Source organism: Molossus molossus, unplaced genomic scaffold (genome assembly GCF_014108415.1).
Source record: "Molossus molossus isolate mMolMol1 unplaced genomic scaffold, mMolMol1.p scaffold_m16_p_3, whole genome shotgun sequence".
Classification (NCBI taxonomy): Eukaryota; Metazoa; Chordata; class Mammalia; order Chiroptera; family Molossidae; genus Molossus; species Molossus molossus.
This window is the reverse complement of record NW_023425366.1, coordinates 7,624,221-7,695,052: the sequence shown is the minus strand read 5'-3', so window position 1 is coordinate 7,695,052 and position 70,832 is coordinate 7,624,221. Positions and strand designations below refer to the sequence as shown.

The 70,832-nt window shown below is 48.0% G+C and overlaps 2 protein-coding genes and 1 pseudogene across 3 annotated transcripts; 2 read left to right on the top strand and 1 right to left on the bottom strand.

The window, feature by feature from the left end:
* The first annotated feature begins 21,442 nt into the window (after nt 1-21,442).
* NIM1K (NIM1 serine/threonine protein kinase) lies at nt 21,443-35,435 on the top strand. The gene is made up of 3 exons (XM_036280181.1): nt 21,443-22,178; nt 32,656-32,924; nt 34,686-35,435. Exons 1-3 carry the CDS (start codon nt 21,890-21,892, stop codon nt 35,433-35,435), a joined length of 1,308 nt encoding a protein of 435 aa, XP_036136074.1. The 5' UTR covers nt 21,443-21,889.
* A 5,961-nt stretch (nt 35,436-41,396) lies between these two features.
* Nucleotides 41,397-59,551, bottom strand: HMGCS1 (3-hydroxy-3-methylglutaryl-CoA synthase 1). Of its 2 annotated transcripts, XM_036280461.1 has the most exons (12): nt 59,450-59,515; nt 58,634-58,773; nt 54,149-54,209; nt 50,861-51,318; nt 50,264-50,389; nt 49,596-49,760; nt 47,315-47,480; nt 45,865-46,035; nt 45,308-45,414; nt 44,390-44,515; nt 43,995-44,158; nt 41,397-43,050 (listed from the first exon to the last, which is right to left on the bottom strand). In XM_036280461.1, the coding sequence occupies exons 4-12, from the start codon at nt 51,306-51,308 to the stop codon at nt 42,961-42,963; spliced, it is 1,563 nt and encodes a 520-aa protein (XP_036136354.1). In that variant the 5' UTR covers nt 51,309-51,318; nt 54,149-54,209; nt 58,634-58,773; nt 59,450-59,515; the 3' UTR covers nt 41,397-42,960. The 2 variants fall into 2 exon arrangements, with proteins under 2 accessions (XP_036136354.1, XP_036136355.1); XM_036280462.1 differs by lacking the exon at nt 58,634-58,773 and having other exon boundaries at nt 59,450-59,551.
* A 249-nt stretch (nt 59,552-59,800) lies between these two features.
* On the top strand, nt 59,801-62,894 carry LOC118641537 (annotated as a pseudogene).
* The last annotated feature ends 7,938 nt before the right edge of the window (nt 62,895-70,832 follow it).

Below are 70,832 nucleotides of genomic sequence, written 5' to 3'. Positions count from 1 at the left end.
TGCCCAACAAGGTAGTGGTCATCTGTCGCCTTTGGGTCTCTGCAGCTCACCATTCCCACTAGTCCAGGCTTTAGAGGGTATTTTAAAGCACCCTCGTCTGGTGCCCCAAATAAATCCCTCACAGACTTGAAACTGCTCGGGACCAGATTCAGCCTCTGCCATCAGGACGGTGGGCACAGTGCACGCTGTCCTGAGGCCCCGGACACACTGTCTTCGGCTAGCGGGACTCAGTGCGGCTCCCAGTCTTCTCCCTCGTCCCTGGTCTTTCCCTGGCGCGTGGCTGCTCCATGCAGAGGTAACCTGGTCCCTTACTGACCCTGGGACATGGCTCGGTGACACGAGAGGAGACGCAGCCTGGTAAAGACACGGCTGTATCCCCACGTCTTGAGTGATTAACCCGCTGCAGCCCCAAATCTGTCTGGGAGCAAGGCTCCAGGCAGCAGCTGGATATATTTCTGGGATTGTTCCTGAATATTCTGGAGCATCAAGGACCCAGCTGGGAAGAGGGTTTTCTCCATGATCCTGGGCCTCGTTCATCACACCGTCTTCTCCAGGAGTCCCCAGGCCCTAGCTTCAAAATAAATGAACGCGGCTTCCGAGGGCTCAGCAGCTACTTTCTCAAATGCAGCTTCCGCGCCCTCTGCGTTCTCCCAGGCCCCACGGAGGACGCCACAGGCACGCAGCGTCGCATCGTTTCCATCACGGATGCTTGAGCCTCCACTCCTGCTTGGGAGCATGTTCCCGAGTCAGCGGTGACCGTGCCACCATTTCTGCCCCTTGACTTAAATGGTGCCGGTTTCATTTCTTTCTAAGTCACCTGTCTCTGGGTTCAAAGCTTTGGAGAATCTCGGCTTTGGGGGGCTGGACGAGACCATCGCAAACGGACGGGCCAGTCTATTGTATCAGGGATGAGTCCCTTTTACATACATGGTCATCAGAAACAGGCCACATCTCCCATGTGGGTAGATGAAAACAGTCTATTTTTAGCCCTCAAGCCAAAAAAAAAAAAAATCTCTGCTGCAATTACAAATAGTCGAAATAACAACAACCGAAGCACACAGGGTATCACATGAAAGAGCTCCTGGAGGTCTTCACCTTCCCCCCAATTTCATTTCCTCCTCCCTGCCAGTAGTTGGGCGCTCATGCACCCAGAACTTTCCTTACCTATGCATAGGTCTTCACTTAAATGAATGCTGACTGTTATCAGGAAACGCTCAGAAATGTGCCCATTTCATGGAGCTCACAACTGATTCCCCAACACCCTTTGTGTAGAATTTAAATAATTCATACATGCCAACTGAAGGAATACAGGGCGGGGGGGGGGGGGGGCGCGTGGGCTGAGACTCACAGCAGAACCTTCTGGACGCCTGCTCCGGAATCTGTGCATGTTCAGGCTGTGATCTTTTTCAGTTTTATACATTTAAATACTCTCTAGCCTCTAGAGCCCAAGCTTGGCTCATGGATGGCCCTGTGAGATGAGGGATCCTCATTACCTCCTTCACTCGCCTCCCGGGAACATCTTTTTCAGCCAGAAGTGCCGAGTCAATTGGCGAGACGAGGGACTAGTGGGTCGTTCTCAGAACTGGCTCCCCTCCCCGCGGCCGGCTGCGATCACTTCTTCAGTCGGCCCCGGAGGCTCTGCTCCAGGGAAGAAAGCGGCTCTGACATTTGCTTCCTCTTGGGTCACCAAGGCCCTCGGGAGGGCGCCTGTGCCCAGCATCTCCTGGCGCGGGGAGGGCACAGCCAGACTCGGGAAGGCTTGTTCAGAAGAGCAGTTCATTTTGTTTTTCCAAGGCAGGTAGGCCTGTGTGACTTCATGACTCACACTCTTTAATGGATTTACACACCATTTCTTAGGTTCCTCTGGACAGAAGGCCAGTGAGGTTTGGATGTATTTTCTCTTCGGCCTAGAATGACTGCTTGTAACTGCGTGGTTTGTGAATTGCTTGCCTTCCCAGAGGTTAATCATCAAGGTGAATATTTATCTGATATTTCAAAAGCTGGCCTGGCCGGTGTGGCTCAGTGAACTGAGCGTTGTCCCCTGGACTGAGAGGTCCTGGTTCGATTCCCGGTCAGGGCACATGCTGGGGTTGCTGGCTTGATCCCCAGTAAGGGGTGGGCAGGAGGCAGCCAATTCATGTTTCTCTCTCACATCGATGTTTCTATCTCTCCCTTCCCCTCTCTCTAAAAATTCAATAAGACACATTTAAAAAGAAAAAGCAACTTGCCCTGGCCGGTTTGGCTCAACAGTTAGAGCATCTGCGTGCAGACCAGAGAGTCTTGGGTTCGGTTCCTGCTAAGGGCATGTTCCTCAGTTGCAGTTTGTCCCCAGCTCCAGTTGGGGTTGTGTAAGTGTCAACCAGTTGATGTGTCTCTCTCACATCGATGTTTCTCTCTCTTTCTTCCCCCCTCTCTCCCTCACGCTCTATCTGAAGATAAAAAAAGAAAAAAAAAAAAGCAACTTACCCTTTGATCCTGGTACACCCATTGGTATAAACCATGAAGAAATGTAAACATCCTTTGTTACCATTTGCTTTCCTGAGAGTGTTTAAAAATGTAGAGACACTGTATTTTATATGAACTATGTTGCTTTCTCCTGAAGACCTGAGGAATGGTTTTCTGTGAGGTGAGGGGATGTCCTTGATGGAACCCGGGGAGTTTGTCCCTGTGTCTGTCCCTGTGACGGCCGAGACACAGTGGCCGTGGAGCTAAAAGGGCTGCTTCCCTCCCCTCTGGGATGCAAGAGCTGAGTGTAAATGTGAAGGGTGTCTTCAGATCAGCATTTGGTACGTTTAAGTGACACGATGAAGATACCAGAATCGGGCGGACAGAGAAGGGAATGCCGGCCCAAATGAAAGCAGGCTCCCTGGAGGAGGAGCAAAGGCTAAATGTCTGGGAACCACCGACTAGTAGTGCAGCCTCCTGGGCCTTGGTCTGCTGATCCACAGCGTGAAGACGGGGAGCAGAGAGGAGCTGAATGCTGTGTGATTTTGTTCTAGCCATTTGGACAGCGTGGTCAGACCAGCAGGCCAGATCTGAATACCAGTCCGAAAGGGGAGGTAGTTGTGAGGGGTGTGAGTTGGGTGGGAGGGGCCTCTGGAGGTGTGGCTGGCAGAAAGGGAAGACCAATGGTCTGGAATCAGAAGGCTGTATTTCATCCAAAGTCACGGTCCAGGCAGTAGGAAAATATCTGGAGGCAGCTGGCCAGGCAATTTGCATTAAGTGAGTATTTTCCAGTATAACATCTTAATTCTTTTAATTATTTTAAATGCACTGTAACAACTTTATTGAGACATAATTCAAATACCATACAACTTAAAGTATATTTGAAGTGTGCCGACCAATGGCTGTTAGTACATTCAGAGTCGTGAGTACATCGCCACAGTCCATTTCAGAATATTTTCACTACACCACAAAGAAATGCCATTCTGCTTAGCCAGCATTCCCAAATGCGCCCCCAAAGCCCAGTCAACCACTAGCCTATTTTCTGTTTATTCGGACAGTTCAAGTAAATGGAATTATACAATACACAGCCTTTGTGACTAGTTTCCTTCACTTAGTATATTTTCAAGTTTCGTCCATGCTGTAGCGTATATCAGTACTTCATTTTTTTATTGATGACTATTTTTCCATTGTATGAATATACCACATTTTATTTATCCATTCATCAGTTGATGGGTAGTTGGGTTGTTTCTACTCTTTAGCTATTATGAATTATGCTACTATGAACATTCATATATAAGTCTTTGAGTGGACATGTGTTTTCATTGCTCTTAGGTATACACCTAGGCGTGAAATTGCTGGATTATGTGATAATTATATTCCACTGTTTCAAAAACTGACAGATTGTTTGTCCAGATGCTGCCTGTTTCCATTCCCACCATCCGTGCATGAGAATTCCAGTTTCTGTGCATCCTGGCTATCACCTGTTACTATGTGTCTTTTCTATTCTAGCCATTCTAGTGGGTGTAAAGTGGTACATCACTGTGGTTTTGCATTCCCTAATGGTTAATGATGTGGACCATATCTTCACGTGCTTATTGGTCATTTGTATGTCTTCTTTGGAGAAATGTCTATTCAGAGTCTTTGCCCATTTTTAAATTGGGTTATCTTTTTATCTTGAGTTGTTTATTTAGAGATTCTAGATACAAGCCCTTTATCAGATACATGATTTGCAAAAATGTTTTTGCTTTCTGTAAATTGTCTTCTCACTTTCTTGATGGTGTCCTTTGGGGCATAAATATTTTAAATTGATGATGTTATTTTAATTTTTTTGGTTGCATGTACTTTTGGTATCACATCTAAGAAATCATTGCCTAATCCAAGGTCTTGAAGATTTATGCCTATGTTTTCTTCTAAGAGCTTATAGTTGTAACATGAACATTTGGGTCTCTGGTGCATTTTGAGGTGACCTTTGTGTATGGTGTGAGGTAGGGGTCTGACTTCATTCTTCTGCATGTGGATAGCCTTTTACTTATTCTTGAATTATATATTTCTACTTATTTTCTGAGTCATTGCTCTAAATTTTAAAATATACATTTTAACTTATCAGAACCTAGTTGAGATTTATACTAACTTAATTCCAATGAGGTCTAGAAAGTTTACTCTTACGGATCCATTCTCTTCTCCCCTTACTTGTGCTATTATTGTTATAATGACTACATCTCTATATGTTAAAAATACAATGTATTGTTATAACTATCACCCTCTATAATTTTATGTATTTTAAGGATGTTTAGAGGAGAGAAGATAGCAAGTGTAGAGAAACTTGGGTTATAAGCCCAGTGAGTGCAGAATGCTCTCTGCTCTGCTCTACATCAGATCCCCTGCACCTAGAACAGTGTTCGTCCCACAGTAGGGGCTTTCTTAGTATATAAATAAATGAATAATGAGCTCCATAGAGTTAGTAAAGGAACTCCCAGATAGGGAGTCCCAGTAAGATGTGCAGATGAATAATGAAGAGACGAGGAATAAGGGTACGTGAGCTGTGGTGATGTTGACGAAATAATCACAGTGAAAAGTAAGAGAGTGTCTTTCTCACTTAATGTCTCACGTATCTGATGCCTAGCCCAGTGATGCTGACAGCAGATACTCAGTAAATGTGGAACGAATAACTGAAGCATCCTGTAGCTGGTGAAGATCTTGGAGGATGAGGAAGAGAAGTTTGGTTTTAGAGGTCTCTGTGCTCCCCCAAGACACCACTTTGCCTCCTCTCAGCGTCCGTAGCACTACGCTGCTGCTGCTGCTGCTTTGGGGGTTCTCGCCAGGGGTCCCACACCCCCACGGATGGTCAGCTCCCTCTGTGCGATCTGAGCAGGACTTCCGACTGATGAAGGATGAGCAGTACAAGCCTGCTAGTTAGGACTGAGCAGACCGAAGACGGGACAAAGTTAACACTACCCGAGTCAGGAGGGGGGAGGGGGGACAGTGAGAAGAGGAAGGTGAACACTCCTGGTGACAGACCGAGGCAACCGAGAGAAAATCTGTGACATTCCACCTTTGCTGACTCATTCCCTCACCCACAACGTTCACTGCGTCCGACTAGGCTAGAGATGCATATAGCAACGCGTTCAACTTGCCTTATGCCAAATGTTATATCCTAGGCATGAAACGGTACTCCACTGTTGTAAAAATATTCTGGACATAATTGTGTAGCACAGTGTATTTGTTATGACGCTCAGACTGGAGGCTCCCTGCCGAGGCGTGAGTCCTAGCTCAGAGAGTCGCTTGACCTCCCTGTACTCATTAAAGCTCCCCTTTCTGTAAATTTGACTTACTACTACCTACCCCGCAGAATTCTTGTAAGGATTAAACACGCATAAAGCCCTGAGAATAGCGCCTACCTTATGATACGCACTATTATTATTGACATAATAATGATGTTAAAAGACCAGACGTTTTAGTTGAGATTATCCAGTAAACTTCACTAAATTTTATTTTTCCCATTTTCCATACTACCTGGCTACCTAAGCATCTTTGTAGTAGAAACCATTTGTGTATATATGTATTTATTTATTGTACAGCTTGGGCCATGAAGAAGCAACAACTCTCCTTTTATGTGCTTGTTTCTGTTTGTTAAATGATTCCCATGATCAAGAGCTGCTCTCTACCTTCGAAAAACCAGCCCCAACGCCCCCGCCAGAGGCTTCCAGGGCGGAGGAACCCCCTAGATGGATAATTCAGAGGGATGAACTCCTGCCTGAGATTTCAAAGCTGCAGCAGATCAATGGGCTCGGGAATCAAAGCACCAAAGGTGATGTTTCTGATGGAAGCATATGAGCCACTGGAGACACTAATTAGGACTGTTCCTAAGACAGCACCATGAAAGATTCTTTCTGGGGCATAAGAAAAAAAATCTTTAGAAAGATAGAGAGGTTGAATGTTTATTCCTGCCACGGAGTGCAGGAACAGCTCCCCCCCCACCCCCGTCAAAGTGCTCTGTCCCCACGTGCACTGGAGGGACCCCGTAGGCACAGTTTACCTGTAAGATTAATGTTTGTCTAACAGGTACAACCGCCTGTCCTTCCCAGTCAGTTTCTTAGTAAAAACATAGAACATACTTCAAACGCTGAACAGGGGTACCTGCTGTTTTTATTTTTTATTATTTATTTATTTATTTAATCCTCACCCAAGTATATTTTCCCATTGATTATTTTTGATAGAATGGGAGAGAGGGAGGAAGAGAGAATCATTGATGTGAGAGAGGCACATCGATTGGTTGCCTCCCTCACGACCCCAGTCGGGGCTGTGGGTGATCCTGCAACCAAGGTATGTGCCCTTGACCGGGTATCCAAGGACTCTGGTCCACGAGCCGTCACTCTAACCGCTGAGCCAAACAGCCAGGGATTGTCTCCTTTTTAAACACCCAATACTGCCCTGGCCGATTTGGCTCAGCATTTAGAGCATCAGCCTGCGGACCAAAGAGTCATGGGTTCGATTCCAGTCAAGGGCACATACCTCGGTTGTGGTTTGTCCCTGGCCTGGTGACGGTCCTCAGGTGTGCATTAAAAATAATGATATTAAAAAATAAACATCCAATATTATTTTATATTAGTGTAGTGGTTAGACTAATTACATACTTTTCAAAGTGGTACCCCTGCTACTTCAAGTACCCACCTGGCACTGTACATAGTTATTACAATATCATTGAGGCAATTTCCCTTGCTGCGCTTTGCATCCTCATGACTACTTTATCACTACCAGTTTGTCCTTCGTAATCCCTTCGCTTTTTCACCCTGCCCCGCAGGGTACCTGCTGCTCTTATCTCCGTAGCTCATCACCTACTTGAAGTCATTCACCCGCAGTGAGTGTCCAGGACATTGGGCCCTCGATGATAGGTGTTTAATAAATGTTTGTTAAGTCAATGAAGAGTGGGTGTGATGGTGAAGTGAAAATAAATTGATCATAAATAAGAGTGTTATGTAGATTTTTCACCCTGAATGACCCCAGACAAGTCATCTAACTGGATCATTTCATGCTTTTAAATGAGAGTACATGCCCTGGGCAGTGTGGGTCAGTGGTTAGAATGTTGGCCCAAGGACCAAAGGGTCTCAGGTTCGATTCTAGTCAAGGGTACATATCTAGGTTGTAGGTTCAGTCCTGGCCCTGGCTGGGGTCATGTGGGAGGCGACCAATCAATGTGTGTCTCTCACATTGATGTTTCGATCTCTCCCTTTCTCTCCCTCCCTTCCACTCTCTGTGAAAAAAAAAATATCAATGGAAAAATATCCTTGCCCTGGCCGGTTTGGCTCAGCGGTTAGAGCATCAGCCTGCGGTCTGGAGAGACCCGGGTTCGGTTCCCGCTAAGGGCATGTACCTCGGTTGCAGTTTGTCCCCAGCCCTGGTTGGTCGTGCGGGTGGCAGCCACTCCATGTGTCCCTTTCACGTCGATGTTTCTCTCTCTCTCTCTCTTCCTCTCTCTCCCTCCCACTCTATCTGTGCAAAAAATGGAAAAAAAAAATGTCCTCAGGTGAGAATAAAAAAAAAAAAAAAAGAAAAATATCCTTGGGTGAGGATTAACAACAACAAAAAAAGTGTACACATTGATTAAAATATAACTGGTGGTTTTGAGAGTAAAATAAAACTATGTTAATTCGAAATCATTACATAGGAGACTTCTACTGCCCAACTTACTGGTTCCAGGAAGGGTCAGGGCAGCCATCTGAACGCCAGGCCGTGCGGTTGGCCGCTCAGCCCAGCCTCATGCTGGTCACCAGGACAACAGCACTCACTCTTACCTGGCCTGAGGGTCTTCCCCGGCAGTGGCGTTAACAGATACACCACCACAGGTATGCGATCACACGATCGTTTATCCTCACTGACTGGCCAGAGCTGGAGGAAGAAATAACACATACAGGGTGGGGCAAAAGTAGGGTTACAGTTGTTCATATGGAAAATTATACAGCAATTAATAAATAATACAAGAATAAACACCGTGTTTCACGCACTCACAACTGTAAACCTATTCCCTCACCCCATAGGTAAAATGATGACATAATTTATCATCCAAACAAAGATGCTTTTGAGAGTAAAAATGGGAACCAATAATATTAATTACATTCTGAAATGCTTGGACAGTCTTAGGCAAATCAGATGTGTGGTCTGTGCCGGGCCCAAGCAGGCTTACGTGTCCAGGACGTTTAAGTCTAACCCTTTTTACCTAACTAAACATTTTCCCTTCCTGACCCCTCCTTCCTAACAACATTTCCCCCCTCCCTTTATGATCTAGGTAGAGCACTGGTAATTGCACCTTTATTTTCTAGTTACAGCCTCTGTATGTATATTTTCCTCGTTATAAAATCATTAGCATGACTGAGACCATGTAAATGAGGCACATGCCCTCTGCTCCTTTGGGCAAAATTCCACCCATGTTTTTAGCTGATTTGCTAAATAAATTCATGTGGACATGCAGGTTCTACAGTTACCCACTCCTATTTTGTCTGATTCTCTACAGGTTGTGGGGACCTGTACACATTCGCCTGAATTTGCTGTCTTACATTTCATTTCTAGTAATGAAATTTTATAGCTGGGGGATGGGGTTGAGGGGAAGTGGGGGAGGGTCTAGGGGAGATAAATGGTGATAGATGGAGATTTGACTTGGGGTGGTGGGCACACAGTCCAGTGTACAGATGATGTGTTGTGGAATTGTGCATCTGAAACCAGTATAATTTTGTTAACCAGTGTCACCCCAATACATTCAATAAAAAGGGGGAAGGTAGAAACTTTATACCTTTCCTTCCTCCAATACAATAGATTTGCCCTCTAATCAGCATTGCTCACTCAAAAGTCACAGGGTGTTGTGGTGGAATAAGCCAGGTCTTGTATGCATTTGTTCAACACATATTCAATCGAGCAGTCACTGTGTGCCATATGCTGTGTACTGCTATGGGTACACAGTCTAGTCTGTACTTTGTCTTTGGTTTTCTTCTTTTTTTTTAAATATGTTTTTATTGATTTTTTTTTTTTTTTTAGAGAGAGAAATGGAAATATCCATGTGAGAGAAAAACATCAATCTGCTGCCTCCTGCACGCCCCCTACTGGGGATCGAGCCCACAACCCAGGCATGTGCCCTGACCAGGAATTGAACCAGGACCTCTCAGTCCATGGGACGACGCTCAGTCCACTGAGCCACACTGGCCGGGCTCTACTGGTTTTCTTAATGGTATCTTTTGATATTCAGAACATTTTTATTCTGATGAAGTCAAATGTCACTTTCTCCCCCTTTATGGTGTGTGCTTTTTGTACCCAATCCAAAAATGTTGGCCTACTTCAAGATCCTGGAGATACTCTCCTACATGTGCTTCTAGAAGCGTTAAGGTTCTAGGTTTTAAGTTTAGTCAATGATCCAGCTCTAATTTTCGTGTTTGGTGTGAGATAAAGTTGAGGTTCAGTTTTTATTCACACATCACATATCCAGTTGATCCAGCATCATTTGTTAAAAAAAGACACCCCCTTGCTCATTGCATTCGTGCCTTAATGGAAAACCAATTGACCATCTCTGTGTGGATCAATTTCTGGACTCTTTATTTTGATCTGTTGATTGATTGGTCTATTCTTACCTACTGTCTGGTTACAGCAGCTCTTAGGAAAATAGTCTAAATAAGTTAAGTATGGTCACTAACCTTATGAAGGTTACAATCTGATGAGAGAAGTCATCATTGTACAGGCCAGCTAAAGAACCTGCAACTATAATCTAATGAAACCTGATGGTGGCTTGGGCTCAGTGGCAATGGGCAGATTCTGACTTGGGTAGTAATGGGATAGAGGGATTGTGTTCTGGGTATGTTTTGAAGGTATAGCCAATCGAATTTGTTGGCAGATTGAACATGAGACATAGGATAAAAGAGGAGTTCGGGGTTTTGGCTTCATCTGGAAGGACGTGTTACGATTGGCCAAGATGTGAAGGGCAAGTGTGGAGACGAAATGAGAAGCTTGGTTTTCCTACTTTAGAGTAGGCATGAGCGGTCACTACCCAAAGTACAAACAGTTTTCCCTGCAGAGGAACTGGGAAGGAGGATGGTAGAGACACAGTCACCTCGGGAGCTGTCGAGCCCTAGGTGGGCAGCACTGGGCGAGATGGTGTGGGAATGTCGGAGATGGACCGATGTCCGTGCGTGGCCAAGTGGCCATGTGGCCATAGGAGAGCTCAGAGGAGGCTCGACTCACACCGATCCAATAGAAAAAAATACGAAGTCAAGGACCAGATCACCAGATGCAGGTCTGAGGTGTCGCAGGGTAGTCCCGGGGTGGTCAGGAGCAGAGAATGCTTCCAGAAGAAAAGCCGTCCTCACAGGACGGGGAACACTCAGACAGGGAAAACCGGCAAAATGCGGGGACTAAGCAGGGACCAGCCAGGCACAGGTATTCTAGGCCTGGCTGGGAGTTGTTGGAAGGATTTTAAAAACTGGTTCCTGGCACATGGTGGGCACCTGATAAAGAACAGCTGATTATACTTCTTTCGCTGAGGGACTTCGATGAAGGTAAAACTGTAAGCCCTCCTGAGTCCAGCTCCTCCCCATGGCAACACTACTCCGCTGATTCCTTTGCCCTTTCTCCTCTCCTGGGTTGTCTTCTCCGACTTCTGTTAGAAAGCCCCGGGTCAGGCTTTCCACAGTGTCTGTGGGGAGGGAACTGGGCTGGGATATTTCAGCAGGTCCATGCAGGCTCATGGGGTTTAGTAACCTTGTTCAGAGGAACACCACAGAGGCCCGGAAGGAGAACACTCAAACTTCAGGAGGGCGTTTTGTTCTGCTGGGTTTTTTCCGCGAATATTTTGGAACCCATCTCTATTGTTAAACAGAGAAACCTTAGAGGTCAGGACTGGAGAGATGTTTAGACATCACGTGTCCAACACGCGGCCGTGACGACTCGGAAGCCGAGAGCCGGGGAGGGACTTGCGTAAGGCCACACGGGCATTTAGTGGGAAAGCGAAATTCTCACCTCATGCGGACTATACCCGCCCTTACCCACACTCCCGTTCCGTGGCTTAATCTGGGAGAATTTCCCTGAAAAGTAGTGTTTTTCAAAGTTGTGCTGTGTACCAATAACTTTGAAAGGGATGAAATTCTCACAGCTTTCTGAATGCATAGGACTTAAATTGTTTTATTATAGACAAATATAAATTAAAATTACCACTAAAGATGCTAAAAAAAATGTATAAATATAAAACTCCATCTAAATTGTTTTTATCACTTGTATCCATCTGTAAAGCAAAACAAATTTTACCACATTGAATACAAATAAAACTTCAAACCAATGAAATTTAGATTAACAATATTGCTTGAAAAATAGGGATGGTATTGTTTGGTTGAAATGAACGGTTTACTCAGAAGTTTATTAAGTAAATATGGTACTTTTAAAAAAACAATGACATATTTATTTGTATCACTTTAGTGTCTTTCATATGACCAGTCCTCAATAAGTATGTGTGGATTTGCTTTGTATGAAGGTATAAATACTTTGAAATATTTTGATATCAGGAAATCAAAATCCTGAGTCTCTTCAATTGCTAATCAGTTGTTATTCTATCCTTGACCCATGCTCTAGCTAACCGTACAGCTCTAATTTTTACAGTTATTACATATGTTATATGACATTCAAACAATACATATAAACATGAAGTAAAAGTTCACGGTGCAAACATTATAAGGACTAGATAACATTACGTTGTACGGATATTAGGTTGCTGCAAAGAGGTTGAAATAACGGAAGTTTTAAAAGGGTAGAATCTGCCCGGCTAGTGTGGCTCAGTGGGTTGAGCATTGCCCCGTGGACTGAGAGGTCCCAGTTTGATTCCCCGTCAGGGCACATGCCCTGGTTGTGGGCTCCAACGCCAGTAGGGGGCGTGCAGGAGGCAGCCGATGGATGGTTCTCTCTCACATTAATGTTTCTATCGCTCCCTCTCCCTTTCTCTCTATCTAAAAATCAATAAAAATAAGTAAACAAATGAAAGGGTAGAATCTCCTTTCTCTGACATCACAGTCTGTAAGTCAGCAGTTCGAACTGACCTGGTGACGATGCTGTCAGGGGCCCAGCCTCGCGTGGCTCCTGGCTCGGCTGTTCTGCATCACGGCTTCCATCCTGGCCTCAGGTGGTGAGTTCCGGTGATACCACCATGCCTGCACTGCAGCCGGCAGGAGCAAGAAGAAAGAAGTAGTGCCAGGCATGCTTCCTTCCTGCAAGGGCATGACCTGGAAGTTGCTTTGATCCTTTTAACTCACAGCCCATGACCAGAACTGACACCTAACTAGAAGGGCCACGAGGGAACACATCAGTTGGACAGCGATGTGCCCAGAGATAACTTTTACGTTCTAGAATAGTGGTTTTCAAACTGGCTGCACAACTGAATCACCTGGGAAACGTAAAAACAGACAGGCAAAAAAGCATGCTCCCCCCATAACAATGAAATCAGAAAACCTAAGCCGCCTCTTGGTTCAGTCCTGGCAAGCGTGATCTATGGCATCGCTTGTCTTTTGCCAGTGGTTTGAAATGCCGTCTCTGTTACATAGTAAATGTGCATATCGCCTGGCCGGTATGGCTCAGTGCTTGAGCGTCGACCCGTGCACCAAGAGGTTGCTGGTTCGATTCCCAGTCAGGGCACATGCCCAGGTAGTGGGCCTGATCCCCAGTGGGGGACATGTAGTAGGCAGCCAATCGATGTTCTCTCTCATTGATGTTTCTCTCTCTCTTTTTCCCTTCCTCTCTCTCTAAAATCAATAAAGAAAAAAAATTTTTTCAATGTGCATATCTATGAAGATCTTTCTTTTTAAATCTCTATTCTGTTCGTTCATTACTATTGCATGCTGATATTTTCTCCCCCATGTCCCTCCTTTGTTTTTAAATCCTCACTGGAGGATACTTTTCCATTTATCTTCAGATAGAGTGGGAGGGAGAGAGAGAGAGAAACATCGATGTGAGAGAGAGACACTAATGAGTCGCCTCCCACATGACTCCGACCAGGGCCAGGGACGGACTCACAATCGAGGTACATGCCCTTCACTGGAATCAAACCCTCGACTCTTTGGTCCGTGGGCCGACACTCTAACTGCTGAGCCAAACTGGCCAGGGCACTTGCTCCCTTTTTTATATTGAAGGAGCTTCTCTCCTATCCCCTGCCCCCCCGCCCCAACTTACCTCCTCTGCTGGTAAATATTTAAGAATTCTCGGATGTGTTGCTTCTGTGCGAAGGGCTCACTCACGAGGCGTGGGAGGCTCTTCATAAAGGGCTAAGTTCCACTTGAGCTTCTTGTGACAGTCAAAGTGAGAGCTTCGGCTCTGCAGCCCAGCGTCTCTCCTGCATGGCCATGGCCCTCCAGCCTCCTGCTGGAGGACTGTCGAGTTCTGCTCAGATGAAAGGAATCCTGAGACCCGTTAAAACCAAGTTTAATGAAAAAAAAAAAGACCGTCTTTCCTAACTCCCTCCAAGGCCATCACCCAGACGCTGTTCTTAGCAAAGACACTACATTAGAGCTAAAGGTGACAAGGCAGCTAAAGGAGCCGTTTCTGCTTTGACTCGCAGACAGTGTTTTGTTTTGGTTTTTGTTCCTCACCTGAGGATATTTTTCTACTTATTACCAGATAGAGTGGGCGGGAGGGAAAGAGAGACAGAGAAACATCGATGTGATAGAGCCACATTGACTGGTTGCCGGGGACAAACCACAACCGAGGTGGGTGCCCTTGACCAGGATCTAACCCGAGACTCATTGGTCCGCAGGCCAACACTAACCGCTGAGCCAAACCGGCAGGGCGACCTCCAGACGGTTTCAGTCTAAATACAAACCACGAGCTGCGCGTAGGTGAGTGTTCCCTCGCGGCGTTTTCCCAAGTCGTTGTTTCTGAGGACGAACACGCCTTGTGTTTCTGGTCAGGTCCGCCTGCTTGTGACCCGTCCGTGATTCTGTCCAGGTGACGGAGTGTTCCACGTCTTGTCTAACTCAGCTCAGAGCCGTAAGAAGTGCCGATGACAGAAAGCTAGTCTGCGACAATGAATTCGAGGGTTGAATAACCTCGGAGGACGCCGAATCCAACGGGTTCTGTGTTCACTTGTGCGCGTGGTGCACACCACGAGACTGGAAGGTACGGAGGCAGTATCGAAGGGTGGTGCCCTGTGCACCGCTCACGGTGTGTCGGCCTGCGGCCCTGCGGCCCTGCGGCCCTGCGGCCTGCCCTCCCCTTGCTGCTGATATTCCTGTAGAACCGAGAGCAGTCTGCAAACCGGCCACCCGAAGGCCAACTCTGGCCCTGATGGTTCACTTCACTAGGCCGTACAATGTCTTTATAACATTTAATCCACCATTTAAAAATTGCACGAGCTAGCCTTGTTTTACAGTTACATTCAAAGAATCCAAAGGCCTGGCAGAGGTAAGCCTGATCCCAGCGTGGCCACCCCGGCTGGAGCTGGGCGCGGCCGCCTCAGCATCAGGGCCATGGGCACTGTACTAACCCCTGGAACACCTGCACTGCCCTCCTGGGATTTGGGTCTGTGACCTTGCCAGTCAAGGGGGCTCGGGTATGTTAGGACTCCGTGTGGGAAGAGCTGATGTCAGCCCAACAACCGGGGAGGACTGGCTGACTGTGGGTGGTCAGTGGAATGAGGGATTCCCGGGCCGAGAGGCCAGGAAAGTACCGTGAGACCAAGAGGGACAAGGGGTGGCACCAAGGAGCAGCGCAGCTGCTCGTCATTAGGGCACGGCCGGTTCACACTGATTTTCCATTTGTTTCAACATTTCCCAGCTGCCCCTCCTCCACCCAGAGGGATCTCGACATGAGCTACGGGCAAAAGCTAAGATGGTGCAAATGCTTTTTAAATGGTAAAATCTGGTGTCCAAATGAAGCGTGTTGGCTAATAAGTCCCCCTGAGGGTGCACCAGTGCAGAGAAGGGTTTGGCTGCCACTGCATCCTTTTGCCACGGTCCTTGCCACGGTGCCCAAGAGGCTTGCCCAGAAGCTTTGTAATTTAAACTCAGACAAAGAGAACAGAGGCGGGAGGGTTTTCTTTGATATTATCTTCTCAGTGGGTTGCAAGTCAAGAAAATAAATGACCAAGCGAGCTCTGTGTTCTTTAATCTTATGTAATGCATTGCTATGCAGCAACAGTAAGTTAATAATTAAGGACCATTCCGCCTCCACCAGGAGTCTGACCTGTAATGATGGGACCCCATAGTTTTGGCTGGTTGGGTTCCTAAGCTCTCATTAATGTCCATAAACTCTGGTCAAATTCAAAAGAGCAAAAGGCAAAATGACAACAAACCCCCGTTGCAGCTAAGAAAGGGGGATTTCATCTGCAGTTGGGTATGTTGTAATTTCCATTACTTGCTTACTTTTCAATGTGATATAGCTGGAAAGTAATCAAAATGAAAACTATTTATAGAAATCCCACAACCCATAATCAAGATTTCTATTTCCATACATTCAAGAAAAATCTTTAGGGGGGAAAAAAACATTTTGCGCAATAAAAATCGGTATTTATACACCCAAACAGGATTTATCTTTCCTGTTAAGATAACATGTACTGAACTTATTTTTTTCCATGTACTTTTAAAATTCTGTTGGAATATGTGAGAACCCAGGGATTTTCTTCACTTATTTCTATTTTTAAATTTTCTGGGATTTGTTGGCAGTTCAAGTGTAGAAACCATGTCTTACTTTATTGGGAGGACAATATTGTCACTCTAGAAATAATAATAATAATTCGATGTTGGACTTTCTGAACTGATTACCTGGTTTTCTTGTCTTTTTTCTCTATTGTTTATCTCTTCTAGAGTGTTTTACAACTCTACCATGAATTCTTTCACTTCAGTTTCTAAGAGAGTTCTTTCTTGTGTCCTCTCTCTCTCTCTCCTGCCCTCCCCCCCGTCTCATTTTGTCCTGGATTTATGGATGCAATAACTCATCTTTGTCTCCTGCTTCCTGCGTTGCTCTGTTTCCTCCCAGTTCCTCTTGGTGTTAGGGTTTGGGATGGGCACGAGTCTTCCACTTCGGAGCTTTCGCTCGGGTGTCTGGTGCTTCTTGACCGGATGTTCCTTCAAGTGAGAGACACTACAATCTGACTGGAAGGTCCCTGTGCCTGTGAACTTGGCACCTCAGAGGACTGGACGGTAGGTGGGCAGGAGGTTTTTGTGTGGGAGAACTTCCAAATATTGGTTTTCTCTTTAGCTATTTAGTTTATCCAAGAGAGGAATCCTGCCCAGCTGGTGTGGCTCAGTGGATTGAGTGTTGTCCCATGGACTGAGAGGTCCCTGTTCCATTCTGTCAGGGCACACGCCCGGGTTGTGGGCTCAATTCCCCACCAGGGGGCGTGCAGGAGGCAGTGATAGAGATTTCTCATATCCATGATTCTCTATCGCTCGCTAAAAAGAAAATCAATAAAGACATATATTTGTTTTAAAAAATGAATAAGAGAAGAATCCTCCATCTGGAAGATTAGATGCTTGTAGCCCTCCATACTGGAAAGTCACCTGCAGGGGTGCAAGCTGATGCAGGCCAGGGCATCCCACAGCCCCGAGTCTGAGCATCGGCTGCCCTGCCCGCTGGGAGCTGGGCTGGGAGTGGGCTGGGAGGGGGCAGAGAGAGGAGCCACCAGCTTTGAGAAGGAACTGGCCCGGGGCTCGTGCTGCTCTGCAGTCTAACAGGCCCCGTGTCTCCGGCCGGCTTCTTTCCTCCACACTCGGGGGAACTCGGTCTGAACTTGGTCTCTTACGTGTGAAATCGTTTGAGCTGCAGAAGGTGAACTAGCCGCAGGCCGCGGGTCTGAGTCTAGGTTGTACTTTTCTTCACCGTCTTTTCTGGGTCATTCCCCACCCTGTCTGCTTTCCATCCTCCACAAAGCGTGTGTCGTCTTCATCTGCTGCTGTACCCCCTTGTGCTCTTTGTTCTTGTGGGTACACCCTTTCCCTCCTATCCTGAGGTGGGCTTTCAGAAGGAAGTAGAGAGAAATGAAAGTTTTAAATTCTCTGCATTTAACCACGGTTCCTAATTATCTTTTGATTTTATTTTTTAATCCTTACCCGAGGATATTTTTTTTTCCATCTTCAGATAGAGCAGGAGGGAAGGAGAGAGAGAGAGAGAAACATCAACGTGAGAGAGACACATCGATTGCCTCCCGCATGACCCGACCAGGGCCGGGACCAAACTGCAACCGAGGCACGTGCCCTTGACCAGAATCGAACCTGAGACTCATTGATCCATGGGCTGCTGTTCTAACTGCTGAGCCAAATCTTTTGATTTTAAAAACAATCCACTAGCCTGGCCGGTGTGGCTCAGTGGAGTGAGCATTGTCCCAGGGACTGAGAGGTTCCAGCCCGCCTGTCAGGACACATGCCAGGGTTTCAGGCCTGATTCCCGGGGTGGGGGGGCATGCAGGAGGCAGCAGATCGATGTTTCTCCCACATATCCATCTTTCTATCTCTCTCTTCTTCTCTCTCTAAAAAGAAATCAATAAAAAACATATTTTTAAAAAAGATATTGGTATTCTTTGCTTATCGATTTGTGAAAATTCTTTATCTAGGAAATGAACCCTTTGTCTATCACATGTACTGGAAAGCTCTCCTACCAGGTTACCACTGAATTGTTTCATTTGTTTACGATATTTTTGGCAAACAGAAAGTTATTTTATGTATTCAAAGTTAATGTCTTCTTTTTTTTAAATGTTTTTATTAATTGATGTATTTATTTTTGTTGCAGATGTTTCTCCTTTTACAACCTCTGAGATCATGTAAACATTTGTTTTTTTGTCCCCTAGTATTTTATGGTTTCGTTTATTTTGCCTTCACTTAGGTGATCTATCTGACATTTACTTTGCAGTAGGCAGGAGATAGAAGTTCAGGTTTTTTTCCCAGTGGGCTGGCTAGCTGTCCCAAAATCGCGATTCTTCCTCAATACAAACCCACAGCAACATTTTCAAAACTGTAAAAACTTCTGGTCTAGCCAGGTTCACTGTCTCCCTGGTCATTGAGGCAAGATCGTTGCTTTTCAAGCCACTGTGCAGGAAAGTTCATTTATGGGTGTAGGGTGGCGGCTGCGTCTGACCCCCGGGGGGAACGGGGAGGGGAGGGCAGAGATTCCTGGGGCATCTGAAGTTAATCAGGGCGGCAGTCTATATCCTGACTGTAAACTGCAGGCCTGGAGGGCCCTGAAGATGCAGGGCCCAGATCAGGAGAGTGGAGGAACCAGGGAAACAGAGAAAAGGTCCTGGCCAAGCACCGTGCGGGGTCAGGGACCAGGTTCCGGGAGGTGCGAGACCTGGGTGCCTGGGTCCAGCTGACCTTTGGAAGCGGCAAGGTTGGGGGAGACTTTGTTTTTCTGCCCTTTGCATTCAGTCCTGGAGCAGTTCTCAGTCTGCTGGTGGAATTCTGGCTCAACTTTCACCTGCACAGAGGGCGGGGCCGGGAGTCCTGAAGGCCAGGGGAGGTAGCCAGGCCTCGGGGCAATGCGCACTGCAATGGGCTTTGCGAAAGCATTCGAGTAAGTGTTGGGAGAGGGTCATTCGTTTGTAAGTGAAGATATTTGCCTCTGCTAAATCATACTTAAATGTGACGATCAATACATTGGTAAGTTAATTCATTCCTTCTTCAGCAAACTTTTCTTAAATAAGTGCCTGGCACGGTGCCGAGTTCTGGTGGATAGGAGAATACGGGGCAGGTGGCTGCCCTCCCGGCGCTCATCTAGTTGGGGTACAGGTAGGTCAGCGACACAGACGCGGGGTGGTGAGACACTCTGACAGAGGCCGGCCTGGGGTCCTGTGGAAGGTTCTTCACAGAGCTGCTAGGGCAGGAGGCAACCAAGCACCATGTCCTGTCTAAGGCCCTTGTTCTCTGCACAGGGCAAGCTAAAGTTTCTTCCAGAATTACAATGAATGCCACCTTGCTTCTTGTGTGTGTGGTCTCTTTCTGCCAGAGAGATTCTAACCCGAGGGACAGGGATGGGCTTCAGAGGGTCCTTGAATTCCTTAAAGTTGGACACAAAATACATGTGTGAGCATTTTTCCCAAGGATAGGGTCACAGATTGTGTTAGGATCTCAAAGGAGTCGGTGACCCCAGAAAGATTAAGAATCAGACTTAGATTTCCCTCAGCCTAAATAAGTATCTTATATCTTAAGACCATCTTTTATTTTTTACTTTTTTAATCCTCACCTGAGGCTATGTTTATTGATTTCAGAGAGAGGAAGAGAGAGAGAGAAGCATCAACGTGAGCGAGAAACATCAATCGGTTGCCTGCCGTATGCACCCCGACCAGGGATTGAACCCACAACCTGGGCATGTTCCTGGACTGGAATAAAACCCACAACCTTTTTGGGTGCATGGGATGATGTTGCAATTGACTGAGCCATCCGGCCAGGGCAAAACCACCTTTTAAAACATCCTAATTAGCCCTGGCCGGTTTTGCTCAGCGTTTAGAGCATTGGCCTGTGGTCCAGAGAGACCCGGGTTCGGTTCCTGCTGAGGGCACGTACCTCAGTTGCAGTTTGTCCCCCGCCCTGGTTGGGTCGTGCGGGAGGCGGCCTCTCGATGTGAGAGGGGAAGAGAGATAATCCAAACAATTTGCATAACCAATGGACATAGACAACAAGGCCAGGGGTGGGGGGGGCAGGTGTGGGATCAGGAGGAGGGTGTCAATGGGGGAAAAAAGAGAAACATCTGTAACAAAAATTAATTTAAAAAATTTAAAAAACAACCTCCTTTCTTTATCCTTCCAGTCCTCACCCCCCCAACACACACACACACACACACACACACACACAAGGTCTCCTCTTTCCTGTCCTTACTCATCTTTATTTGGTGACCCCATACATAACCACAATAACAACAGAGGCAGTCCTATACTTAACCATGAAAATGTGACATCAAACAGAATTGGAAGGTCGCATTCCGAAGGCCATGCTCAAATTCAAAACTCAAGTTCGACATACATTTAGCGCCTCTGCTGATGCCGGCATCTGAGCCGAGGGAGACGGGAGGGGAGTGGGGCACCCGGCTCCCAGGCACGGAGATGGGCTGCGTCGGAAGATGGGCAGGGTGCCCGCGGTGGGGACTCGGCGAGGGCGTGGCGTCTCCCACTGCGTGTGCAGGAAGGAAGGCCGGGTGTCCTGGCCGGGCAGTGCTTCCTGACCTGAGGATGCCATCGACTCCCACCCTCAGGACACGGCCCTCTGCTCCTGCACCTGCGGGACGAGCGGCGGGGCCCGGAGGCTGCCTCTCGGTCAGAAGTACCCAGGAAGGACGACTAGGAGGAAATCCAGCCTAGTCTGAACCGAAAGAAACAGTAGCCACAGAACGTATACAAAAAGTTGTGGGAGAACATGCAACTGAGGATACACTGGAAACAGAACATTATTATCTGAATCAATGTAAGAGCTTTTGAAAACAGGTATTAATAGAAGATCTTTATCATCATGACTATCCTACTAACATTTTAAAAGTCTGGCTTTAAAGCCACCCACAGCAACATGCATATTGTCCTAAACGTCAAAAAGTAGAAAAAGCGTTTTGCTGGAAATATGTACAGGCCGTGGGGGCTTTGCTAAAGCAGAGACCGCAGAGAGTGCGCGTGCCCTTTCTTCTCGCTTGGTCACTAGACCAGCAGGTGCTGCCGGCAGGTGTCATCGCTGAAGTTCGCGTGTCACTGTCAGGTCGGTGCCCTGCGGCGGCCCCATGTCCGTCCTGAGTCCTGTCCCGTTCACCAGCCTTCTAATGCATCTTCTTCCTCTTGCTCTTAGGACGACCCCGCACCTGCCGACGTTTTGAGAGAGCTCGCGGCTTAGGAGAAGGCTCATCTAAATAAAGGCCAGCTCAAGTGACATCACCGGGCTTTAATCCTTCTCCGGCCACCCGTGTGACCAGAAGGCTGATTTGCAGCTTCCTTCTTCCCCGGGCGTCAGACGTTAGGTCTCCGGGGCCTGCGACCTGCCAGGTGTTAGTGACTACACACGAGAGCAGTGTCAAATGAGGAAGGTCAGAGGTGAGCGGCGGCAGCAGGTGCCCGGGGGCCTTGGGAGTGGAAGCGTCTCTGGCCATCAAAAGAAATAGCAAGCTGGACCCTTCGTCCCAGGACGCAGGCACCTGCCACAGAGCATCAGGCTGCGGGGCCGGCCAGGGGGTCCTGCAGCCTGAACAGGGGAGTGGCTGCAGTGGCCCATGTGTGCACGGGCAGCGCTGGGGAGTTCGGACCCAGGCGAAGGCGGTGTGCAATGTCTCGCGTGAGGCCGGCAGCCGTGGGCTGGGCTGGGTAGGGTCCTGGCTCGCTGGCTCCCGCAGGCCAGCCCTCACGGGCTCGGGGCTCTGGGGGTCCCTCACTCCCACCGCCCACCGGCTGGGCCTCCTCCGCTCCTCCCAACTGCCCTTGATTGGCGCCTCTCTGCTGAGATGGAGACGTGAGCCTGCGGCGACGGTGACAATGACAGCCGTGTGTGTGAATGGAGGTGGCCTGGTGAGCCCCCACTACGCCCGGTGGGACCGGCGGGAGAGCGTGGAGAGCGGCCGTCACACAGACTGCAGCCAGGAGGACGAGGGGCAGGCCCGCCAGCTGACACCCTTTGAGAAGCTGACCCAGGACATGTCCCAGGACGAGAAGGTGGTGAGAGAGATCACGCTGGGGAAACGGATCGGCTTCTACCGAATTCGAGGGGAAATCGGAAGTGGGAACTTTTCCCAAGTCAAGCTCGGGATTCACTCCCTGACCAAAGGTAGGATCTGCTCTCCCAAGGGTGCTCCCCGCAGCAGCAGGACCTGGTGTGGGGGTGGGTCAGGGGTCCAGGGCCGCGGAAGCAAGTGAAGCGTTGCTACCCCGCCCGCCGTTACTGCAGTTAATGTTCTTGGTAATGGGGTGAGGGTGGGGGCAGTGTGGTGTTTTTTTAAATTTTTTTTCCTTTATTGATGTTAGAGACAGAGGAAGGGAGAGGGAGAGAGAGCTAGAAACATCGATGAGAACATCAACTGGCCGCCTCCTGCGTGCCCCCCACAGGGGATTGGGCCACAGCCTGGGCATGTGTCCTGACCAGGAATTGAACCGGCGACCTCTTGGTGCCTGGGTCGACGCTCAGCCACTGAGCCACACCGACCGGCCAGAGGGCAGTGTTTTTATTTTCCCACTTTACAGAAAGGGGAGCTGGGATCCACAGAAGTCACCTGTGGCTCCAGCAATTCAACCTGAGTTGATTCTGACTCCAAAGCTCTCCCACTCAGCATGGGGACGTGCTCACTCAGACCCGCGGGACGTCCTGGTCCGCGCAGTGGGCTTGGCTCCGAGTAGCTCGTACGCCAAGTCCTGTTCATGCCTCCTGTTTGTATTTGGGTCAGTACCAGTGACACCGCATGGCCCAGGGGGCCTCCTGGGTCGTACTGCCAGTGGACAGCCACGTCCAGTGCCTCCTTACCCGAGGTTGTATTTGGGGGGAAGGGATTTGATCAGGACCTTCTCTGTTCCAGCCGCCGCTGTACTGTTCTCACTGTAGCCGGGTTCCTTGCTGTCCATCAAAGACCTGCGCCTGCTCGGTCGCAGTCACTCTGGGTTTCCGAGCAGCAGTGCCCTCCCAGCTCTCTGGACTCAGGGAACTCCGCAGGCAGCCCTGCAGGGGGGCACTCCCCCGGGCACTCCCCCGGGCTCCTGCGCACCCAGCTGGAGCCCGGCCATCACTACAGGGAGTTCCAAGGCAGAAAAGAACGCTGCAACTCAGTATGATTCGCCGACCTCCTAAGCTCGGGGGCTCACTCTGCCCCTCCCTGAGAGCCCCATCCTGACATGTTCCTACAAGGCCACTCTTTTCTCATGTGAGTTGCCCTTTGTTTGAGTTTCTCTCTCTTTTTTAATCCTCACCCGAGGCGTTTTGGCATCCATCTTCAGATGGAGCAGGAGGGAGAGAGGGAGAAGAAGAGAGAGAGAAACATCGATGTGAGAGAAACACATGGAGTGGCTGCCACCCACATGACCCCAACTGGGGCGGGGGACAAACTGCAACCGAGGTACATGCCCCTAGTGGGAACCGAACCCGGGACTCTGTGGTCTGCAGGCCGACGCTCTAACTGCTGAACCAAACCAGCCAGGGCTTGTTTGAGTTTCTTCTCCACCCCCAGTCCCATGCTCTTCCCATCCCTGTGTCTGGCCCCTACAGAAAAAACACCACAATCTGCCCCCCACACACACACTCCCAGGCCCCTTCCACGCTCTCTGGGCCCCCGTGTCTGGGTCCATGTGTTTATGTCTCAGCTACTCACCCTACTTATCTGGACAAATTACAGTCCTCCTGGGGGACTCAGGTTCCTCACTTAGGAACCGCGGCCAGGGAACAGTGTCACCCCACTCCTGAAAGGGGACCTGGTTCTGTAACTCAGCTCTAATGGGGACAGATGTTGCTTCCCAGTGGTCTAGAGCGAGAATGAGAGACGAAACATCAAACACGCGGGAGGTGATGGGCCAGCAACTGAGACGGGGCAGGTTTAGGGAGCGGAGAGGAGTTGGAGCAAGGCAAACCGGGAGGGGAATGGAGGGAGGTGACAGTCCGCAGCACAGCTGACCGGGCACAGAGGCCAGTCTGAGCGACGCCTGCTGGACGGGCCAAGTCAGCTGTTCTGAGTGTGGGTTCGGATGGTAGAATCCGGTGCACAGGAAGCAGGGTGGGAAGGGGCGAGGACCGTGAACTTGAGGATCAGACACATTTGTTTCAAATCCTCCTTCAGCCACTTACTAGGCATCTGACTCTGTGCATATTTCTCAGCTTCTTTGGCCCTCAGTGTCACCTCAGCGGTGATGGGGGTCACGATTCCTCCAAGTGCCGGGCACATTAGAAATCACATAAATGAAGCTCATGGCTCGTTGTAGCCACTCAGTAAATACTACCCTCGTTGGCACAACTCTGTTCCTTGAACTTGTTTCAAAAGGAGATTTCATGGGATTAAAATAACAAAAGCCAACATCGCCTGCACTGTGGATAGACGGCAAAAAAAAATACAGAGCAACGTAAACGTTTTATTTATTTGTTTACTTATTTCTTTTCCCAGCTTTAGGAGACATAATTGACACAGAACATTATGAAAGTTTAAGGAGTACAGCTGTAGGGGTTTCCTTGACCAAGCAGTGGTTTCGTATATGTATACATTGTAAAATGATTACAATAAGGTTATTAGCACCCCACCCCCTCGCATGGGTACAATTTGTTTCTGTGTGGTGAGCTACTTTCAAACCTACTCTCTTAGCAACTTTCACCAAGGTTTAAAGAAAAGTTACCAAGTAACTGAAAGTAATTTAACACAGGCCAACAGCCAGTCTGAGGCTTTCTCCCGGCCTTCGTGGAAGAACTGGAGGAAAAGGGACATGTGGGGACATGTCCGCACACCGTGAGTCAGTGCTCCGCAGGGCTGCTTACACGTGTTAAAACCATTTCACGCCCCATGAGCGATCAAGGTTCCACGCTGGGAAACACTGAGCTCATCTCGTCCTCCTGCCTTTTACAAAGGAGGAAAAAGGCCCAGAAATGGTTGTCCAAGGTCACTGCAGACGCTGATCTGGAACTCAGCTGGCTTTTCCCTCCAGTGAGCTCGCTCGGGTTTGGATGCACCGTGGAAGAGGCATCTCTAGCCCCAGGGAACAGCTCCTCCTCCTACACTGGACCCAGCCACCCTCTAGCTGCTCAGCGCCCGCCCCTCTCCCTGTGCAACGCTCCGAAGGAGTCCTGCCCTCGAACACCTGGAGGGGGGCAGCGGAAACAGGGAGCGGTCAGGGCGCAGCAGCGCTCACAGCCAAGGCTCAGAGGGCTTGCTGCTCTCCTGTCCTCCTCTCGCTTAGAGTCGAAGGGAGGCCTGTCACCATGTCAAGTGCTTCCTGGCCAGTCGACGACGGGCCATCTTTGAGTCAAAGTCACCCTGCGTCAGGTCAGCAGCAGCCCATAGGGTCCCGCGGCCCCATGACTCCCTTGTTGAGCCCAAGGTCCCAGCCAGTGTGGTTGAGAAGATGGGCAGAGAATGCAGCCAAGTGACGGGCATACCTACCAGAGCCAGGAGCCAGCTGAGCCCGACAGCACCCCGGGACAGCATCTGGCCGCGTGGACGGGCTCTTGTGCGGGGTGGACAGAAGAAGGAGCAGCAGCTGGTGTTTATATAGTGACTTTCTTCTGCAATGCAGGCATTGACCACTGTGCAGTTGAGCACTTCGGTGGCCTCATTGCCATGTCACCCTCGCTGCTAACCTGCCCTATTGTCAAAGGTACAAGTCACCCTCTGGGTGCAGGATATGTGTGCTAACGGGGAGGGAGGGCAAAGCACAGGCTGTGGGGAAATTGATTCAACAAGAAAGTTCACACAAGCCAGAAAATGTCCCGGCAGGTAATCGAGCACATTAAACTAATGCAACAGAAAAAAGGAACCCTTAGTCCTGGTACCCAGGCCCCCTCTCTCTCCTGGGGTTCTGCCCTTCAGTGAGCCCCCGAGTGGAGGAAAGAGTAGGCAAATGAGCATGAGAGGAACCGAAAGGGGGAGAGGGAGGGCCCGGGGGTAAATGCATGTGTGCTGATGAGCACTGATGCAGCTCAGGGCCAGAAACAGACTCTTGGGGCCGGACGACAGAGTCAGGATGACTGTGACTGTGACTTGTAAGTGGAGAGGAGACATTGGCTGCTCTGAGTGGACCGGAATGGAAAGAAAGCTTTAACTCTAAAAGAGGAAGGAGCCCTGGCCGGTTTGGCTCAGCGGTTAGAGTGTCGGCCCACAGACCCAAGAGTCTTGGCTTTGATTCCGGTCAAAGGCATGTACCTCGGTTGCAGTTCAGTCCCCGACCCTGGTCGGGGTCGTGCGGGAGGCAACCAATCGATGTGTCCCTCTCATGTCGATGCTTCTCTCTCTGTCTCACTCTGTCTGAAAATAAATGGAAAAATATCCTCTGGTGAGTATTAAACATATTTAAAAGAGGAAGGAGATTCATCAGGAGTAGTTTAGGAAGTCTTGCTGGGAATTTCAACCCCTACCCCTGCCATGTGGGATAACGTAACATGGATTTCGATTCGGATCAGTAGGGCTCCCCATAAGCCAACCGGCCCAGGGTGTCATAGGTCTCCTAGACATGGACATCTGGATGGGGAGTCTATCAGGAACGCCACTGCAGGGGGTGGTTCAGTGCCAGGGGCAGCTCCTCGGGCAGTGGTTTTTAAGGGGTGCTGGCCAGCTGCTCTGATCTCTAGGAAAAGGCTCCAACACAGGCCCCTGCTGGTGGAGTTTCTTTTTATGACTAACAGCTCAGGCCCCCCGGGGCCTTGCAAGCTGATAGGGCAGGCTGAAGTCGGCATGATTAGAAATTAGGCTGATTAGAAACTTCTCAAAAGGGATGATGCACTCGGCTTCTGAATATTTTATGTCCCATCTGTTGTCACAAACAAAAGCCAGAGAGGCAGCTGTGTCTGTCCCCTTCTCTGCTACTACCCTTCCTGACCTCTCCTTCCCGGGTCTTCCTCTCTGTTACTTCAGTCTCATGTTTCTAGAACCCTCTCTTCTCCTCTCTCAGTTTATTTATTCATCAGTTCATTTATTCCTCTTTGCAAAAACATAATAAACTCTCCCGTGCCCATACTTTGCTCTGGGCCTTTAGAGATGAATGAGATACAACTGTAGTCCAGTAGGGAATCTCCTTATGTAATGGAGACAGACAGGAAACAACTCGTCACCCGGTAAGGTACACAGAGTATGCTCAGCTGTGCCCGAGGATGCCAGGAAAGGGTCAGTTGACCAGAAAAGGTTTGTGTTGGGTCTTGAGGTTTGAGGAGAAATTATACAAGACACAGGGAAAAGGGAAATCTAGGCAGAGAGAGGATGTAAGTCCATGGAGGTGGGGACCGGTCTGGGGAGTATTTGGAGCCTGGGGTGCAGCCACAGAGTCGTGGGACGTAGGGTGGGTGATGTAGGCAGGGGCTGGATCACGGAGAATCTTTTTGCATATTTGGATTTTGTCATTTTGGTTCCGGGAGCCACTGAACAGCTTAAAGCAAACAGTTAATACAAGCGAGTAATAGAATTTGATGTCAGTGAGGAAGGTGCCCTTGAGGTTGGGGTGTGACAGGAGTCAGGGAAGTCAGAATAAAACATTAGTCTACTGGTCCAGAAGAATGATGATGTTCATCCCAACTCCGGAAGTGGCAGTTGGGGTGAAGGGTGGGGGATGCATTGGAGAAATATTTTATTTATTTATTTTAATTTTTAAAATATATTTGTATTGATTTTTTTTTTTTAGGGAGAAGGGAAGGGAGAGATAGAAACATCGATGTCAGAGAGAAACATCGGTTGGCTGCCTCCTGCACGCCCCCTACTGGGGATGGATCCCACAACCCAGGCATGTGCCCTGACTGGGAATTGAACCGGGACCTCTCAGTCCATGGGACGAAGCTCAATCCGCTGAGCCGCACCGGCTGAGCTGGAGAAATATTTTAGAATATTGGAGAACCTTGCGGTCAGTTGGATGGGGGACAAGAAGGGGAGACAAGGGAGAGGAGGAATTGGGAAGGACTCTCAGGTCCCCAGCTTCGATAAGTAGCTGTCAGTGGTGAATACAGGAGAACAAATGGGTTAGACAGTAGAGATTTGGAGGCACTGACTCGGAGGTACATGGAAGTCATGGAGTAATGAGTCCAACAGCCATGTTGGAGCCCAAGAGAACGTATGAATGAGAAATCGAGAGCTGGAGCGTCACAAATCCAGGATGTGGTAAAAGTCTAGGATGTCCTTGTCACAAGCTTCTTGGTGCCAGACCTGGTATCACATTGATCCTCGGAGTTCTCCCACATGCATTACAAATAATAAACAATCAACAAATGTTTGGCATGCTAACCTCTCATGAAAATTGAGTGTTGGTGGGGAAGAGATGTCAGCGGGGCATGCAGGGCAGTCCGCTCTGGGGGGTCTCTGTGCCGTAGTCTCCTAGGAGGACCCGCCTGGGGAAACAACCAGTTTCTACTAGAGCCTCACAGAGAAGATACACTGATTTTTTTAAAACATTAATAACCTGCCCTGGCCAGTTTGGCTCAGCGGTTGAGCGTAGGCCTGCGGACCAGAGAGTACCAGGTTCAGTTCCCGCTAGGGGCACATACCACCAAAAAAAAAAAAAAAAAAAAAACATTAATAACCAAATTTTAATGAACTTTTATTTGTGACCAGATACCTTAACAATTCAAGCTTATAAACACTGTCGCTCTACATTCAACTGGAAGACGCACCGATTTTTAAAAAGTGATCTCTCCTCTTGAAAATGTGTTTTATTTATTTATTTATTTATTTACTTATTTATTTATTCATTCATTTATTTATTTATCTATCCTCACCTGAGGACATTTTTTCATTTTTTGTTCAGATACAGCGAGAGGGAGGGAGAGGAAGAAAGAGAGAGAGAGAGAAACATTGACGTGAAAGGGACACATTGAGTGGCTGCCACCCACACGACCCAACCAGGGCCAGGGACAAACTGCAACTGAGGTACGTGCCCTTAGCAGGAACCGAACCTGGGTCTCTATGGACCACAGGCCGACGCTCTAATCGCTGAGCCAAACCGGCCAGGGTTTGAAAACGTTTTTTAAAACCCAGTGATTAAATATCATGTTCTCTTATTTTAAAAATAGCAACTTTTGTGAATCTATCCTAAAAAATAAGTCCAATATTAGAAATGCAGTAACCAAAACATGTTCATTGCAGCATTATTTACAGTGCAGTGGACTGGCAATAATTTATACAATCCAACAACATAGGAATGGCCAAGTAAATGAGAGCGCACACACTGGAAGTGAGGTCACACTGCCATTACCAATCACGGCAACGCCGAGTGCATGACAACGTGAGAGCTGCGTGGGACACGACAGAAAGGGAAAAGCAAGACATAAAACTGAGTGTCTTGCTCAATGTCTGTTGAGCACTTGCTGGGTCACAGGTACTCATCCAGGGACCGGAGACACCACAGTGAACAAACAGGCAACAGTCTCTGGCATATGGAGCTCATATTCTAGTGGGGAGAGACACGAAAATCCTTCACTGAAACACCCATCATGTTACGTACTTGGTGATAAGTGATGAGGAGGGGAACAGGGCAGGAACGGGCCCGGGCGCACTCACGGCTGCCGCTTCAGGTACACTGGCCAGGGACAGCCTCAATGAGCAGGGATCATTGACAGAAAGAAATGCAGGTCTGGCCATGGATGTGTGTGCGGGAAAGTGGTTGGGCAGAGGGGACAGGACGCCGGAGAGCACCAGGGTGGGAGTGTGCCCCCGCACTCCGGACACGGCGGAGGGGCATGAGGGCAGAGTAGCAGGGACCAGATTGTGTGAGGCCCACATGTCATAGTAAGGACTTCGGCTTTTCCCGTGAATGAAACCAGAGCCTTGGAGGGAGCAGAGAAATGATGTGATCTGCCTGGTGCTTGGAGAGGATCGCCCTGGCTACTCTGTTGAAAACAGACGGCAAGGGGTCAAAGGCAGAAGACGGGAGATCAACTAGGAATTACAGCGATGATCCAACGAGAGAGAATGGGGCCCTGGGCCAGGACAGCAGCAAGATGCTGGCCGGGCTGGATGTAGAAGGCGGACATAACAAGATTTGCTGATAGACTGGAAACGAAGTGTAAGGAAGAGTCACGTCCTCAAGGGTTTGTGTCTGTACAATGGCAAAACTAGCGTTTTCCTTTACTGAAGTCGGGAAGCCTGTAGGAGGAGCAGCTTCGGGGGTTAGCGGATCACTGCTCAGTATTGACCATGTTATGTGGACATGCTTATGGCACGTCTATTACACATACGGCAGACGCTGTGGGTGCCTCTCCCGCGTCCTCGGGCCATCCCATTGCAGTGCCTGGGCCTGACCTTCAAACGCCAGTGTCTCCATCTCTTTGCCTCTGGGCTTCCCCTTCCTACGTGCGCGGGAGGCCAGGATGCAGGGGCACAGACATCCCCGGGCGCGGCCGCCGACCCGTCCCGGCGGTCGTCGGTGTGTAGTGCCCGCTCTTGCTCTCCTCTCGATGAAACCTGGGCACACCGAGTCCCAGCAGGAGTAACTGGAACTTAGTAACAAGCTTTGTGGCCGCCTTTCCTCTTCTATCTCACTTCCTCAACCCCCCCCCCCCCCCCCCGTGGGGTCCCCGCCCTCAGTCTACTTGCACCTGACTCCCCCGCCTCAGGGTCTGCTTCCGGCAGAACCCAAACGAAAACCACCAACCAGGTGGAGAGGTCACCGAGGCAGGTGTCCACGTGCTCTGGGATCACTGAGGAAGTGATGGCAGAGCAGAGGGAGGTTGGTGACAGCCCACTGAACTTCACCGGCACCTGGTTCGTGGGCACAGTGGACGCGGAGAGGGGCCTGCACTTTATTAGAGGTCGGGGCGGGGCCAGCGCTGGGGGAGGACCCAGCAGGAACGGGGGCCCCTTCTCCAGGAAACCTGCCAGCTTGCAGGGTGGAATAAATTATTCCAACCCTTAAAGGAACAGCTCACCCAACAGGCTACGCGAAATCAGGAGTTTCTGTTTCAGGGAACAGCGGTGGAGGTCTGGGGCTGGGGCCCACTGCCGGCCAGTTACAGCCCCGAGGGCCTGCTCAGTTATGGCTGCCTCCTCCCCCAGTACTGCCTCCGGGCCCCAGCCAGCTCTGCCTCTTTCCATTCTAGAAGCCCAGGGTCTACTTTCGCATACCGACAACACTCCTACCTGAAGTGGCAGGGTCTGCCCTCGTGCAGGGGACCCTGCGCCAAAGGTCCTCGAAGCAGCTGTTTGGCAAGTAGGTCTAACAGGCACGCTGCGAATTTGCTCTCCCCGTTCACTTGCCTGGACATCTTCCTTCTCTATTAGAAAGTCTGGCCCAGCTTGAACCAAAGAATGAAGGAAGGTTTGCTTTGGAGTAGATTCGTTCATTTCCAAACACCGACCATTTTTATTACACACTTCATCTATGTAAACTGTATAACTAGACTGTATAATTAACGGGAGGAAAATCAGAAAATACAGATAAGCACTAAAAATGTACAGGAAAACCATCCATGGTCCCCCATGAATACAATAATTACTCTAAACATTTTCATGAATACCTCATCAGATTTTTTCTATTTGTATTTTTCCTCACTTCCATATTGAACACCTCTTCATGTCATTATTTGATAGAAGCACGGTGCACCATGATACAGGTAGCCGAAGCAAACTTTCTTTTTTTTTTTTTTTTGGTACATGCCCCTAGCGGGAACCAAACCCGGGACTCTCTGCTCCGCAAGCCAATGCTCCAACTGCTGAGCCAAACCGGGCAGGGCGAAGCACACTTTCTTTTAACCACCTCTTGCTGGACACTTAGGCTGTTCCCCATTTCACAGACGTCGTTCTAGGCACACATGCAATCTCGTACGTGTGTCCGATTATTTAAGATTGGTTGCCAAAAGAGAAATGGCTGGGTCAAAGGGTGCAACCATTTTTAACACTCTCAATACATAAATACCAAACTACCATTGATTGGTGTAATAGTCCAGGACCAATGAATCTCCTCCCACACACTAAGTACCGGTGCGTCCAGGCCTCCGACAAAGTCAGACAGAACCAACGTGGACAGGGCAGGAGGGAGAGACCGAGGAGACGTCAACACGCAGGGGACAGCGTGCTGAGGTACAGTACAGGGAGACACAGAATCTGGACACCATGATCTCCCTAAAACAGGGGTCCTGGAAGAAGCTGGTTCTGAGGCCTCGAGAGACCATCAGGAGTTACCTGAATGCAGATCAGGAAAAGGGTCATGAACCAGATAAAGGAGCCAAGTATAGGAAAACTTTTAGGCATGAAAGTTTAGTCTCTTTCCAAGGAACAACACAGGTTCTGTAACAGGTGGAGTAAAATTGTGGATGGAGGTGAGGATGGTGGGCAGGAGGGATGGATGGTGAGGCGGAGGGAGTGCGTAGGTCTGACCAAGGGCAGCCTTCTAAGCTAAGCAAAGGAGCTTTAACATCATCCAGAAAACTGAGGAAAGATCTTCAAACTAAAACCTCCTTGGAGGCAGGAGCTGGCATCAGAACCTGTGTGTGGAAGACACTGATGTTCCGGGATGAGCTCTGTGCGCTTGGGAATAGCCATTCAACCTGTGTCTCGTAAAATAAAGGGGCTGATCTAGGCCCCTTTCGGTTCTAAATTTCTATGAGTCTATGGACACTGGCACATCCTTTGACTTTTTGTTCCCCCCAGAAAAGGTGGCCATTAAGATCCTGGACAAGACCAAGTTAGACCAGAAAACCCAACGGCTACTGTCCCGCGAGATCTCCAGCATGGAAAAGCTGCACCACCCCAACATCATCCGCCTCTACGAAGTCGTGGAGACCCTGTCCAAGCTCCACCTGGTGATGGAGTACGCAGGCGGTGGGGAGCTCTTTGGGAAAATCAGCAATGAGGGGAAGCTCTCGGAACCAGAAAGCAAGCTCATCTTCTCCCAGATCGTGTCTGCCGTGAAGCACATGGTGAGTGGGGTGTCCCCCAGGGCGTTAGTCCCGCAGGGCAGACGGGAGTCCCTGCTGTGACAGGCAGAGGCCTGGCTGTGCGCACGCCCCTGACCTCTCAAGCAACACTCTGGAGTCTCCAGTCACAGGGCAGCCTCCTGGCTTCTGGGAGTTCGCAGGGATCACTCTGAGCAACCCGATGACGTCCACTGACTCCCTGGTCACATCCTTCTCTCCAAGCCCACCTTCCTCTACCCAGAGAGCTGGCGCCTCACCGTCTCTTGGCCGTGCCTTCCTAACCCTCAGGGTCAAGGGTGTCCTCTCCCCTGTTCACACGACTCACCTCCCAAACCCTATCCACCCTCCCTGACCCCGCTCGGGCCTGTCTCTGAGACGCTTCCACCACACGTCAGCTCACACCGATCTTCCTCTGCTTGGTGAATCCTCTGCCTCTTGCTGCCTCTGTGCTCAGACTCGATCACGTCCTTCTCATTTCAGTTCTCCGGTTCTTTCTTTTGCTAAATCTGGACTCCTGCAGCACACTCCCTAGATCTCTTGAGAGCCAGGGCCGTACTGCGGGGCACGGGAGGAACTGGGCTGCAGACCCGACTACTACTTGTACGACTCCGTTAGTGCGGAAGCTGGGCTCCCTCTTCACCCAGAGCTCAGTCCCAAGGCCAGAAAAGAGATGCTTGTCCGGGTCTGTGTTAGCCGAGAGGCTGTTTCTAGTTCAGTCCGCTGCCTGGCTGTTGTGGGTCAAGGCCCGGGACCAGCGACCTCCCGGCCAAATCATCAGCAGGGGAATGAGTGACCCAGGGTGGCAGTCAGCAGGGAGAAGAGGGGGGAAAACGGGAGCAGGAGAGAAGAATCTGATCGTAACAGTCGTGGGTGTGTCAGGCCTGGGTCCCACCAGTTGTCATTTAAGTGGCTCTGCTGTGGTGACCCTCCCAGGGCCAGGGAACAAGCCAGGCCCGCCTCACACAACAGAGCCGTTGGGAAAGGAGTCTTCCAGGTTCTCCTCGGGAAAGAAATCAGAAGAAACCCAGCAGCAGAGGGTGCAGACGGACTCCTCCGAAGCGCGGAGCCCCGTCATTTCTCCCAGCCGTCTGGTCTCCGAAAAGAGGGAGGCTGAGTGACAGGCACAGTTCCAGTGTCTTCGGGGGTGTGTCCTCTGTGCCAGCATCATACCGAGCATGGCAGACACAGCGCCCTTCACAGCACCCTGCGAGGTGCCCAGCAGTGTCCCCTTTCACAAGGCAGAGAAGGACCCAGCTGCTGTCTGGGGCTCAGAGTTAACCCCGCTGTCGGGCTCCAAAGCTTGGATTCTTCTCCAGGAGGCCCATTGGCAAGAGTACAAGTAAACCATTTCCCAGGGGTCCTTGGGCCTCAGCAGATCACAGGCCCTGCCCTGGGCCGAAGGAGGTTTGCTGGCTTGGGGGGGACCCACCGACCCTGCCCTGGGCCGAAGGAGGTTTGCTTTCCCCTCGGGGCCCACGGGCCCTGCACTGGGCGGAAGGAGGTTTGCTTTCCCCTCGGGGCCCACGGACCCTGCACTGGACCAAGGAGGTTTGCTGGCTTGGGGGGGACCCACCGACCCTGCCCTGGGCCGAAGGAGGTTTGCTTTCCCCATCGGGACCCACCGACCCTGCCCTGGGCCGAAGGAGGTTTGCTGGCTTGGGGGGGATCTCCCTTGAATCTCGGTCCGACCTCGATCTCTCGCCGGAGGCCTGTTTTACGTTGATTTCCACGCTGGGAGTGACCGTTTCCCTGTCCCCTCCACAGCACGACAACCAGATCATTCACCGAGATCTGAAGGCGGAGAACGTGTTCTACACCAGCAGCACCTGCGTGAAGGTGGGCGACTTCGGGTTCAGCACCGTGAGCCGGAAAGGCGACGTGCTCAACACGTTCTGCGGGTCGCCCCCCTACGCCGCGCCCGAGCTCTTCCGCGACGAGCAGTACGTGGGCGCGCACGTGGACGTCTGGGCGCTGGGGGTGCTGCTCTACTTCATGGTGACGGGCACCATGCCTTTCCGGGCCGAGACCGTGGCCAAGCTGAAGAAGAGCATCCTCGAGGGCGCCTACCCCGTGCCCCCCGACGTGTCGGCGCCCTGCCTCCGGCTCATCCGGGGCGTCCTCCAGCCCGTGCCCGCCGAGCGCTTCGGCATCGACTCGATCATGAACGACGCGTGGATGCAAGGGGTGCCGTACCCCACCCCTCTGGAACCGTTCCAGCTGGATCCCAAACATCTGTCCGAAACCAGCACCCTCAAAGAAGAAGAAAACGAGGTCAAGAGCACGTTAGCGCATTTGGGGATCACAGAAGAGCACATTCGGAACAACCAGGGAAGGGATGCCCGGAGCTCCATCACGGGCGTCTACCGGATCGTTCTGCACAGGGTCCAGAGGAAGAAGGCGTCGGAAAGTGTCCCGGTAATGATGCTACCAGACCCGAAAGAAAGGGACCTAAAGAAAGGGTCCCGTGTCTACAGAGGCATGAGACACACATCCAAATTTTGTTCAATTTTATAAATTGCATTAGACTATTGGTGATTAACCAAGGTCATTGTTGCTGCTTTTAAATTTTTTCACCGGTCAACTTGGTGGGGACATTTTTGTAATTTTTAAATAAACTTTAATTTAAGGTATGCATTCCCTCCCCACCCCCACCCCAAATGAGCATATTAGCTTAGATTCTGCCTTGGTTTACAATCTTCTCCTGTTCCCCACACTCTAGCATTCACTCTTTTAATCAAGAAATATTTATTGGGTACCTACTATGTGCCAGGCACAGTTTAAGGTGCTGGGGAAACAGCAAAAAAGAAAACAGGTCAGATTCTTCCTGTTTTAGGCAGGCTATTCTAGTGCCCGACAAAGGCACTAACAAAAAGAATTTTTGTAAAGAAAACTATCAGATGCAATGCAGAGAACTCAGATAGGGTGATGAGACATGGGAGGCTGCTTTGGATCGGGTCATTGGGGAAGGCCACTTGGAGTGGATGACACTCTGACATGTGAATGAGAGGCAGGGGTCACTCTCAAAGAGCAGACCCAGAGCGGTCCAGGCAGCCAGGGGTTGTGGACTGGGTTCCGCCCCAGCAGAGCCGGAGACCAAGGCTTCCACGTCTGCAGTGTGTTGGGGAAGTGATCCGAGGGAGCAGCAGCGAGGGGCTGGGGACAGAAACAGGGAAGCCAGACCAGTCGGCCAATTGCAGGCGGCTGGTGCTCACTGCTGCAGGCTCCTCTGAGGAGTCTCATGAAACACTTCTCAGGTGTCTGCCCAGGGTACAAAGGGGAAACATTTATCGGTCGGCACTCTCAGATTATGCTGTGTGGGTGCCCGCTGGGTTCTCTGTGCTCCCCAGTGTCAGAGAAGCCCTGGGAGGTAAGAGGTACACACCTCTGCCTGGGACAAGGAGTGGTCAGTGGGAGGGGCAGAAGCCGTCCAAACGTACAAGGGAACTCACTACGCCAGTGGCTGGAGGAAGAGGTGCGGCTGAAAGTGTCTGAAGTGTGCACAGGAGCTGTGTGACTCAGCCCCGCCCCGCCCCAGCTCTGCTCAGATCCACCCTCTCAACCCCACCCACACAGAGTCGTGCCTTCCCGGGGTGGGCCTGGGAGGACTTCCTGCAGCAGGGTTCGTGGCTGAAGCTGCAGCAGTGGTCCAAGTTCCGGTGCATCCGAATCAATGGCAGGGCTTGTTGAAACACGGACCGTGAGCCCCAGCCCCTGAGGTTTTGATTCAGTGCAACTGGGGTGGGCCCAAGAATCGGCATTTCTCCCAAGTTCCTGGGTTATGATGCTGCTGCTAGTCAGGGGCCACACTGAACAGTTCTTAAATGCAGCTGGTCCTGAGGCTGTAATTAGACTCATCTCATTCCAAACCTCCCTCACCGTTGGCCAACATTTCAGCTGGGCTAGATTGGGTAGCCCGATTCAGAACTTGATCATCAAAAGATCTGAGCCTTTAGCTGCCGCAGCCTCATCAGGCTGTGGTTTCTGCTGTCGCCTGCTCACTGTTATCACAGGGCCCAAAGTGACACCTGACATACTCCTCTTTAACTCCAATGACAAGCAGGCTCAAGAATCAAAGCTCCTTGCTTTGCCTGCTTGTCAACTGGCACGGAGATCCCAAAGTCACCATGTGATAGTCATAGATTCCAGCTCAGGGGTGCCCTGGTGAAAGTGTCCCCCTGTCCCTGGGAACCAAAACCTTGAATCTGGCTGAGCCTAGGTTGTAGGAACAAAAGCAGGAATTCTCCAAGCAGGTCACTGATCGTGGTGGGGAGAGAAGCCCATCCCACTGCTGCCCGCTGGTTCCCAGACCTGTGTGTGTCAACAACAGGGGACACGTAGCTGTCAGCCATTGCGGGAGCACGTGCCCTGGATCCTGGTGGGCCGCCCCTCCACCCTGCAGGGGACGGTCCAAGCGCCGGCCTTCGCCCACCCACTTGTTTGTGCTGGCTGCTTCTGGTGTTGAGGTGGGTACTAAACTGAGCACAGCCCGTGGTCAGGTGCCCAGTGCCCCACTGCCTTTGCCAAAACGTGGTCCTTGAGGCGATGTCATGTGAGATACCATGACAGTGGTTCAGATATTCTCTGCCATGGCGTGGCTGTATTGGAGAACACACTGGAGGCAGGAAGGGCAAACCCAGAGCTTGAGCAGATGTCAACTCCAGTAAGGGTGCATCGCCGCTGTGCCGTCCGCATTTCCGACTGTGCGTCCGTCAACGCTCAGCTCATGAGAAGACTTCCCCGTTGCTTGGTCCCTTAGTGTCCCATAATCAGGTGCCCAGTAGCACGCGGGGAGTTTGAGTAGCTCTCGGTTGCAGGAAGCATGGCCTCCCTCGAGGACCCTCCAGGGCTGAGCTACAACCTCCTGGGGCTGAACCTGGACCCTTCTGTGTGGGGGATCCACTTGAGACTGGCAGCCCTGACGAACGGGGTGGAGGAGTCCACCAAGTACAATGTATGTGCCTGCAGAACCCAGAGGGGCCTACAAACCCCGTGCCTCCGTCCCAGGGCTAAGGGGTGCGAGGTGCAGCACCTTGACTTTACTGCAGAATGAATGTCCAGGCGTGCCCCAGGTCATCGGTCCTCTAAAGTCTTCATTAGTGTGACAGGCCCGATTCTTCCGGCAGTATATACCCACCTCCGCCACACATAAACCTTACTAGGGTGTCTGGAGTACTTGCCACTTTCTGATGCACCTCCCTTCACCCAGTGGGCAAGCTTGATGTTCTGCAGAATGTCCAGATGACCAAAGTCCTTCCAGACTCTGTTGACATAGAGCAGGACACTGGTCATCGCCTAGGGACAATAGAATAAATGAAGATCGCTGTCCACCCCAGAGAAGCATGAACTGCTTGGACCCTCCGTTGCCTGGTGTCTGTTTCAGTGTAGACTTCTATCCAACCGTGCTCGAAAAGCCTGGGGGCATATGTTGCATATGCTTGTGACGGCAGAAGCTTGGCCTCCCTCACTGCACGGGATCTGTAAACGAACCTCCATCCGGGGCCGTGGTTTTCTCTCGGTGACCGGCTACACCAGGCGTCTGCTCACCGACTTGCCTCTTCTTTCTTTTTTCAGTTGTGCAAGTCAAGTCACACCGCCGCCAGCTGTCACGGCTCGGAAGTCTGCGACGTTAGCCATTGTCACACACCCCTGCAGGTCAAGACACCCAGATTTCCACTCCAGCCTTACAGTCCATTAGATTACGTCCACCTCGCCTCTGACGTTTATGTAGTGACGCGTGGCCTCTGCCATTCCAGAATCCAGCACCCTGCCTGCAGCCTTTCCTCCGTCACCCTGGGCAGCCACCCCTGAAAGCCCACGGGCGCTGAGCGTCCTGTCACCCCAGTGAAGGGACCGTGTGCCTGGGAAGCAGGTGGTTCTTCAGTCTCATGTACTGACTCCTTTCTGGCAGGCACCTCCTGGGCCCTCTGTCCCTTCCCGAGTACTGCGCTGCAGGACTTCCACTGTGAGCCAGACTCCACAGCCGTCCCAGTAGTATGTTAGGACTCCCCTCAGGGGCCCTTCAAGTCCCGGGGGAACCTCCCATAATAAACTGTCCTTTATCCTGCCTTCTCTTCGCCCCTCACCCTCCACGCCTGGCCCATTACCCTCAGGATCGAGTCACCCACATTCTCCCTTGGTCCCTGACGGTGCGCGCCAGCCAGGTCCTGCAGCTCCTTCAGTGACTAAGCTGTTTCCTCCCAGACAAGGCTGCATATCCTGCTTGGGCTGTCAGGACCTGACCCAGTTCTCCGTTTGGAGAATAACAAAGGTCCTGGAAGAGGATCTCCTGGTCAAGCCTCACCTTGCCGGCCTCTGCCCCCCTAGAGGCCTCTCTGGAGGCTTCAGGCAAGGAAGACCCACATGGGGGAGCCCCGGTCTCCACATTTCCAGGCTCCTCCACCCTCTTGTGATTTAGACCCAGTCCCACTCTCTTCCTATCAAGTCCCCGGCTTGGAAGAAGGAGATTTGGCAGAACTGAGTATTTGATCTTTGCAGCTCAGCCGCCCTCACCATGAGCTCCTGGCCCCTCAGGTGGCTTTCCCCTGGGGCAGGCGGGCTCTTCTGACCCTTGCTGCCTTGACAATGGGCCCACTTGATCCTGTTATTTAGTCTCTCCTCTCCCCCTCCCCCACAGGCTTCCAAAGCAGCTCAGAAAGCCGGCCAGACCCAGCCTTTATCATCACCTTGTGCTCATGGCCCAGCTGTGCCTGGGAGGGGCAGTCCTGGTTGTAACCGTGCGGCTCCTGCGTGCCAGGGCCTTGCTTGCCAACAGTGCATTCGTGTCCGACCGTCATGATGCTTTGGTGGCACAAAACACACATGATCTTGCAGTTCTGTGAGAGAGAAGTCTATCATGGGTCTAATTGCGCTAAAATCAAGGTGGTGTTAGGTCTGGGTTCCTTCCAGAGGCTCTAACAAGAACCCATTTCTTGGCTTTAGCCCGCTTCTGAAGGTATCCCGCTCTCTGCCCCATGGTCCCCTTCCTCCATCCTCAGATACAGCAATGTGCATCTGGCCACAGCCCACAAAGGTTCTCTGCTTTAAGGACCCGTGTGATGAGGTTGAGCTCATCCAGTCCAGCCAGGAAAATCTCCCAACTCGACCTTAATCGCTCCTGCTTTTGCCAAGCAGGGTGACATCCTCAGGGCCCAGAGATGGCCATCTGTGGGAGTGGGGACCATTCTGCTGACTACAAACAGCAAACCAGGTCCAAGCTTCTATCCTGAGGGTCTGCTTCATGCCTATTCTGGGTATCAATGGTCTTAGCCTGAATTCTCCAAAACAGCACACCCTAAGACAAAAGCTTGCAGGCAAGTCATGTATTTGGGAAGTGATCCCAGGGTGCAGGACACACAGAAAAACAGAAAAGAGGAAAGCCAGCAGAAAGATGCACTGCTGAACCGGCCAGAGGAAATGGTTGCTGCTTCTGCAGGACCTTCCGAGCGCTTCCCAGAACTGTCTGCCCAGGGGTCGAAAGGAAAGGCATTGATCTACCAGCAGTGTCCACTGGCCAAGGGCGACCCTGCGGCATGTGAAATTGTACTAGACGAGTTCTGCGGAGACCCCACCACAGGGGGGCCAAAGTGAAGGGTAGGTAGCGGCAGTCCCCAGGAAAGTGCTCTCATCCTCTGAGATCCTGGTTGAGATCACAGGGCAGCCCGGCCAGTGTGGTTCTGTGCACCGAGCGTCATCCCATGGACTGAGAGGTTCCGATTCCCGGTCAGGGCACATGCCCGGGTTGGGGCTCAATCCCCAGGAAGGGGTGTGCAGGAAACAGCCGATCGATGTTTCTGTCACATTGATGTTTCTCTCTCCCTTCCTCTCTCTAAAAAAAAAAATATATATATATAAATATTTTTTAAAAGTAGGTCTAACCCCTAATCCATACAATCCTAAGAGTTGCTAGGACAGAGATTGCCGAGTGCTGCATTACTGCCGATGCAGAACTCGGGAAAGCCCCCGGGGGGCACCAGCACCACGGAGACACGTGGCCCGAAGCCGGAGCAGTTTCTATGCGAGCTATAAAGTTCGCTTTTGGTCTTTAATTTCCAACTCTTAATCTTAAATTTCTAAAAAAAAAAAAGTAACTCTTTGTAAAACTTTATAGCAAGCTTCAGACATGCTCACCACCCAATTTGGGACTTAATTTATGACACTTTCTTTGTCTAAAGTGTCATAAATTACCAGTATAAATCCCTCCACACTAGACCAATAGTTCCTTGAAGGCAAGACCATATATCTTGTAAATCCTTAGTTCTGATTTTGGGAGTGCCTTGTTTACATCATGTTTATGAATGTTGAATGATGAATGCATGAATTGGTGAATGAATAAACTAAAATAACATGAATGCCCATATTTAAAAATAGATTAGCTGATTTTTTGCCTAAATGTTAGTTCAGGAGAGACATATAATGCTCAAGTATCTGAAATATTTCTCTAAAACTTTATTCAAAGTTATTCACCTCATTGCTAACAGGTGTACAGTTAATTCTGTGCCAGTATTACCAGGCTTGCCCATTGATGGCAATGGACTTTGAGAAAACCCCATTTCCTGACACTCAAAAGTTAAATTACTCTTTTCAAAACATACCAAACTCCCAATACTTGCAAAAGTATTGCATGCACCATTGTCCCATCAATCTTTAGATCTGAATTTCACTATTAATATGTATCAGTGGATATTAAAATGAAGTCATTTTAACAAATTGACTGTACAAGTCAAATACCACCGGTTAATATAAGACAAGAGTATTTTACAAACACTACATTACATATTACCTTGCATTTTGAAACATTACATGTCATATTTGTGTAAGTGTACTTCAGATAGCTGAGACTTCACAGAACTTAACAGAACTGAATTCTGTAATTAGTTCCAATTAGCTCTATTTTAGTCTGTAAGGCTCATGTCATAGTTCAGCACCACAGATATCTAGCAGTCTAACCAGCCTTATTCAGACCTCGTGATAGTGTTTAAGGTGAAAGTCTGAGAAAATCTTCAGATCCTACTTCCAGATCTTACAGTGGAATGCGCATTTTAGCTGAACAAACTATGTAACAACTTGGGTTGTACCTTTTTATTTTCATTAAATGTTTTGTTTTGTTTTTTTAAAGGAAAAGAGTACTTACACCATGAAGTTAGGCTGTCAGTCTCACCGTTGAATTTATAACACTGCAGCATCAGAAGTAACCTAATGCCTCGCCCCACCCTTCCTTTTAAAATGTCTAAAAGGCAGCCAGAACGTGTTTTATTTATCCTTTGAAATAAGGTGCAGAGGACTGCATCAGCACACCTCCTTGTACACAAGGTCCAATAACATCTCCGTCAGGCAGCCCGACCCAGCGCGAGCTGACTCAGGAGCGACACTCCGCTCCCAGAGTACCGCGTCATCATCCCGGGTCTGCCCAGGGCCAGCATCACTGCTCAGGGCCTTTGCGATCGCTTGTCACTGCTGCTGGGACTGAAAGCCGCATCATCCCAGCTTCCAGAACCAGTCACCCTCCCAACTCATCTCTGTTCGGAGTGTGCGGAGTTCAGAATGAGCACGTTTCTCTTGCCGTTTCAAACAGGGTTTGTGCATCTCCCAGGTGAGAGCACACTCCTCAAATGAGAACCTTTTTTTCAAAGACCACAGGGACTTTCATAATCTTGTTTGTTCAAAGTATAAAATTTTTACACATTTGAAAATTAAAACTGAAGACTTACACCTCCGCTCTTTTCTGCCAGAAGCACCCAACTCATCAAACCACATTTAAAACCTGAGCTTCATGCTACAAATGACCCAAGGGGCACAAAGTCTTACAGAGCCTTAACATCATAGAGTACACTGAGCATCAGCTGGATCACATTCAGAAGCAGATTAGCAAACTGAGCAAAGACTTTCCCAGAAACACGATAGTTTTCCAGGCTCCGTGTCAGTCACATAAAATTTTAAGCAACATGTAATCCTTTAATATTGTCCACAGACATCCCATTCCCAACCGTTCTCATAGACCCAACCCACCCAGCCCACACTGGTCTTGCACCCACAGAGGTTCTTAATGCTCCCCATTGCTGATGACAGCTGCTTCCGGCTCTGCTGCTGTTCCCGGGAGTCTTGGCATCTTCTTAGCAGGACTTGGAATATGCTAAAAATCAAAGAGAAAAAGTTGTTTTCTGTTGTTGTTTTTTGTTTTGTTTTGTTTTTTGAGTCACAGTGCTTAATAAAATTCCAATAGAAAAACAGAGAGAACAACTTGGGAGCGGTTTATGTTAAATACACTGTATACAGCTGTTCACAGTAGGAGCTAAATATCCATTCTTTACCTTATGGTGAATTTATCATACAATTATCAATGTAGCGAGAGAGAGGAAGGCCACAAAGATCCATTAGCCTCAGTATTTTACTTGTTACATTTTGCATTCACAACTCAGACACTAGAAGCTTGACCTGCTACCTAATTTATATAATAGTAAGAAGCATTACTGCGCTCACCAAATTTGTGCTGAGCAGATAAAATAATCAAGGTTATAAAGTCCTCAGTTTGAAGCCTGGCTATGATCCTGGTCAGGTCATTTAACCTCTGGCCGCCTCATCTCTAAAATGGGCATAGTACCATTTACCTCAAGGTAGTTTTCGTTAAGGGTTAAATTAGAAAGTGTAAATAAAGTACCTAGCATCACAGCAGCTCAAAGCATGGCTACTATTGTTACCTCCTGGCAGTTTGGGAGACCAATCTGTCAATGGCCCGAGAGAAGAGAGGTCGGGGTCGCAGCACCCAGTTCCTGTGTCTTCTCTCCCAAGACCTATCACAAACGAGCCTCTCTCTAGATCAGTCTTCCTCTAAATTCTGGTATTATTAAATAAAACCTAGTATTCACTGTGCATTTCAAAAAGGTTAATCAGTTAAGTGCAAGGACTTCATAAACATGGACAGCTGGAATCCAGCCCCAGAGCCCTGCTCTGAATTTCTCTGCTTTATTGACATTCCCTTAAGTTGCTACATCGGTCAGGTCCCCTAAGCCCCGAGATCTGGGGCTGGAAGCGACATCCTGCCAGAGCCTAAGACCACACCCACTGTGCTCCCCATACCTCAGCGGCCGTGCTCGGGTGCACCAGGCCCACGCCTTCGTCCAGAGCGCTGGCCTTCAGAGAGGGTCGCCGGGCGTAGGTTCTCCTGTGCTTTTCATCCACTCGAACTAGGTACCATGTTCCTTCGAAGAGCGAATCCGTGGAAGCCTGGGGAATGTAGTTGACTAAAGGAAAGGCAGAGAATGTAAACAATTAATTAGCTATGGCACACAACTTAGCTGGTAATAAACTGAAGAAGTTGCATGTTTTCCTACAATTTTCACCGACATCAGATTTGTACTGAATACAGCCTAGGTCTGTGGATACCCTTATCTGTGTGTGACGTGTTTCATGTTGTGACAGCCCTCCCCCAGGCCTTGGGGCATGTATATATATCAACAAGCTAATGTTTTTACCCAGGTGATGCGTGTCCTCTCTGAGTTTCATGCTCTCAGCAAAGGCAGCTGGTGTCATACACGTTCTGGAGTCGAGCCTCGATTTAAGATCACACAGACTTGCTGTTATTTTATCGAGAGCAGACCCTGAAACAGTAAATAATTCCAACATCAAAAGACTAAAAATGGCATGCCTAAAAGCCTAAACCAAATGTTGCCAAATGTTAAAACAACTTTTCCTTTCTGTTAGAACCACTGGCTATTGTTCGGTTCAAGATAAGATGGTATCAGACACAGCTTCCTAGGACCCGACTGGACACCTGCCCACTCAGCCCTGCACAGGCCGGGAAGCAGGTGCGGTTTGCAATGAGGAGCTTGGGGAGAGGCAGCCCAGAGCAGTGTCCGTCTGCCACCACTTTCTCTGCTTTTGCACCTTCCAGGACAGAGAAGGTGCTGCGGTTCCCTTAAATACAGCCAAGACCACAAAGCTAGGAAACTAGTTACCTTAGATACTAGCGAACAATCAGAAATGATTTATTATTCACTCATGTGATGAGACTCAATCATTAAATACTCAAAAGCTGCCTGCATTAGTAAGATATGCTTCCTTTGCTCCTGAAAACATGTTGAAAACATAAAAGATCAAACTATTTGCCAAAAAAGGAAAAGTCAAAAACACTAAACCATCAAATATGTTTGAACCGATACTATTTTTCTGACTTGGAAAGAAGGAAAGGAGCTGTCCTCCCTCAGACCCGGCCCTGCCCTTCACCCAGGTAAGCGCCCTGGACGAGGGCACATCCGGCTGCTGAGAAGGGAAGCCAACCAGAAAGCAGCCACGCCCCATGGGGCGGACTCCACTGTCCCTTGAGAAGCTGCTGAGTCAGCCCGACCAGAGGAGGGACCCAAGACGTTCCCACGGAAAGACTCGGTGTTTACCTGGTGTGGCATCTTGGGTGACTTTCAGGGAGTAGAGGGTGGCAGCCAAGCCAGAGCCGTAAGAGAACACGCCGATCCTCGTTCCTGCCAGCTGCTGCGGTGTGTACCTGTGCGGGGAAGTTGTCGGGAGGGGTAACTGACCCGAACAGCAGTGTGTAGGAGGCTATGAGCGGGACAGAAACTCATCCTACAACCTTAGGGACCTAAGCTGAAGTTCTACCCTCACAGCATGCCAACTAAACCAGGTATTTTCATCGCTTTAAGAAAGATGGGCTTATGAAAGTTATTTTACCATAAAATAAGTCACTTTGTCAACCAGGGAGTCATGGTTCAACTGCAGGTCAGAAAAATAAAACCATGAGACCAGCAGCAGAACAGACAGTGTGACATGCAATACTCTCGAATAACTACCGCTTCACCCCACATCCTTCAAGTCCACAGACAGTAGGCTAGGGAGCCTGGAAATTAAACGGTATTCTGTGACCTGCACCGAATACGGTCTCCGAATCCGAACATTCCCCAAATGAGGGCCGCTGAGTAGCTGAAATGGTACTTACTGTGCTAGGACGGAGGCAAGGGAGCCATACACAGAGGATGTGTACATATTTCCATTCTGATTTGAAACGAGCAAAGACGCCTTTGTTTTCTGATTAAATAGTTCAGAACTAGCCTTCATAAATGCTTTTTCCACATCTCTATCAAAGTAGGTATCTTCTAATTTAACATCCCTGAAAGATTTATAAAAAAGACAGTTTTAGTGTTCAGAGACTCCACTTTTATTGTATTAGTGTACCCAATACATATTCTAACCTGCAAGTGTGTATGATTCTGTTTTTTTTATAATTCCATTTGTTAAAAGCCAAGTAACAGCATGCTAATTACCATGGAAGACGTAACAGTTGTAGACAGATAATCCTTTTTCTCCAAGCTTTTTATAACCAAGTTAAGATAACTTGATTCTCTTGGGTTAATAAACCCACTAAAGTGCTGTTGTCACCCAACAGAATATACCATTTCAAGTCCATAATAATGTCTATTTAGTTAGAAAGGTCATTACATTAGAAGAGCCACGTCTTAAAGTCGAGTGGAATCTGTCAGATGGAGAAGGGCCGAGTCTGGCAGGCACAGCACGCTGGGGCCTTCATGGTGGGGAGCTGTGGAGGAGCATGGGAGCTGCCGGTCCGCAGTGAGCGGTGAGCCGGGGCTGGACAGGCAGGAGGAGGGTGAAGAGCTATCGCACGCAGGCGCTTGTGGGCACGTTCCTGTGCTGCCAATGGGAGGGCACCACGAGAAGGAAGGCAGAACAACTAGTAGGAACGACTAAAGACTTAGTGTAGGTAAGCCACCACGTCTCTGGGACGCAGTTTCTTCACTGATGAATAGTTAGACTAGATTACTTCTTTTTTGTTTGTCCGTTAATCCTCAATGGAGATATTTTTTCCATTGATTTTTTAGATAAAGTGGAAGGGAAGGAGGAAGGCAGGGGGTGGAGTGAGAGAGAGACACACACACGCATCGATTGGCTGCCGCCTGTACACACCCCAACCAAGGCTGGGGATCAAGCCTACAACCCAGGTACATCCCTGGACCAGGAATCAAACCCATGACCCACCAGTCCACAGGCTGATGCTCTAACCACTGAGCAAAACCAGCCAGGGATAGGCCAGATTACTTCTAAGATCCTTTTGAGCCCTGTAGGGTGTGGCTCAGCATGGCTGAGCATGGTGCCATGCACTGAGAGGTCATCAGCTAGATTCTCCAGTCAGGGCACATGCCTGGGTTGTGGGCTCAATTCCCAGTCGGGGGCGTGCAGAAGGCAGCCCGCCCATCAATGTTTCTTTCTCTCTCTTTCTCACCCTCTCCCTTCCTCTCTCTCTAAAATCAATAAAAACATTTTTTTAAAAAGATCCTTTAGACTCTAAAATTTTCAGGACTGTACAAGTAATAGTTTAACAGATACAAAAACTGCTCTCAGATAGGAGGAAAAATCATAACAACTCCTCTTACCCAAAGGCTTCCAGGCCACTGTAGACACTATTTTTATCTCGGTTCTGATCATTCAGGAAGTCATTCAGCATCATCCGAGCTAGAGATTTCTGAACCAGTTTACAGTAGGGGGTGTGGAAGATCACGAAGCTAAAATCATTCAAGGTAAAATCTTTATCATGTCCCTCTGAAAAAAAAATCCAAAGACATTATAAAATTCATATAAGTGACTAATTTTTGAAGCTTTATTTTTGAACAGGGCTAGGATGTTTTCATATCTTTATTTTTAATTTAATTTTATTTTATGTTTATCCTCACCCAAGGACATTTTTCCAGTTTTTGTTTAGACAGAGTGGGAGGGAGAGAGAGGAAGAGAGAGAGAAACACTGACATGAAAGGGACACATTGAGTGGCTGCCACCCGCACGACCAAACCAGGGCCGGGGACAAACTGCAATTGAGGTACGTGCCCTTAGCGGGAACCAAACCCAGGACCGCAGGCCAACGCTCCAACTGCTGAGCCAAACCGGCCAGGGCTCTTTTCATATCTTTAAATTGCAACCAAAAATACACTGTACAATGAAACACCTCTACGGGTTAAAACACATACCAAAAAGACATGCAGAAATAGGACAATATACACAACTATATTACTGTCTTTCAAAGGTAAGAGTCAAAACTTATTAGTGGACTGTGGAATCAATTTAGTGGGTCAGAACCAATATTTTTTTATCTTAAAGGATTAGAATTTCAGGGAGGGAGGGGGGGGAATCAGTGGGAGGAAAAAGAGAAACATCTGTAACAAAAATAAATAATTAATAAAAAAATAAATTTAAAAAAAGATTAGAATTTTTAAAAAATGAAAGTGAGTAGAAAATAAACTGCATAATTTGCACAGATAAGCAATTTCATGACACTTTTGTTTGAGTGTAGCATGCACAATGTAAAGTGTATTGCTTACTGTGGATCCTAACAATGAAAAATCACTATACCGTTAAATGGTATGACTTTTTACATACTGCAGGAATGCTGCTTATCCAAAGCCAAGGTTTCTGAATATCTGTTTCTTAATCCTCCCTCACAACCCCTATAAAGCAAAGTTGGACTATGGGGAGAACATACTTTATATGATACTGTGCATTTTTACTAATGTATTGCATTGACTCAAATACTGTCCTTTTCAGCACCTCAGAACTTTTCAGCCGAGCCAGTCTCATTCTGGAAAAGATACGCTGTGTCCAGAAGAACTAAGAAGCTACCTCTATTTCCCCAGTCAAACCACACGGACGGTTTTCAAGTGCCTTTACTCGACCAGAAGCAGTGACTGAGTACCTGACACCATGCTGTGGTCCGCTGGAGTTCTGACTGTCAGATGCTGTTTTGTAGACAGTGTGCCATGATATGACCATTTATCTCCACATCTGTAATCAAGTTACACTATGACTTTGGTCACTCCTTTGAAGTGATCATCAAAGACAGATGCTTGTGGTTGAAGAAAGTGTCCTAAAGCATGCACCTGACATTCTATTGTCATTATTTTGTTCTAAAAAGCTATGCAGCTTAGATTCTGAAAACTACTAAAAAATATACCACTGGGGGGAAGAAAAGAACTTTTTCAGGGTTAAAGATGGAGATTAATGATGACATTAACAAAGCAAATATCAATCCATAGGCTAAGTACAACTGGGGAGACGAGGGTCACACTTCAGAAATTTATCTTCACCAGTTTTCTGGATCACAGCGGCAAACTAAAACCTTGTGAAAATACCTTTCACAAAAGATGAACAAAATTCAAGTTACTTTTCACCCTAGCCAGTTTGGCTCGGCAGTTAGAGCATCGGCCGGCAGAGCAAAGAGTGGCGGGTTTGATTCTGGTCAAGGGCATGTACCTTGGTTGTGGTTCAGGTCCCGGCCCTGGTTGGGGTTGTGCGGAAGGCAGCCAGTCAATGTGTCTCTCTCACATCTATGTTTCTCCCCTCCCCAACTCTATCGAAAAGAAATGGAAAAGTATTCTCGGATGAGGATTAAAAAAAAAATTCAAGTTACTTTTTTAAAACCTACCTTTAGTTTTCTTACTGAGGATAAGTCGACCTAAGTACTTTTGCAGAGATATGCCTCATTTCCAAAGCTGACTTCTTTTCCTAAATTACACATTCCCCCAAACCACAGGAAAATGCTATTTGGCAGGTGAGGAAGACATGGTTAAAGGACACTAGTGAAGGATGCCCACAAAGCAGTTTCTCACTAAAGACACCCAGCACATTGTGCCCGAGACCAAGCCAAGGAAAGCGGATAAAACCCACCTTTCTGCCACTGGGCGTGGATCTTTTTGCGGTAGACAGAGTAGCAGCGGTCTAATGCACTGAGGTAGCACTGGATGGAGAGCTTCCCATCCACCACGGGGTATTCGGAAAGCATATCAGGCTTGTAGAAGTCATAGGCATGCTGCATGTGTGTCCCACGAAGTCCTGTTAGAACCACAAAGGAAGGTGCCCATGGATCTCTGCTCCCTGACATCTGTATGTCAATGAGCACCATCGGGGCCTTCCTTCCTAGTCACCTCAAGCCGTGTGCGGTATAAAAATCACACGGTGAAGCCAATAGTATTTGAAATGCAGCAACTGTATCCATAACGGGCCTAAGACTGTTTGGATGTACATTTTCAAGCAAGTTTCATAAATCTAACTGGGAGACTATGACTGCTTTACTGAACTGAAAACAAACTTGCCACTTACTGTGTGACTATGGGCAAGTCACACCTTCAAGTTATTACTTAAACCCACTTTAGTTCTCTGTAAAATGGGGATGACATCCCTCACCTCACACAACTGCTATGAAATCTGAAATGGTAACACATATAAGTACTTAGCAGGTAGTGCCTGCAGTGAATGACCGCTCAGTAAGTACTAGCTTCTAGTGTCAAAGTTCTCAGCATATTGTGCTAATTAAAAAAAAAAAAATTCCCACTCACCTCGTTCAAAAATTAGAGGAGCATTTGGCCCAATGAGCATAGCAACAGCTCCAACTCCACCCGTAGGTCTAGCGGTTCCTGTGGCATAGACAGCAATATCTCCTGCAACCACCAGGGCGTACCGTCCTGAAAAACATCAGTACAGAAGGTGATCCCACTGTAACTATTCACGGGGAACCGAAGTGTTATTTTCCCCAGGTATGCTTTCCCTGTCTTTGGTAAAGAAAGAAAATGGGACCTGGCCAGATGGCTCAGTTGTTGGAGCACTGTCCTATACACAGAAAGGTTTTGAGTTCGATCCCTGGTCAGGGTGCATACTGGAGGCAACAGATCGATATTTCTCTCTCTCCCTCCCTCTCTAAAATTAATAAAGAGTATATATCCTCAGGTGACGATTGAAAAAGAAAGAAAATGGTCTAAATTTTGATAAGATAATTATCCTACGTGACAAAGATAATGGATTTATAAGGCAGGTATGTTGAAAGTCATAGCTATCTTCCTGAACAAATTCCAACAAGCATAAGTAGTAACGTTTGCAGATGGCATTAATTTACAGGTCCCCAGGGACTGTTTCTGTGGAATAGAGATGTAACGCACCATCCCAAGAGCTGGACTCGACCCAGTTCACAGCGTTGAAGACAGCAGCGGTGCCCCCGTAGCAGGCATTCGTGGTGTCTATTCCTTCTACATCTGTGTTCCCAGACTCCTCAAAGAGCTGCATCAAATTAGTCTTCACTGACTTTGATTTGTCGATGATTGTCTCTGTTCCAACTTCCAGCCGCCCGATGCAATCATAAGAAAGGTTATTTCTCTCCATGAGATTCTGAACCACAGTCATGCAGAGAGAGTTGATATCTTCTCTATCCGTGCAGAAGCCCATCCTGGCCTGGCCCAAGCCAATAGTATACTTTCCAGCATCTACACCATCGTATTTTTCCAGCTCTGCTTGATCAACATATTGAGAAGGAAAATAGATCTCAAGGGCAACAATTCCCACGTCTTTTGGCCAGCAGGCTTCTGCATTCAAAGGAAGTGACCCTGGCATGGTGAAAGAGCTTTCAAAAAAACACAAAAAAACATTGTTTTAGGTTATAAACTACCAAGTTCTAATTTGAGAAACAGACATTAAGAGTTCAACTATCACCTAAAATATTAGTTTACTTTCTAAGTTTAGCATATTTTACTTAGAGAAGTAAATTTTAAATATGTGGAGGTAGCCCAGCTGGTGTGACTCAGTGGTTGAGCGTCAACCCATGCACCAAGAGGTCACTGGTTTGATTCCTGGTCAGGGCACATGCCCAGGTTGTGGGCCCAATCCCCAGTGGGGGGCATGCAGGAGGCGGCCAATCGATGTTCTCTCTCATCGATGTTTCTATCTCTCTCTCTCCCTTCCTCTCTCTCTAAAATCAATAAAGATGAAAAATAAATAAATATGTGGAAGTAGCAATTACAGTAAGAATGAAATACTATTATTCAAAATTATCATGTTTCAGAAAGGCTTCCACTTTATTCAAAGCATGATTATTAGAAGTAAAAGAAACTCAATAAGATTGTTCCATGTTGTAAAGGACTATACAATGAAATACAATGATAATTCAGAATACAGCCCACAAATCAGAATTCAAGTACTTGATCTATTCTTAGACACCTAAAGTTTAAATGAGTCAGTCAATTCACATTAGTAACCCATCATTATTCACAGCTACTGACTTTGAGACTTTAAAAATTGTTAGACCAAACAATATTGCATTCTTCATTGATCTAAACAATCTCAGCAAGTAGAAAGTCACACTATAGAAGTCTACCAAGCTGGTCTATACAAAGACACTGATATTATGATCCTACTCTTCCAAAGAAGCCCCGCACCCAGAACCCAAATGATTAAAACTTTAAGCAAAGACAAATTCTAGGATCTATCACAGGGTCAAATGCCAATATTCTATACTTTCTGCAGCTAGTGTATAGGCAATAAATGATCATAAAACCACAAAGTATCACTGAGCTTCTCAATTAGGAAAAAGAAAAACTGATTTAAATTTGAAAACCAGTAATCCACACATTATTAGTATGGCAATTAACTCTTAGATAACACCTTAAAACCACCCCTTCTCTCTTGAAAGGGGCACTAAAAGGTTGGACATGCTGTAAAGACTCAGCAGTGCCGAGATATACTGACCAACAGTAAAAAAAAAACTGCTAGCCACTCAAGACCATTGCCAGTGTCTATGGGCAAGTCAGAAACTACCAGAGCCTCAGTTTCTTTAGAGGGTATATTGATCAGTAAAAAAGAATCAGCTATTTCAAACAGGGGAAACTAAATATAGGAAAATGGTTACAGGCTTGTCAGCGGAGCTACAGGAGAAAAGGGGAACGGTGGTTATTTAGATCCCATGAGCTCCCATTCCCACTAAAGCTGCCGGAGCCACCAGCACCAGCCCCGCTGCCACTGAGCCAGAACCCAGAGACCCACGTGAGGCCACCGGTGCTCGCTCCCACCTCCCATCCCACTGGAGCGCCGCCAGCAGTCTGACCACACCCCGCTGGTCCAGGAGCTGGAGAGACGCAGCTGCCAGGCTTTGAAGGGGGTATAGTCCTTATTTTTAGAGAAAAAAATCTTTCCATATCCAAACTTCTATAACTCGACTCCCTTTTTAGGTATTACATAATTGTACGGTGTTGCTTAAGTGGCAGAATTTCAGCTCTTCAGTGACATAAAGGTCTTGGCTTAGGAGAGTTGCCTGGGTCAAAATGCTACACTAACCTTGACTAGCAGCTCACCGCTAATTTGAATCCTGAGAAGAGAAAGTCAAATCCTGCACTTTTGTCATTTGTCCTATGCCACTCTGCAAGCTTTGGAGTGCTATTAAGTGCAGTGAAATTACAGACCACTGCCACAGTGAGTTGACTGTGGAAAATTTTGAGAGAATGTCAAAAGTAGAAAGGTTGTCCTTAAATCATGAAATCTACACTTAGCCTGTAAGTCATCAAATTATGTATCTATTAAAACCTAAAAGAGAAGCACCTTGAAATACATGCCTGACCTAGGTCCTCGCCGGCTGGGTAAGGGAGGGGCTTCAGCAGCGATCCGGGGAGCAGGACGCAGCCTCCTACACCAGCGCTCTGCATTCGCGCTCCCCACCCCTGGCCAATCTCTCCAAAATGCACACCTGACCTTTGTCAAGATGCTATCGAAAACTTCTCCAAGCTTCTTCTCTATAATTTAGGGTCAGCCTCTTTGCACTAGACAAGGAGCTTCTGGAGAGCAGGAATTGCTTCTTGTTTGCCACTTGGCATATGGTGGAGGCTGAATGTTGAATAAATGAAATGCTACTAGCCTTCTAATCTGAAATCAGTAACAATCGTAATACTGAAGCGTGCGCGCGCACGCGCACACACACACACACACAAAAGCAGAATCATAAGAGAGGATCTCCATGGCAAGAAAATGATGGCCACAAGTAATTAGACTATTGTTTCGAACAAATTTAGAATCACTATCCAATCTCACATAAGCGTAAACACCCTTCCACAGCCCAGCTAGTATCACTTGAGAATGCAATCAAAAAGCAATGTTGGCATACATGCTTACCTGTGATTTTTTTTTCTGATTAGGCAATATGCACGGTTATAGTTTATTATCTAGATTTATTTTTCTTTTACAAGTAAACCCTAATTTTTAAAATTAGTTCTAGATTTTAACCATTAGTCTACTAAACACAAAATCGGACAATCTCTGGAAGCATCGTGGCATTAACTAATATTTCAAGCTGGGGTGTAGCCCCGTAAAGGGTTTTGAAGAGAGACGCATCGGAGTGGTTATTTGCCCTGGGGTAAAAATTCAACTCCCCCTTTCATCAGAATTTCCATCATGACAGGGTGCCATACCTGTGTGAGGGACAAAGAACTTCAGTCTCCAGGTCTGTCACTCTGTTTCCTCCTTCAGGCACTAGGAATGTCAAATAAGAACTTCCGTTTAAAGTCATAAAATTACCACACAAAATCAAATAATGACTCCAATTCAAAGTGAGTTAAAATAAACATTCCTTTGTCCAATTACATTATGTAGTACAGAATTTGACTTTGCTTAGGAAAAAATGGTACTTCCAACTTATAAGTAACCCTTTCCCCCCTTTATTTTATTAGCTATTATAGTGGTAGGGTCAGTCCTGGTAATGAACTGACAGAAGTCCGTGTTCAAGCTCTCAATCAAGTATGATGCTGGGAGAGTTGCAGTCTTCTTTACTAAATTTGGGTTTTCAAGAACTGGGAGAAAGGAATATGTTGTACCGGACTAGCAAATTTCCAGTGTAGAGATTTACACATTCTAGAGCTTGCGGCTTTAACAGTAATTTGTGCCTCTTTGAGCCTTAGGTTCCTCATCTTGAAATGGAGCTAATACCTGCCCTCCTGGCTCACTGTGAGATTGTTGAGAAGATAAATAGGTAACATAAAGGACCAATACACTGACTCTTATCCTAGTCCTCAGGATTTCTTCGAACAGAATACCTATCTTTCTAGCCAGCCGTAATTATCCTCATTTATTTACTCTTATGCTCCCAGTTTTCAACTTCACCTCCCACACACAACCTTTCAGAATGATTTCTCCCTTAGTGCTTATATTTAAAAGTCAAGCATTTGATATATCGAGACAAAGGAACATCAAGCTTTATTAACATTTAAGTTATGTGGAAATAAAATGGGATGGTGACCTGCAGCATTTTCTTTAGTCTATATTATAGGATTGTTACTTGAGACAACAGTTCCTGTTTAACAGTTTCCTTTGCTCTCCAATTACTGGTCAATTTCGCATCAGCCCGGAGATTACATTGAGATGCTATTTAGTAAAACTTTACTTCCTTTATCTCATTAGCTCATTTAAGAGCTCTTTACAGACTTAGTACCTTTTACTTCATTAAATTTAGCCTCTACTCCCAAATAAATCCTCCCCTGAACGGTGTGGATCAGCTGGTTGGAGCATTGTCCCATACACCAAAAGGTATCTGGTTTGATTCCCGTCCGGGCACATACCCAGGCTACAAGTTCAATCCCAAGTCAGGGCAAAAGCGGGAGGCAGCAGATCAGTGTTTCTCTGTCTCTCTCTCCAAAAATCAATTTATTTTCAGTTTCACTGGAAAAGATAAGACTGCTCCATTCCAAAAAAACCAAAATTACTTTCTTGATTAATTAAATACACACTTTGAAAAAATAACCTATTTTTTTCTTTATTATTTCAAATTCTGTTTTTGCAATCTGCAAATTAAGCAGACCATGGAGACCAGTTCTCCATGGTGGGGAGAAACATGATTCCCTCTGCACGTTGAAACTATGTAAATAACAGTAATATTTCTTCTTGAAGCCATGTATACGTATGCATTTGACATTATTTTTGCCCAGGGCATTTCCCCTGAACTGCCAACATACCCTCTTTCGATTATTTAAATTGGGGATGAAGGAGAGAATTTGAGATCTTGCTCTCCAGTATATGTCGTCAGTTTGGCTCAAACAAACTTATAAAAATTATAAATAAATAAACTGGGCTGGAAGGTTGGGGGAGGGAAAGGGGGGAAGGGGAGGGGGGAGAAAGGGGAGTGGAGAGAAAGGAGCATGGGAAGCAGTCACTAGAGCACAGAAAGAAACCGAATGGAAAGAGTCCAGAGGGCTCCGGGCTAGTTGCGTTCTCAGGAAAAAAGAGGCCTGGAGAGCAAATGGAGGCAGTAACTGGCGCTCGGGAAGAGCCCATCAGAAAGGGATCGGGCTTTCCGTTCTCTTCTGCAATTGCTAGCCGGGCTCTCTAGTCTGGCTACAACAGCACTGTCAGTCTCCAACAGGTGGGTCATCAGCCTATCTCTTCCAGAAGACATTTTCTGAGCAAGGGACAGAGCTGAGCAGCATGGGTCAGGACGCAGTTAATCAATCACAAGCGGCTGGGCAGGTTACCACAAAGCGCATTTGGCAACTCTCGATGCAGTGAGTTTTGCAAAAATTAAAACTGAAGAATGATGAGCTGCCTAGGGCCAACCAGGTTCCTGCTTCGATGCTTTCCTCTGGGGTCCAGTCAGTGTTCTGAATTCCTCCCTCTGGCTCCCACTCAGCCTTGATTCGAACAGGTGGTCAGAGGAATTCATCCAGTACGCATTAGGGTACAAGATAAACTAGAAGCAGTCACCTGGTAATCTTTCTCACTCTTACAGGAGAGACATCCAGGAGACTGAGAATAAACTGCCTTTCCACGGTAGGAGCAAGCAGGCAAACTGCTGTCAAGAAAGCCTTCTGCCCTGGCTGGTTTGCACAGCAGTTAGAGCGTGGGCCCATGGAGTATGGGAGGCAACTAATAGATGTTTCTCTCTCACACACAGATGTTTGTTTTTCTCTCTCTCTCCCTCCCTTTCTCCCACTCTATCGAAAAATCAATTGAAAAATATCCTCGGGTGATTAACTCTCCCCCCACCCCCCCCGCAAAAGCCTTGCCTACAACCATACACTCTGGTCTAGTTCTCTAAGTATAAGACATGGACATCCTTGCCTGCCCTCCTATACCGAGTTACTGCTCTGCTTATCAAAGATTCTACTCATATTTCAAGACCCTCCCATAAGCTACTTCTTCCAGGAAGGTTTCCGAGTTTTCCAATCAGGCCCTGCACGCCTACCGCAGGCTGTGAGTCACACGAACGAACGAAGTCTCCATATTCTACTCTCAGAAGGAAACTATGGGCGGTCCTCTTATCCACACTGGGTTCCTAAAGTCTTCCTGGGGGAGGGACTGTATTTCCATTCTTTTGAAATCCCTTTGAGACCTCGGAGTCTAGGGCATACAAGTGCCATTTTTTAAGGGGCTGAATTTGGAGTTATAACAATGAGAGGACAAATCTTGTAGATTCAAATACTTGCAGCAGCCCCCACTACTAAGTTGTTTTTGCTACCACTTTTAAGATGAGCTGCAGCACCAAAGCGTGGCCAGAAAATTGTCTTTCTACGGTTGTTGTTCAAAGCAAATGGTAGGTTTCCATTGCTCCCAGATCCTAACCTGAAAAATGTAAGGAGTCAAAATAGTCAGAAGAGAACATCTGTTGGTCTTACAATCATTCCCACATGCACACATTCCTACCACAAACCCTACAAAGATGAAGACTGGGAGCTTAATAGATTAGCTTCCCCTCCACTGCTTCGACTACACTCAATTGACAGACAGCAAGTGAGCACCACAAGTGCCAATCTGAGGATGAATAGATTGTTAGGAATTGAGTCCTAACCACCCTCCCATTAGACTGGGTAACATGTTTCTCAACCTTTTCAATCTATATCACCTTCTTGAGAAACAAAAATATCACACCCTTCTATATTTGTTCTTTTAGGAACCCAACATAAAATTATAAAACTTTATATTCCTTTCTAAATGAAAGTAAATACGGATTCTGATATATAGCCCATCAAGCTCCTCCATCCACAACCAACTGCATTTCCCCACATTCAGTTCCACTGGATTATGAGTTTAAATAATTCTAGGGTACCAAGGAAACACATTACATCAATATCAGAGTTTTGCATTTCCTGTGAGAAAAGGTATCTACATTCTTGACCCAAAATTCTCAAAATCAATCCCAGTTAAAAGAAACAAGATGTAAAAAGCATTCTGTAGGAATATTTAAGTAAACAAGATCAAAAGCAAAACCCAGAATTAGCCTAACAGATGACTTCTTTGACTTCAAACATAACATCTGTTTAACTCTCCCACTGGAAACACCTTCTGAGGACTGGAGTTGCTGACTAAAGTATAATTGAACTGAACTAAACTAGAATTGAAAATAGGGCAAACTTAGCAGAGAGAAAACTACAAAGGCTAGACACAAAGAAAAGAATGTCTTACTCTACTCCCCATAAAACATGATATCCCTGCTCTTCTTATCTATACAAAAATAACTAAAATTTTAAAAACAAAGTTTTGATTAAAGAAAGAACACAAAGTACTTAGATGTCTCAAGGTCCGAAGAACCATTTGGCACAGGTACGTGTCAAGGACTCTCAATCTTCCTCCTAACAGAATCTGTGCAATTGAAGTCCACACACCATCTCAGAGGGAAAAATCTGTTAACTGTATGAGCACTTCCATTTGTCCTGTTACTAAGCAGCAACAGAACACAGCACCCGGCTGCAGCAGGTTGGCGAGAGCCCCCTGAGGGAAGGGCTACAGCACAGGTGAGCCCCCAAAGAAGCCTGAGAAGCCCTAGGCCCAAGGCCACAGGGCCAGCACGACAAGCAGGGGCAACCTCACATCACCTGAGGTCCAAATCCCTCCTCCCACGTGGCTGTGAGCAATCCTCTCTCTACCCCTAGTCAAGGCAGGAAGGACATAGTTTCCAAAGACCCATACACCTGGTTTTGAAATGTCCTTGGCTTAACCCAAAACCTCTTGTATGTGAAGGCCCTGTGGGTGCCTGTCCATCACATCATCCCAGCAGGTCAGGCTGGTCCTGAAGCTCTGAGCAGGTGGGGGGTCCGGAACTGCAGAACACCTATTTTTAAAAATGGGCATAAAAAACATGGAGGCGGGGAGGTGGGAGGCAAGAATCTGGTTGTATCTGAAACAAGCACAGTCACAAGCAGCCAAGGCACAAGGACTCGGCCAGGTTCAAGCACGGCCGGGATGCTTTCTTGCACCTGGGCTAGGGCAGCAATGTGGGCCGCTTTCCTGGCTCCCATCAACTAGGTCTGGGGCGCAGGACACACCCCCTGCCACCTACCACCTAAGCCGGATCCTCCAACCCTGCGCGTCCACCTGGACCCAAGGCTGCGGAAACGCCCTGACAGTCCGGCGCCTGTCTCGCCCCTCCTAATGCACACACCCCACCCCATCGCCTCTCGGGGTCCCGGCCCCTCCAGCTCCCGGCGGACTCTGTCACTACAACCATAACCTTCAACGCCTCTCGCCCTCAGCCCTTCGCAACTCGCCAGCCCACACCAGTGTCCCCGGCCCCTGCTCACAGCGCCGCGCTGGGCCCAGGTCCTGCAGGGAGCCCGCGCCGCCCTGACTCTCGGCGGCCCACCCTCCGGGGCCAGATCCACCCCTGCCCCGGGCCGGACCGCGCCGGCGCTCCTTTGGGCCTAGTCAAGGGCACCGCCTCCGCCCGGCCCTCACGCCGCCCGCGGCCCCTCAGCCATCCGCTCCGGTCCTCCGCGCGAGGCACTCACCCGAAGGTAACCGGGCGGCAGGGCAGGAGAAGGAGCAACCCAGAAGGCGCAGAGCGCGGCGGCTCCCCTCGCACCCAGCTTTATAGCCGCCCACCCGCCCGACTCCGGCACCGCCGAGAGGCGGTGTGAGGCGGGGCAGTGGCTCGAACAGCCAATCGCGGCCCGCAGTTTGGCCGGCAGTGCCCGCCCCCCAGCTCGATTTCTACCAATCAGAAGGAAGGTGGAGGCGGGCGCTCGCTAAGGTTTTCCCTCGTGGCTGGAAGGGCGGGAGAAGGGGCGGTGACAAAGTCCGGAGAGCAGAGGAAGTGGGGTGAGAGAGTGACGTCGAGTGGCCCGAGAACCGGCCTGCCAATGACAGAGCGGCGCGAGACGGCGAGAGCCAACGAGAGCGGAGTGAGAGGTTCTGCGGCCAATTGGAGCCGAGTAAGAGGAGACGGGGACCAATGGGGCCTCCGCGTCCCACCACTGGGGAGAGATGGTCCAGTGTGGGAGGCAAGTTGGTCCTCACTTGAGAGTCTGTCAGGTTGCCTAGCAACCACTGCAAGGCTTTACCTGTAAGATTTCTGAAACACTTGACTTGAATTCTACCTTAACGTTTTCTACTTTCCAGAGCACCAAGTGTGCCTGGCTTACAAATTGGGGCAGAATATGCCATTCAGAATTTATAAATCTGTTACTATTCTATTTGTAAATACCCAATATTGTCACCTCTATTCAAAACTACCTTGACTTTTTAAGAGACTGCTATTGGGACAGTTCTTCCTAAGACAAGATAGTTTGGGGTTAGACACCAACGAGGAGAGAAAGGGCTATTCCTGAGCAGGAAAGTTTGGTTCAGATTCTGGGATTTTTGCTGGCCCATCACTGAGGAAAGGGCTCGGTGGAGCCTTTCCCCACTGTTTCTTCTAAGCTTGATATGTGGTAGGTGCCAAATAAAAGGCTGTTGAAAGAAAAAGGAAGACACCCCATGTTTCTCAGTGTAGGGAATTCACAGGATAGGGACTGCCTAGCTACACCAGAAAACAGAGGGGAGCAATTCAACCTCAAGGAAATCACTGGAATATTATTTAGGAGACTCCAAAGGAGGATAATTAAGACTTTATATTAGACTCTGCCTCCTCTCCTCCTCAGATCAGGAAACCCTAACACTTAGCTTTGGTGGAGACCATGAGAATTGTTTGTATCTCTCACCCTCTGAGTTTGGAAGCTGTTGATACGGTGTTACAGATGAAGATATGCATCACATAGCTGCTGTTATGTGAAAATGTATCCACTATAGATACTAAGCTAGTAAGAGACATTCTCGACAGCAAAGCAGCAAAATGCATTGACAATGGAACCACTGTGAAGAGGTGACATTAAGTTATTTGGGAGAGAGGACCACTCGATAATGGTTTCCTCTCCACAATATTGCCCATGACGTTCATTCTGTTCCAGAATCAATGCCATTTCATACTTTCCTATAGTAACTAGGTGATAAAGGGAGAGATACAGCCTGATTGTGATCAACAGTAATTTGAGAGGGGAATCCAACATTCTTGGCATGTTAGAATGCATTGAAAGGCAGTTAAGGACAAAGAAAGGAACAGCAAATAGTTCCAACTTCAGGAGTACACAATAGGAAATGGTTAGTCATGAGGATGATCATATTGTACAACAGGAGACTCCCTCAAGGCACAGACTGTCTTTTTGATCAAATTAACCTTTAATTAAGCAAAGTGAGCATGGTCACTGATCATTGGGAAGCCAAGAAATGGATCATTTAATTAAAACACAGAACATCTGAATTTAATTTAAAAAAACAAGCCTCTGAGATTCTGTGAAATAGCAGAGAGATTATACTAGGCTCCACAAATATTAGGCATGGCCATGTAAATGAGGATAAAGTATACATATATTTATTTTGGAAGGGGCTGCAAGATTTTTGAGCCGCAATTGTACATAAGCATAGTGAAGTTCACCCAAGTTCACTCAATGTTTAGGGTTGTTGACAAAAAGGGGAGACTAACACTCCTATAGACCTGTCCCACTGCTGCCTTAGGAGCTCTGTGGGGGTATGGAGAGAGCATTCTTTTTTTAAATTTTTTTTTTTTTTTTGAGAGAGAGAGAAACACCAGACAGTTGCCTCTTGAATGAATAAACTGGGGATCAAACCCACAGCCTGGGTATGTGGCCTGACCAGGAATCCAACCAGCAACCTTTTGGTGCACAGGATGATGCTCAACCAACTGAGCCACACCAGCCAGGGTTGGAGAGAGCATTCTTGAAAGAGATTTACATACATCCCGGGGGAAGGGGGGGGGCATGGAAAAAATAGAGATTAGTGCCTACTTTAGGTCTGCAGATTTTTGAAAGAAAACTTGTTGTAATGGTTCCATAAGGAAAGTAAGGGTAAGCTGTAGTGCGTTCTTACAGTGCCTGGCAAGATTATGGGGGAACACCCCTGTCCTAGGACACCACAACCCTGAGGGAGTATGAAAACCCTCAGGGCGTCCCATGGCTCCATGGGCTCAGAGGACAAGAGGAGTCAGAGCTGTCGGCCTGCTGTGGACAGACCTCGCTATGGTTTTGCTCTGCCACCCCCATGGCTGTTTGCCTTTTGTCTTTGGGTTTATTTCCTCACAGTGTAACCCATCCCACTTTTACCATTGTTTCTGTAAATGATGACCTGTTAACTAATATGTGACTGCAGATAAACGGAATGTTTAAGAATGGTGGGGACTGGTATCCCAGTCGCAGACTCCGGGTCTGGCGGCCATGCAGTGGGGGCGGGGAAGGGCGCCCAGCGGGCCTCACATAGTGCACAGTGTTCAGGTGCTTCGTGGAGGTTGGCCGGGTGGCCTATGTCACCTTTGGGCCTCCTGTGGGGAAGCAGGTCACGGACATAGATGTTATCAATCAGGACAGGGCTTTCGTTGATGGACCTTGTACTCAAGTAAAGAGACAGGCTATGCCTTTCAAATGCCTGCAGCTCATGGGCTTAATCCTCAAGGTCCCACACAGTGCCTGCCAGAAGGATGTTTGACAAGCCTGGCAGAAGGCAGATACCAATACAAAATGGGCAGCCATGAGATGGGCCGAGAAGATTGAAGCCAGAGAAAAGAAAGCCAAGATGACAGATGTTGATCATTACAAAGTCATGAAGGCAAAGAAAACAAGGAACCTAATAATCAAGCTTAAAGTTAGCAAGCTTCAAAAGGCAGCTCTCCTGAAAGCTTCTCCCAAAAAAGGACCTGCTACTAAAGGTACAGGGGCAGCTGCAGCAGCTGCTGCTGCAAAGTTTTCAGCAAAAAAGGTCAACGCTGCAGGCAAGAAGGCTCCAGCCCAGAAGGTTCCTGCCCAGAAACCTGCAGGCCAGAAGGCAGCACCTCCAAAAGCTCCCAAGGGTCCGCAAGCTCCAGCTCAGAATGTACTTGCTCCCAAGGCATCTGGCAAGAAAGCATGAGAACACAGAGGCTGTTATAAAAGTAATAAAGGTTCCTTTTAATACGCTGGCAAAAAAGGAGAAAGAGAAGGAGGAGGAGGAGGAGGAGGAGGAGGAGGAGGAGGAGAAGGAGGAGGAGAATTATTATTATTATTATTATTATTATTATTATTATTATGGGGACTGACTTCAAAAGGAACAGACTCCAACCTTTGGCATTGGAGCTCTGGGAGACTGGCCAGACTTCAACCTTAAAAGCAGGATGACAAAAGGCAGGATGATGAAACCAAACCATCGCTGGCCTGGCTCTGTGAGACTATGGAAGCAGATTGTGCTGACTCCCACGCAGCACCCTCGACAGAGAGCCCACAACCCCCTTGTTCCGCCTTCCCCTTCCCTGGTCATAAAATCCTGCACTGAGATAGTAAGATGGTCTTTGAGACAAGAGTCCACCATCTTCTCAGGCTGCTGGCTCCGAAATAAACCGATTTTTCCTTCCACCAGCCCCTGTCTCTACAGTATTGGCTTTTGGCAGGCAGCCCACCCTGGCCTGTATCAACAGCACAAGATGGTTGCAACAGGCCTAAGTATCATGTTTTTAAAACAATAGTCAAAGGTTGGAAGGGGGAAAAGGGCATCTTTCTCTAAATCCCTTTGGAAGCGCAAAGACAACTTTTCCAGAAGGGCCCCCTGGACTTCTTGTAGCTGGTTGGGCCGAATTGTACCGTATGCCCATCCCTAAATCAATCATGATAGAGGTAGTACAATTAGTTGCAGCCTTTCCTAACACAAACCCGGATACTGTTCACACAGAAGGTTGAGCAAAGGGCTGAAGGACAGGCAGGAAATGTGTGCCAGCTGGAGCCCCCCGCTGTTCCCCTTGACCTGCCGCTTCCTACCAGGTGGCTTTGGGTGCCTGGAGGCTACACAGAGCTGGAGCCATATCACAGGACCCTTGGTACCAGGCTTGGGCTTATGACAGTACACTCCCTTTAAAATCTAATTGGTTGCTGGTTGATTTAATTTGAAATTTCCATTTACTGGTATATTAGCCAATACTGCTTTGGTTGCAAAGAACAGAAACCAACACAAAGTACTTTAATCACTTGGTTCACATAATGAAAAATCTAGTTGGTTTTGTTTGTTTGTTTATTTTTATTTTTATTGATGTTTAGAGAAGAAGGGAGAGGGAGAGAGAGATAAAAATATTAATGAGAGAGAACATTGATTGGCCGCCTCCTGCATGCCCTCCCACTGGGGATCGGGCCCACAACCTGGGCATGTGCCCTGACCGGGAATCGAACTGGCGACCTCTTGGTGCAGGGGTCAACGCTCAACCAGTGAGCCACACCAGCCAGGCTCTACTTGGTTTTTAAGGATAAATTGGATCCAAGAAATCAGTTGATGTCTTTTACTATTATTGTGCTGTCCATCTTACAAAAGTGTTGGCATTTTCCTCGGTGTTGGCATTTTCCTCAGAAAGGCTCCTTCCCTGCTTAAGATTCCTGTCCTACGAGGTTAGGAAACAAGACAGGCCAAGTCCTTGTCCCCATAGGGCTTACTTTCTAGTGGAGTGGTCTGCGGAAGAACACACTCCTGTGCATCTCCTCTACCTCCTTACCACAACCCTGCTTTTCTTCTAATACCAGATGTGGTGGTCGCAAGCTGGGTATCCTACAACTTAATTCTGACACTATCCACCAGGAGATAGCATCAGATCCTACAGGTTAAGGGCTCAGTCCTTTAAGGCTGCCCCCCACCCGAACCCACTGCGGATGCCAATCACAAGTCTAGGTTGCTACCTGTGCTACTGACCCACCAGCTATAAATTGGAGGTTCCCCAGACCCACTCCTCGGTTTCCATTCATTTGCTAGAGCAGCTCACCGAACTCAGGAAAATAGTTTCCTTACTAAATTACTGGCTTTTTACAAGAATCGTGAAGGATAGAAGCCAATAACCAGATGAAGAGATACAGAGGGTGAGGTCCAGAAGGGTCCCAAGAGCATCTGTCCCCATGGAGTTTGGACGTGCTACCCTCCCAGCAAATGGGTACGTGCTAGTTCACCCACTGGGACACTCTCCAGACCCTGTACTCTTAGGTTTTGGGGCAGGCGTCATTTCTTAGGCATGGTTGATCGAATCTTTGGACACTGGTGATTGGATTAACTCTATAGCCTCTCCCCCTTCCCCGAGTTCAGGAGTCAGGGGCTGGGAGTGGTACTGAAAGCTCCAACCCTCTAATCACTTGGTTGGTTCCCCTGGCAACCAGCCCCTCTCACCAGGTGCTATCCAAATCTCACTCTACTAAGTAAACTCAGGTGCTATTGGGAGAGGTTTGTTATGCATAACAAAAGATACCTTAATCACTCTTGTCACTTTGGAAATTCCAAGCGTTTAAGAACTCTGCCAGGAACAGGATGAAGACCAAAAACAGATTTCTTACTATAAATCACAATATCAAAGACAGGAAGGAGCCAGAGAAATATATTAATAAATTCATAAATAAATGTAAATGTTTTTATTTTATTATTTATTAATTTTAGAGGGTGAGGAAGGGAGAAGGAGAGAGAGATAGAAATGTCAGTGAGAGAGAACATTGACTGGCCGCCTCCTGCATGCCCCACACTGGGGACTGGGCACAATCTGGGCATGTGCCCTGACCAGGAATTGAACCGGTGACCTCCTGGGCATGGGTTGATGCACAACCACTGAGCCACACCGGCCGGGCTTAGATAGAATATTATTAAGAAAATAAAATAGGGCAATAGGATATAATATTATTGACTGAGAGGATGAGGATGATACATGAGGTAGAGAGGAAAACATTCATTTCCAGTGACAGTTGAGCTGAAAAATCAGTGATTAGAAGGATCCAGCCACATGCAGCTTTGGGTGTTCCAGAAAGAGCAGCAAGTAACACAAATGGACTTGATGAGTATTATACTGAGTGAAACAAGTCAGACAGAGAAAGACAGTACCATATAATTCACTTATATGTGGAATCTAAAACACACAATAAATGAACAACAACAACAACAACAAAAACAGAAACAAACTCAGATACAGAGGACTAATTGATGGTTGCCAGATGGGAGGGGGATTGGGGAGATGGGTTGAAAAGGTAAAAGGGATTAAGAATTACAAACTATGCCCTGGCCTGTTTGGCTCAGCGGTTAGAGCGTCGGCCTGCGGTCCAGAGAGACCCGGGTTCGGTTCCCTCTAAGGGCACGTACTTCGGTTGCAGTTTGTCCCCAGCCCTGGTTGGTCATGCGGGTGGCAGCCACTCGATGTGTCCCTTCACGTCGATGTTTCTCTCTCTCTCTCTCCCTTCCTCTCTCTCCCTCCCACTCTGTACAAAAAATGGAAAAATATCCTCGAGTAAGGATAAAAAAAAATAATAATAATTACAAACTATGAGTTATAAAGATAGTCATGAGGACCTGGCCTGTTTGGCTCAGCGGTTAGAGCATCGGCCTGCAGACCAAAGAGTTGCGGATTCGAATCCGATCAAGGGCACCTACCTGGGTTGCAATTCAACACTGGCCCTTGTTGGGGTTGTGAGGGAGGCAATCAATTAATGTGTCTCTCTCACATCAGTGTTTCTCTCTTTCCCTTCCTCCCACTCTATCTGAAAATCAATGGAAAAATATCCTTGGGTTAGGATTTTTTAAAACAATAGTCATGAGGATGTAAAGTACAGGGACTATAGTTAATAATATTGTAATAGCTATGTGTGGTGCTAGGTGGGTACTGGAGCTATTGAGGGGATCGCTTTGTAGAATATATGATTGTCTAACCACTGTGCTGTACACCTGAAAGTAATGCAAAATAATAATGAATGCCCACTGTAATTAGAAAAAGAGGGAGAGAGAGGGAAAAAAAAGAAAAAGAAAGAAAGAAAGAAAGAAACAGAAAGAAAAAAAGAGAAACAGAAAGAAAAAAAGAGAAACAGAAAGAAAGAAAGAGTAAGATAGAGAAAGAAAGAGCAAGTACAAAGGTTCTGAGACAGAAGTAAACACCACCTGTTTGAAGAAGGGGCAAAAGGCAAGAATGACTGAGTTAAGTTTTAAGAACGAATAGGAATTAGCCAGACCCTGGTTGGGGTCATGTGGTGGCAACCAATCGACGTATCTCTCACATCGATGTTTCTCTTTCCCTCTCTTTCTCTCTCTCTCTCCCTCCTACTCTGTCTGAAGATAAATGTTAAAAACAAAACAAAACAAAACAAAAAACACCCTCGAATGAGGATTTAAATGAATAATTAAATGAACTTTCCAGAACAGTTTCCCCAGAGCAGGCAAAGGGTGAATTTGGAGGTGAGGTGCAACAAGATGCCATACGGAGATAATGATTTGAATGCATTTCACAATGAGGTCAAGTCGATGCATTTTCTGACTCTCAACTGCTTTGAAAACCCAATACTGACTGTAGGGACTACCTGTGTTTATGGAAAAGCATCTGGGAATTTGGAGTTCCCGTGCATTCTCTGTTGTTTCCTGTGAGCGAGCACTGAGGTTTTTCTTCCCTTCAGATAATTGGTTATTTATTCGGATGGCACTGCTAGGTATGCCAGGTTTTTATCACTCCTTCCTTTCCTTCCTAACAAACGTCTGCTCCTGTTGTCTCTTGTTCTAGGCTTTTTATCTTTATGAATTTATGGCTTTTGAGAAAATCTATGTATGATCATTTCAGTCAGTTTTTACTAGGAAGAAGAGGACAATATATATTTAACTCATATGGGGGGAAAAGGAAGGAGTTCTATGGAAAGTAACCTCACAGGGGTGACCTGATTATAAATTTCTAACTGGGCAGATCATGGGGGGTAGTCACGCCTCAGGCCTATAACTTTTTTTTGGAGGGGGGGGTAATTTTTATTGAATTTATTGGAGTGACATTGGTTAATAAAATTATATAGGTTTCGCCCTGGCCGGTTTGGCTCAGCGGTTAGAGCGTCGGCCTGCGGTCTGGAGAGGCCCGGGTTCGGTTCCCGCTAAGGGCGCGTACTTCGGTTGCAGTTTGTCCCCGGCCCTGGTTGGTCGTGCGGGTGGCAGCCACTCGATGTGTCCCTTCACATCGATGTTTCTGTCTGTCTCTCCCTTCCTCTCTCTCCCTCCCACTCTATCTGTACAAAAAATGGAAAAATATCCTCGGGTGAGGATAAAAAAAAATAATAATAATAATTATATAGGTTTCACCCAGCTGGTGTGGCTCAGTGGATGAGCGTTGACCCATACACCAAGAGGTCGCCAGTTTGATTCCCAGTCAAGGCATATGCCCCAGTGGGGGGCATGCAGGAGGCGGCCAATTGATGTTCTCTCTCATCGATGTTTCTATCTCTCTCTCTACTTCTCCCTTCCTCTTTCCCTAAAATCAATAAAGAAAAAAAGTTTTTTTAATTATATAGGTTTCAGGTACACCATCTGTATATTGCATTGTGTGTTCACAACCCCAAGTAGAGTCTCCTTCCATCACCATTTATTTCTCCTTTACCTTCTTCTACCCTCCCCCCACCCCTCCCCCTCTGGTAGTCACCATGCTGTTGTCTGTGAGGCCCATAACTTTTTTAGTAAAAGGTTTATCTATGTTTTAAGCAAACCCTATTTATTGTTTCTGTGCATCTAGGTTAACATAACTTTGAAATAAGAAACAAGTTGTAACAACCCTCAAGTTATCATCTTGATAACTGTCCTGTAATCCAGTCCCCTCCCTGCTTGCTCCCACCTCGGGGTAACCTCATGTTCCCTCCAGTTTCACATGCATCAGAGGAACTGCACAACCCTCATTCCCCGGAGCCTCCGAGAGCTTGTGCCAGCCTGTTCCCAGTGTGGCTCAGATAAGCGCTCATCCCAGTTCTCTACATGTTTGGACATTTATCTTCACTCAGAGGTCTTTGCCCTGGTTCCAGTGGCTGCTCCGCTGAAGGAGCGGGCCCGCCAGCGTCACCCCCGGCAGGTGTTACCCGTCCGTGCTGCGCAGGCTCCCGGGGGCCTCCGGCAGCCCCACCTAGACGGAGGGCAGGAGGTCCCCTCCCCCCAGAGAGTCTCCTCGAGAGATTCTCCCTCTTCTTTCAGCTCGCCAAGACCCTTTGTATCAGTCAGGGTTCAACGAGAGAAACAGAACAATGGGAAAGCTATACATTATGGGACTGATTGCAAGGAAGGGACTTACATGACTCTGGAGGCGAGCCCACACGTGAAGCCAGCAGGAGGGGTGGCCGGAAGCTGCACTCACAGGTAGGATTCCTTGTTCAGACGGGCCTCAGCTCCGCTCTGGAAGCTTCCACCTGACTGCGCCAGGCCCCCCCGTGATGTAGACATCTCCCGTCGTCAACTGACTTGATTTTAATTACAAAATACCTTCTCGGCACCACCTAGGTTACTGTTTGCTTGAATAAAAACTGTAGTTTAGCGAAGTTGACACATAAAACTGACCATCACACCCTTAGTGTGGGTTGAATGTTTTCAGAATTGTGAGACCCAGGCTTGGGCATTTCCTTTGAACAGCTACATCTTATTCCAGCACTGACTTTGGAATTTTCTATCTATGATACCAATGTAATTTCCTTGTGTATCATCTTGATCCTCAGCATCAGAGAACAGTTCAGACTAATGAGCCTCTTAGTTGTGGTTTCCTGAATCTCCCTGCCTCACCCTCAGTTTGTAGCATAAGTTTCTTCTCAGGACCTCTCTTGGCCTCCCTGGTTCGTAAGCTGGCACCCAAGTTGTTGTTTTGTTGTTAGTTTGTTTGTTTATTGATTTTTTTCAAGAGAGAGGGAGGGAGAAGGATAGAGGGAAGCATCGATGAGAAACATCAATTGGCTGCCTCCTGCACGCCCCCTACTGGGGATCAAACCCACAACCCAGGCATGTGCCCTGACCGGGAATCGAACCCGGACCTCTCAGTCCACGGGACAACCCTCAATCCACCGAGCCATACTGGCCGGGCTGGCTGCCAAGTTTCGCCGTGATGGCTTTACTCTGATGCACGTCCCGTTCCTCCTGGCTCACACATGTAAACTGGCTGTGGTAAGACGGGAATTGGATGGGGTAAGCCCCATATTCTTACAGAACACTCCAGGTTCCCCATCTGTTTCTGCTTCATTCAAGGAGAATGCCTTCCTCCCGTCTGTCTCATGTTCTGTCTCCAAGCCACGTAATTCCTCCATCGTTATTACCAACGGCACAGACTGAGCATCCCTCAGTGCTTACAGAATTAATACCAAAGCCACAGTCATTGAAAGCCCTCCGTGATATTATTCTGGTCTATTGTAGAATTTTCTCACCAAACCAGGTGATTTGCTCGTCCTCACATTCAATCTGTACTTTCTGTGGATGAAAAAGGGAGTACTGTAATAAATCATAAATTTCTACCTGGGCAGGTCATGGTGGTAGTCACACCCAAGACCTTTCTTTAGTGAAAGTTCTTTAAGCCAGCCCTGTCTATTGTTCCTTTACATCTAGGTTAACACACCTTTGAGATGCCAGAAGAGATTTCCTTTCAAAGGCATCACCGCCCTCAAGAGAGCACAGAACCTTAACCATCTATCATCCAATTCCCACGTTACTTTCTCTCACCTCCATGTAATCTTTGTCGTCCCTCCTTAATTCTGATTTCATAAAAGAAATTGCGAACTGTTATTCTCTGGAGCATTTGTGATCTTGCTTCCTGATGTATGTTGTCAGTTTGAGCTCACACTCTTATAAAACTTCTCTACGGGTCTGGATTCTTATGTCAATGTTTCCCACATTTCTGACTTGGATTGTGCTCTTCTTCTGTCTAGAATGTCTTGCCCTCCTCATCTCCACCCAGCAGAATCTCACCCACCCTTTAAAGTCCACCACACAGGACACTGTAAGTGTGCAGAAACTCCATGGTTTAAACATGACCCTTTCTCCTTTCTGTCTGTCCACTCTCTTCCTTTATCGTTAAGTCCTTAGGACATCAGATTCTGATCAGCA

Excerpts from the sequence above, each read along its gene's own strand:
- NIM1K (XM_036280181.1), top strand. The coding sequence starts at position 21,890 with ATGACAGCCGTGTGTGTGAATGGAGGTGGCCTGGTGAGCCCCCACTAC. Across the intron at positions 22,179-32,655 it reads GATTCACTCCCTGACCAAAG|AAAAGGTGGCCATTAAGATC; the intron begins GTAGGATCTGCT and ends TGTTCCCCCCAG. Across the intron at positions 32,925-34,685 it reads TGTCTGCCGTGAAGCACATG|CACGACAACCAGATCATTCA; the intron begins GTGAGTGGGGTG and ends TCCCCTCCACAG.
- HMGCS1 (XM_036280462.1), bottom strand. The coding sequence starts at position 51,308 with ATGCCAGGGTCACTTCCTTTGAATGCAGAAGCCTGCTGGCCAAAAGAC. Across the intron at positions 46,036-47,314 it reads AGTGGCCTGGAAGCCTTTGG|GGATGTTAAATTAGAAGATA; the intron begins GTAAGAGGAGTT and ends TAAATCTTTCAG. Across the intron at positions 44,159-44,389 it reads AGAGGACACGCATCACCTGG|TCAACTACATTCCCCAGGCT; the intron begins GTAAAAACATTA and ends CCTTTCCTTTAG.